Genomic DNA, 52959 nt, shown 5'->3' with positions numbered 1-52959 from the left:
GATCAGAAGATCCAAAGCAAACAATCTTATCAATGCGAACAGGGGGAATGGAGTGGAGACCCAGAGCCCATTTGGAGACAAATGGACATCGTAGTAGATTCACAAGAAAGGGACGAGTCAACCAGGGTGCAGTACAGCATTAAGGAAACATGGAACCTTCCTCTAACTCTCTAATGTTGCTCCCCGCCCCCCACTATCATGACCCTCAGTCTCCCTTACAAATTCGGCTAGACTGGAGCATGTACAGTGGTACAAATAAGAGTTCTTGACACATGGAATCCAGGACAGATAAACCCCAAGTATCAATAATGGGAGTAGTGTAACCATGAGGGTAAGAGAAAGGTCGGGAGAGGGAGGAGAAAGTGTGAATTGATTGCAATGAACGATATATAACAAACACCACCACCACCCAGGGAGAAGAACAACAAAAATGGGTGTAGGGTATAATTGATGTATGGATTGTGATAAGAACTGTAAGAGCCCCCAATAAGGTGATCTTGGGGGTGGGGGGAAAAGGGTGTAGGTAGACAGCAGATGATGTAAGATAGGAAAATTTATAATTTATCAAGGGTTCACGAGGAGAGGGAGGGAGAGAAGCTGATACTAAGGTTTATTTTGAAGATAATTATGCTCATGGACTTAAATTCCTTTAGATGACATGTTAATATCTGTTCCATCAGGATTCTGAGAACATCTTACAACTTGTAAAGTCCAATGAAAGATTCAGAGAGATTATATCAAATAGGAGGAAGGGGAGATGCTTTCTACAGCAGGCTAAAAAGTCATTTGAAAAGAATAGACATTTTTTTTAAAAACAGACATAAGGAAACCTAATCACCAAAATAGAACGCATTATTTTTTATGGAGGCCACATGAAGATGCTTAAAATTGCCAATGTATGTCAGAAGCTTGCAGGAAAGGAGCCCACAGTACGTCTCAAACAGTGTGCATTCATTTCCATCATGGATTTCTTTCCATGCCAGGGACATTTCAGCATCTGTAGTTTTGGAGGATGTGAAAATGAATTTATAGCAACATCTGTTGTAACTGATGTGCTTTCCCCCAGAGAATCGTGAGCTGTGGATGGGTATAAGACCAATGGACTTAGCACAAATTCCTACAAACACATCAGCAGGTACCGTAAGGGACACTTCTTTGAGAACAACGTACATCATCCGAGTCACAGCCTGGGACATGATAAAAGCTTCACCACTGCAGTAATCCGGGTAGTACTTTTCTGGGTACTCACTAAGAGGGACAAATTCTTGGCTACGAGGGTTTCTGTTAGGTGTCTCCTGATGGATAACTCTTCCTACATAAATCTCTTCAAGATGTTCTTTCAGATTGAGAAGATAGTCCACCAAGGTTGGTAGATTGACAAACACCTCTTCATCCACCTTGAGAATGAACAGAGCATTAGGACAGAAAGTTACAGCCCACTGCGTCATGGCAGTGATCTTCAGGGTTTGGTTCCCAGGCGTGTCTAAGAAGCCTCCTTCGATTATATCATTATTTTTATGGGACTCTTTGTCTATCTCTTGCTGAGTAGTTAGCAGAACAGGCATTCCCAAAGCAAACAGTGTAAGAATGGCATGCCCTTGGACACTGGTTACGTTGCCCCAGGTTTTCCTGATGAGGTCCCGCCGTGTCTCATTGCCTGGGCTGCTGAAGATGAGAGAGAGCAAAAAGATGTTCTTCCCTTTACACACCTCTGACTGGCTCAGCATGTAATATTTAGAGAGGTTGCTTCTTAGGGGTTCCATGTTCAGTTTTCTTGCTTTATCCTTAATTTCAAGAACTTTCATATCTACATAAGGCAATGAATGCAAAAAGTACTCTTCCACAAAGTCAGCCCCAAAAAGTAAGGCGTGAAATAGGATGACATTAAACACAATAAAACACCACTGGTGAGTTCGGAGCCTGCAGAACGTCACCTGAAGAAAGAAAGAAAGCATGTGTTCACTCATTTGTGTCTTTGCCCCGCACCAGCCGTGTGTGCCACTGTTCTAGCACCTAAGAGCATCCCCTTTTAAGTAGGAGGAGGGTCTCCCACTGGATCCTGGTTTCTTGAGCATCAAGCATCCTATCTGACTTTTCAGTAAGTGACCAAGTAGACATTGAGTTGGTGATTTGGTTGTTTGGATGAAGACCTACGGAGATCTACAGGGCACTGACTGCCACAGGAATTGGGAGACCCAGGAGTCAGATGTGGACACGTGGCTGGAAAGAACAAGTAGCATCAAGGTGATAAAGGCCTATAGGGGAGTGTGTGATGCCCTTTCTTGGCCTGAAGCACCTGGATCCGTTTCTTCTCTAATTACAAAAGCCAAGGGCTACTTTTCCATGCAGTGGTGACTTTCATTGGCCGCTGCACAGAGTGCAATCAAACATTTATATTTTTCCAGTGTGACTTCCCAGTTGAACAGAGAACTAGAGTCTGTTTTGAAGCATTCTGAATCCAGCTTTAATGTCTGTCCATCTAGGCAGATTCCTGTATGGCACTAGAGATCACGACCCTAACAAGCTTACTGTATGTACCTCATTAAAAGCTTTGAACAACAAAGCCTTTCACGATCATTTCTCTTGTCACGAGTTGATGCTAGTTCATGGCCCCCACATGTTTCATAGTATGGCTGTACTTCATAGGGTTTGCAAAGGCTGTGGTTTTATGGAAGTAGATCGCCACCCCTTTCTTCCGCAACATCAACAGGCAGATTCAAGTCACCAACCTTCTGGTTAGTAACCCAGCAAAAACTACTTGTGCCACCCAGGAGCCATTTCATGAGAATCTGACCAAACCAAACACTGCCATCAGTCATCTCCCACTCAAAATGACCCTATAGGACAGAGTGGAACTGTCCTTTGGTTTAATGAGATTTTAAATCTTTAGGGGACCAGGTAGCTTTACCTTTCTCCCTCTAAACAGCTGGTGGATTCAAACTGCTGAACTTGAAGTTAGAAGCCCAACACATAACCCACTTTGCTGCCAGGACTCCTTTCATATCGATAGCCACCACTTATTGAACACTTGCTATCTGCAAGATTTTCTAAGCGCTTTTCTCACCTTCACCCATGAAGCCATTGTGGTATCCTTTCCAGATGGGTGTCATCAAAGTTAAGTGTGTCATCCTAGCAGATAAATAATTTGCCCACGATCACACAGCAAAGAATCATGTAGGGCCATGATTGGAAACCAAATTTGTGAGATCCCAAAGCTCACTCTTAACTATTGAAGAATCTTGATTGTTCTTTATGGAATAGCAACAACAAAACTAAACAAACTCCTGCACCTGTGATCTGAATGCCTTTCCATTTCTCAGGGTGGATTTGCATATAGAAGAAGATTCCGCCTCCTCCAAGCCTATTTTAATAGATAGCCAAATGCTTCGAAGGTTAATTAGAAACATACCTGCATGTTGACCGGGAGGAGTTTCAGGACTTTGGAAGTTATTGAATCCAGAAGGCAAGTTATTTCCAAATGTATCTCAGGATCACTCCAATCTAACAGCAATGGAAGTAAAGTACTTGGTGCCTGAAACTTTAAGGATAAGGTTTCTTTCCAATCAGCCTGAGCTTTTGTCCCAGAAGACCTGCTGGCTGCGTAGGAGAGCAAGTGCTGATCCTGTTACAGCTAGAGTGAATACAGGACAATGAATGGAAAAAGCAAGCCTCTTCAGAGGCGCCCAACCCTGTGTATTTAATGAAGTTGACCCCTTGTTCTATGGTGTGTTCCTCTTGAAGCATATGTGGCAGCGCCAAGAACAATACACCCACATCACCTATCTGCAGCAGCCTCACGCAGGAGAAGGCCCATATACAGAAGAATGTCCCGTGGACAGTAAACTTCTACTTGCTTTTAAAAAGCTGCCCTCACTTTGGGACAGTTAAACCACCCCCTACTCACAGCAAAGTTCTCACCACAATCACCTTCACTCGCTGTACGTACGGCTCTTAAATCACTGTAAACTATTCAGCCTCATCTTTCGCTAATCCCCAAACCCACTGCCATCAAGTCAATTTAGATGAATAGAAACCCAGTAAGACTGAGTAGAATTACCCCTTTAGGATTCTGAGACTAACTCATTAAGGGACTAGATAGCCTCATCTGTCTCCCTTTGAGGGTCTGGTGGGTTTGAAACACTGACCTTGCAGTTGGCAGCCCCTTGTTGCAGTAAAGTATGGCTAAATAAGAACCATATGCACCTGTGATCTACAGTTCCTAAAGACACGGGGAACTGCCCTCACTCATAACCCAGGGACTGTTGATAAGTGGCTTTTCTGCGCGACATGCATCTGCTACAAAAGTACAAAAATCATCCAGGGAGACTTGTCCCTAGTTGGTTCCTTTTCCCTCCCCAAAAAGAAGCCGAAGCTGCGCATCAGCTTCCTATCAGTGCATGGCTTCCACAAGAAGAATGCGGCATCAGGATTGGAGGAGGGCTTATTGACAACCTGAGCTATCCAGATGACACAGCCTTGCTTGCTGAAAGGGAGGCAGCACTTGATGATGTCGATTAAGGATTGCAGCCTTCAGTGTAGGTTACAAGTCATTATAAAGAGGACCCAAAGCCTCACAACTGGGTCCATAGGTGACAGCATGATAAAAGGAGAAATGATTGAAGTTGTCAAGAATGTTGTCTTGCTTGGATCCACAATCAATGCTCATGGAAGCAACAAAGGCTCGAAGGACATGTTGGGTTGGGTAAATCTGCTGCACCAGACCTCTTTAGAGTATTGAAAAACAAGGACGATATCTTGGAGAACTAAGGTGTGCCTGACCCAAGTCAGGGCATTTTTAATTGCCTGATTTGCATGTGAAAGTTGGATGTTGGGAAGGTGGAAGAGGAATTGATGTCTTTGAACTGTGCTGGTGAAGAATATTGACTGCAAAAGGACAAGCACATCTGTCTTGGAAGAAGTACAGCCAGGTGGCTCCCTTAGAGACAAGGATGGCAAGACTTTGTCTTACACACTTCGGGCATCTTGTCAAGAGAGACCAGTCCCTGGAGAAGGACATCAGGCTTGTTAAAGTAAAGGGGAAGTGAAAAGAGGAAGACCCACAAGGAGATGGATGGACACGGTGGCTGCAGCAAGGGGCTCAAGCACAGGACCAGGCAGTGTGTCATTCTGTGGTTCATGGGATCACTATGGGTTGGAACGGACTCTGTGGCACCTAACAACAACATAGAAACATCATCTAGTGAGGTTTCATGTATGTCTCCTTGTGGGGTGCTGAATTCCTGATAGAGGATGTGTAGGAACTTAAATTAAGGCATCCAGACTACCTTCCTCAGGCAGATTTTCCCATAGCATGTATGTGAAGAGATTGTCTCAGACACCATTTCTATCGGCAAGTTTATTTCCAGAAAAGAATATGCAGCATGTTTTCAAGTTCCTGTCACAGAAATAGCTGTTCATTCAGTTCTCATGCTAGGCCATAGGTCATCTCCTTTTCACATGTTGACCTTCACATCAGCTTTTGCAGTTTGCCAGCAATAATATACTGCATCTCACGTAGGGCAAGCTTTTGTTTTGGTGTTATGTTTTCATCATGAGAACTTGAAAATTGGTTAAGGGTGGGAAAATCTAACAACCCAAAAAACAAATGAAAGGGAAAATCTTACATGGGACTACAGGAGCAGAAGCATGGCCATGATAGGGACGCATACATTATGTTATATAAAAGGGTTTTCAAGATTCTCCAGGACCTTTCAACCCAGGCACTCGGGGTGAGACTGACAGGGCATGCCTGATGACTATGCAGCCCCTGGTACTGTCTGTCTCCAGGGAGGTGACCTCTATCAAGGACACACCCAAGTTACAAAGATTGCCCATTCCTGGGCTGTCTGGAGAGCAGTGGGGCTAATCTACTTTCCAAGGCACCTGCCTAAGGGTAAGTATCTACACCCTTGGTTAATCAACAGAAGGACTTCAATGAAGGCTTAATTTATGGAGGGGCTCACAAATTGATTTGGGGATGTCACTGCCGTGAACAGCTCCTTGCCAATAGGAGTGCTCAGAATTTAAGCTGTAATACAACGCTGTTGTGGAAATTGAGTGACAATACAAAGGGGTTTAAAAATGTCGTGGAAAAAATGAATCAAACCATAATGGAATTTTCCCAAACTTTTTGAAGCACTCTCATACATCAAGTGTTTAGAGCCACGTTTACATACAGAAAGAGCCACATATGGTTTGAGAACCACAGTTTGCCGACCCTCAGCCTAGACCGACCTTGTAAGTGATTCTGTCTAACGTGATGCTGGTGTCCCAATCAAAGTTCTGTTTCTGCTTCTGTAGTCCTACCCGTAACTGTGATGTCAACAATCGTGCATCTGTGACAGTTTTGTGTTCCATACCTTTTTTAAGTAGCTGGTTTTAAATCCTCAAGTGCCATTATGAACTCATGCTAATGGTCTCCCTTTTTGTCTTACCCTTTTTAAGACTTACTAAATGTGCTTCTTAAATTATGTTTCAGATTCGGGGTCTTTTTTTGTACCCTAAAACATTGGAGTTTAAGTAACCAGACCAAGGTCAAGGCCAGAGAGCAGCCAAGCTAGAATTCAAATCAAGGTCACCTGAGTCCCTTTTTGTCTTCCACATCAGCTACAGCTGGGATCTACTCAATGTCAGTGAATTTGGCTTGCTCCGCCCTCACCTTATTTGTTTCCTCAGCATTTCCTTCAAGAACTAGCATATGATCAAGAACTGATGACACAGATGGAAGAAGTCCAAGTTGCAATGAAGCTATTCGTGAAAACCAAGGTTCTAGGAAGCGTGGACTACCAATTATTCTTTAAAAACATTTTATTATTAATTGGGATTTAATACATATATCATTCCATGGTTCAGTCATGTCGAGCAGACTTGTACAATCGCTACCACAGTCAGTTCCAATCGTTCCTGGTACCCCGTACCCGGAAACCCTTATTCTACTTGCTGTCTCTATAGACATCATTCCTGGGTTTCATAAACCGAAACACAGAAAAACATATAACACAATTTCAAAAGGGTGACTTCCAATGACATAACACCTCTGAGATACATCCTAATATGAACAAACCAAACCAAAAATACAGAAAGTGTTGAAAACCAAATTGGGTCCAGCATGCATCAGAGGAAGGATCGACTGACAAGGTTTTAACTGTTGAAGTCAGATTTATGCCTTTGATCTTCTCTACTCATCTCTTCAGTGCCCTCTGGTTAGTCACCCAATTGAAATATTTCAACATGCCGATGGAACACTAGAAGCACGTATTAGTGCTTGATGGCAACAAATGTACAAATGTGCTTGACACAAGGGATGGATTGTGATAAGAGCTGTACAACCCCCGTATAACACCCCCAATAAAATGATTTTTAAAAAAGAAGCAGCACTTATTAGTATACATAATACATTTGAAAGACAGACACCTAGTTAACTGGAAGAGATCCTTATTTGTGCCTGTGTTAGGCATAGTTCTCAAGAGAAACGAGACCAGGACACTTATGATTTTAAATATACATAAGAGTATAGGTTTTTACAGCAAGAAGGAATATAACAGCTAATTAGTCCACACAGCAGTACAGAGGGTTCAGTTCAACTAACTTCTGTGGAACAGTTAATATACTGGACGTCCTTCAACTCTCTTGGGCTGCCAGTTCAAGGTAAGGAAGCAGGGCAAGCAGAGTCTGCCCACAGGCAACAAACAGGGTGAGTCACCAAGCGTCAGTAGCTCTGGAGCTTATTCAAGCAGGTCCAGATGGGATAGCAAACGCAAGCAAGGCAAGGCCACAGAATCTACCAGCCTCAAGCTCAAGCAACGTATACATCAGCGACATGGTGAGAAGCAGGTCTTGAAGGAGCCTCAAGCTCTAGCAACAGGATTCACAGGCTGGCCTTGCCCATGGGTAGTGTAGTTTACAGTGTGAGGCAGAGAACTTCGCTATAACAGCAGCACAAATGCCCCAGCACGCTCTATTCACCAGAGAGCAAAAGATAGGGGGGCAGACCTTGCAGAGCCATTTATCTCTTTGCCCTCCTAACAAACTGTGACCTGATTAATCCCCCATGTTCTTATTGGCCAGGTTGGCACAATAAACCTAACCATCACAGTACCCACTCCAAAAAGAGGTTACCCCACTGAATGGAAATCACAGAAAAATATATAATTCATATCACAAGTGTGGCATTTACATTTATTGTCAACTTGTTAAATAGATTATATGGGTGGAGTCTAGCGTGTCAAATCAGGTCAAAGCCAATGAGGACTGCGTGGGCATGGACTTTCGATGATTCTGGGAACTCTGGCCTTCCTCCCTGGAGGTGGGAACATACTCTCTGCCACAAATTCCTTTTGACAAAACTCATGGAGCCACGCTGATGAAGACAGAGCCTTGGAGCTGGAGGAGCCAGTTGGAGACCCACACAAGTGTTGAGATGCTTGCACTGCCACTGGATCCACAAGACTTTCCACCCACTACTGGCCTGTGATCTTCCTGCATTCGGTGTCATTGCATGTGTTGCGTGAGTCTGAAGAAGAATTTATAGACTGGTATTGGACTAATATATGGCTTATGGACTTTTCCTCAATATACAATTGCTCTTTGATATAAAGCTCTCACACACAAGTGTCTATGAATTTGTTTCTCTAGTCGACCCAGACTAACACATCAAGCAAGTAAATTTTTGCTAAAAATCATTCAACAACAGCTGCAGCAGGGATCATTGACAAGAAGCTGCCAGAAATTCGGAAGAGGACTTGGAACAAGGGAGATCCTTGCTGATGTCAGCTGGATATTGACTCAACTGTTTTATTGATTATGCAAAGGCATTCAATTGTATGGATCATAACTAACTAGGGATAACATTGAGAAAAATGGGAACTCCAGAACACTTCATTGTGTTCATGTGGAACCTATACATACATCAAGAGGAGTCATTGAAACAGAATAAGGGCACACACACTGTGGTTTAAAATCAGAAAGCGGTATGTCTTTTGCCACACTTATTCAATCTGGAGGCCTGGTGGCAAAAAATACGAGGCTTTCTACCACTGTAAAGAGTTACAGACTCAGAAACCCACTGGGGAGTTCTACTCCATCCTGGAGGGTTTCCATGAGTCAGAATGGCTCTATCGAAGAATTCAATCTGTATGCTGAGCAGATAATCCGATCAATTGAACTATATGAAAAAGAATGGAGTATCAGGATTGCAGGAAGGTTTAACCACCTGCGATACATAGATCACACAACCTTGTTTGACGAAAGTTCCATGGACTGCCAAAAGACTAAACAAATCTGTCTTGAAAAATGTACAGCCAGAATCCTCCTGAGAAGCGAGGAAATGGACACTTCGACTCTTCTTACTTTGGGCAGTTAATAGGGGAGACTAGTTTCTAGTAAAGGGCATCGTACTTGGTAAAGCAGAGAGCTACTGATAATGAGGCAGGCCTCGACGAAATAGATTGACACATTGGCTGCAACAATGGGCTCAAACAAGAACAAGTGTGAGGCTGGAGCAGGACCAGGCAGAGTTTCCTTCAGCTGTGCACAAGGTCGCCAAGAGCCGGAACCCACCCGACGGCACATAACGAACAGGTGTGTATGAGGGCAGAGAGTCAAAGTGTGCTACAGAGCTGACGTCAGATCAAATCGGATGAAAGACACTAACGCCATGGATATGCGTAAAGATTGCAGAAAAGAACGCTTAGGGCTTAAGCGGTCACCAGATGGACTGTTAACCAGGCGTCTGTATTGCGCACGCTCTGTTTCCCTTCGCTTTCACCTGGGCGGGGCCGGAAGTGCTGCTGCGCCCTCGGACTCCGCGGGGCGGGGCGACGCGCGGAGATGACGCAAGCGGCGCCGGAAGCCGCTGGGAGGTTACGGCCCCGAGCGGCGGCCCAGGTCCTGGTATGTGTTTACAGGCGGGCCCGGGCAGGGCGTTTTTGGCTTACCTGCACCTCTTCTGACTCCCGGTCTCCTGTCTGTTTGTCTTCCTCACCTTGCAGGCGCCATGGCTGCGGAGCGGACCCGGCCGCTGTCAGCCTCTGGCGGCCCGAGCGCGCCCAGTCGGTGCGAGCCCGGCGCGAGGTCCCGGGCCCCTGGGCGCTCGCTCAGGTCAGTGCCGCGCGGAACACGGTTCTGGGAGCCGGGACCTGGGGGCGACGAGCGGGTCAAAGGGATCTGGAGTTCAATTGCGAGATGGGGCAACTGAGTATCGGAGTGGCTGCGTCCGAATACCGCAGTTTCCTCATCGGCGAGATGAGTTAACGGTGATGCCTTGGGGCTGTCGTGAGTTTGAAAGATGAAATGTGGAGAGGTGATTTGTGAAGTCGAAAGCTATGTACTAGTGTGAGGGACTGTGAGGTATACTGTGGAAACAGGTGTGTATGTGGGGCCCTTGTTGAAATAGAGCAAAAAACCATTATTACTGTAAATAGTAACGGTAGCTGGCGTTATGGCCTTAGTGTGCCAGGTACCGTGCATTATTCCATTTAATCTTTACAAAGACACTTGTCGATAACGCTGTTCGTAAGTTCTTTTTACAAGGGAGAAAACGGGGACTGAGATACGTATAGTGATTTGCCAAGCCCACCCAGCAACAAGTGGAGCTGCAATGTCTGTCTTTTACCAACATTTGTGGGTTTTTCCCCCGAAGCTTTTGTTACGCCTCTAAAAGTAAAGGTGATTAAAAAAATAGCATCTGTACATGACTTCATATACCTAGGTTGACAGAGTAAAAAGGGCCCCTTACCCTTCTTTCACCGTTCCAGTTCTCTTGGGAGGCGTCTAGTGTTACTAGTTTTTAAAATACTCAAAAGCTATTTCAAGCATGTTTTTTGACATTCATAGGTATAGGAGGGGGGCTTCATAAAGTTTGTGGAAGAATTCGATTATCTTTTTTTTTTACATTTTATTAGGGGCTCATACAACTCTTATCACAATCCATACATATACATATACATACATCAATTGTATAAAGCACATCCGTACATTTTTTGCCCTAATCATTTTCTTTTTTTTAAAAATCTTTTTATTGGGGCTCATAAGGCTCTTATCACAATCTGTGCATACATCAAATGAGCAAAGCACCCTTATACATTCGTTGCACTCGTCACTCTCATAATTCACCTCGATTATCTTTTATTACATTTTCCATGAGCTTTTTGAAGGCCCCCTCGTGTACTTTGTACTTTCTTCTTTTACTCCGTAACTGCTGGTTTTGCTGGTTAAGAAAACAGAATTAAGCTCCTCTACACCCACAAAATGCTTTTATTCTTAGCAAAGCCAGATCCTGGTGGGAAAACTTTTCAGACTGTTTGATCCAGAATATCATGTCCCTAATAAGACTTAAGAGTCCTGGTAGCATAGTGGGTTGGTTGCTCATGAGTTGCTAACTGAAAGGTTAGAGGTTCAGATCCACCAGTCAGACCTTTCTACTCCCATAAAAATTGACAAGCCTCCGAAACCCAAAGGGGGCAGTTCTACACCAAGGGGATATATTTTGTTTTGTTTTGTTTGGGGGAGGTGGGTGGGAAAGCGTATGAGCTACAGTATTGAGCTATTCTTGAGTTTGCCATGATTTTTTTTTCTTCAATTTGCCATGGTTCTGAATTGACTTCATGTCAACTAGTGTGGTCATTTTTTAGTCTTTTAAACCCAGTGCAGATCTGAGATTTGCCTAGGGGCATTTAGGGAGTTAATGGCTAAACTAGAGACTAAATGCAGGTCTCCCATCTCTCAGTATAGGAATCTTCCCATCCCCTCACCTGTTTCCTTAGAGCTTTGATTGTTAGTATTGAGAACTGGAGGGTCTAACATTTAGCCTGAGGGGCAGGCAAGATAACCAGAGGCATGGGTGGGCCGCAGAGAAAAATATATTAAGTGAGAAATTGTAGTCTTAAATCGCTCTCTGCCCTTAATTATACAATTCATTTCTTAGTAAATTTTAGCCCATGATATTTTTTCTTCCAGATAAGTTCTACTTAACTGTTATTTTTAAGCAGCTTGAGAAACTGTAATAGAAGCATAGGGTTGAAAGAGGTGCTAGTAGTTATTTAGTCAATTCCACGAACCTAAACATCAATGCTATAAAAAGCTTTCTGCTAGGTGTTCAAAAATAATAAATAAATAAAATAAAATAATAAAAAATAAGAATAATAAAACCATAACAAAGAGTACTACTTAAGGTACTCTGAGATTCTCAGAAATGGGTGACAGCTTCAATTCAAATGAAAAATTCCAAGGAAAAAAACTGAAGCTTAGAAGTTAATTGAACTTGTCTACAGTCACATAGGAAACTCTAATCTGTATAAAATTTGACTGTCTTCTCCCATAAGGAGTTACAGTTTTGGAAACTCACAGGGGCAGTTCTAGCTGTCCTATTGGGTCTTTATGAGTTGGCCATCCACTTGATGGCAGTGAGTGAAAACATTTTCATTTATGCCATCTGCCTCTTATCTTGCCTGCCCTTGGCACAGACAGGCAACAGGTTACAGGTGAGATCTGTTTCTGACTTAAGAATTTGTAAGTTGGAACAGGTGCTTATGGTTCTTTCTTAGCCCTACGTTAGTGCAAGGAAAGGCTGGAAACATTTTAAATGATTTGAAAGCTGTAAGTACAGCAAATAAATGTGTTAGTGAGAAATACTTTGTTGGGAGTAGGTTTTTCTGTGTGTGGGCAAGGTTTATATAACATTAAATTAGAATTATTAGGAGTTGTCCCTAAAGTTAGGCTCAGTGCTGAGTGAGAAGGTTGGCACTTTGTTGGAGATGGTTGGAAAGTTCTGATGGTTTGAAAGGGCCTCCGTATGTTGGTTTTCCTCTCGCAGTTTGTCGTGCCAGTAGTTGATATTCCTTAGAGACTTTCAGAAAGAGTTCCGTTTAGACCCTCAGAAAGTCACGGTAGCCTCATGTGTTGCCCCCTCCAAAGTCAGTTACTTCTTTCAGAAAGTGGGAACTCTTTAAAAGTAGTACACTGTAGAGTTAATGGACTTACTTTAATCGAAAACCAGAGCATTCAGATGAACTGGAAATGACCTCCTTCCACAAGGGGTTAAAGGGCAGCCATGTGGATGTTGTTGCCGACTCACAGTGACCCTACAGGACAGGATAGACTAACTCCTTACATGTGTGGGAAGTCCAGTCTCTTCCCCTGTGAATGGCTGGTGGTTTAAATTGGCTGGCTTTGCAATTAGCAGCCCAACACATAACCACTTTGCCATCAACCAGACCTTTCCAGTTTGGAATGTTAGAATTGGGGGCCGGAGGCGGGGTGTATTAAGGGAATATAGAAATCTCAGATATACTTGTTGTTTTTAATAAGTTGATCGTTAGAAAACTTTCTCCATAATCTTTTTTTTTGTCCCATAATTTTAGTGATGGCTTGAGCACATTAGTCTGACTTGTTATAGGATGCCTCTGAGTTATTTTGTAAATGATAGAAAGTAAGATAACCCTGAATGGTGTTTTAATAGAAATTATAAATTTGCCTCATGACCAATGAAATCACAATCCAGTTCACATAAATGTAAGCATTTCTACAGATTCAAGCTTTGTTTGGACGCTCCCACCCCCACACATGATCGAAAATAAGAGAAATAGATGGCGGTGGTGGTGGTGAGATGCTGCCTTGTGAACTCCAAATCAGGGGGACTGCAGTTGCAGTGAATGGCATGGGAGTGGAACTGGCCCATTTGACCTGTGGTTTCCCTGTTGCCGTGAGGCATGTTCCATACGCCTCCAGGTTCCTCCTCCTCTACCTTTTCTACTCTCCTTTTCAATGATTGGTTGCATTGGCCACACAACTCACAATTAAGGGAGATTGTTAGGGGAAACTAAGAGGTTACCACAAGTCAGGACTAGCAAACAAAGAATACAGCTAATTGTCCACAGCAATACTTCTCTCTCCTCAGCCAGCAGCCAAGTCTCTGGTCCTCAGCCTCTCAGCTACATGGTTCCTTGGCCTCCCTGCCATCCATGGGCCAGGTGCTCTTTCTGAGAGCCCCATCTTCTTCATGCCAGTTTCTGGTGCCTCTGTTCTCAGACTCTACCACTCCAACTGAGATCTCAAACGTGCTTTTTCCAGTGGTCCCTGAGATTTTTCTGTGTCAGGTGGTAGCTCTTATGGAGGTGTGGTTTTTGTCTTCTAGCCCACCATATCCTCCAGAGAAACTGAAGAGTGATGTTTTAAGTCACACTGGTAGTAAAATAGTCTTCAGTACTAATCCTGTAACAGAGAACACCCTTGAAACTGGAATTATAGCCACAGGCATAGAATCCAGAATTATACATCACATACCGCTGATGGCTGAAAAGGCCATATTGACTACAACTCATCAATTCCCTATGCAGCAGGAAGAAATACTTCCTGCTCGTGTGACTAGCAGTCCTCGTGTTTGAGCCCATCGGTAGAGCCCCTGTGTCAAGCCATCCCATTGAGGGTCTCCCTCTTTGTTGCTGACCAGGAGTTAGCTGAGTCTCTCCCTTGTATGATCAGCTTCCCGCTCCCTCTCTGCCACACCCCTGCTTTGAATTAATTAGCTGTTTTAACATCTTGTGTGCCTTTAGAAAAGGTTTTTTTTTGTTTGTTTAGCTTATTTTTTTAAGTCTTGCTGTGAATGATTTGGGTTTTTTTAAGTAAAGATTTTTCATTTTATGGACAGATGGTGGTTAGGAGGGGGTTTGTTCTTTTATGACACGCTGGTGGAACTTTTGGTGGACCATTTATTTTTTGGCAGCCTAGTAAAGCCTGGGACTAAATTGACAAATACTTTCTAGTCCAACTTGAGACTTCAAAGGTATTAATTATCATGAAGTGCAATCCCTGTCCAGAAACCAGAACTATGAGATAGCAGAACAAATGGTGTAATTGGGAAAGATTTCATTCCCTTCTATTAATAGAATACTTTTTGTCTGATAACTTTCTTGCCAAATTTGATGTGATTGGAAATTTAATAGAATAACTTTACTTGCCTTAAATTTACCAAGTGGAAAGATGAAATCTGGCTCTTGTGTCGACCTGATCTAGATAAGACGTGTGAAAGGGGATTTCCTTCACAGTGGTTATGACTTAAGTTTTTGTAATTAGTAAGGCAGTCTGAAATTAGAAAAATGTTTTTTGTTTAAATCATGGAAAACAAAGTAGAATAAGAAACCCCCATGTGCACATTACCAACCATTAACATCAGCATCTGTGCATGGCCAATCTTGGGAAAGGAAGTTGTTGCTTACTGGTTTGCTTGCTTTTTGTGCTTTCTGTGTGTTTATTCTCTATTGTTGAGAATGAGTCGACACCTTGACACAATATGTAATGCTGGGAGCACTTGACTTTTTTGATTCTTGCTTAGCCCTGGAGTAATTTGCCATTCTCCTAAATGGAAGAGCGGTGTGCTCGGTCGGTCTCCTTGCTCCATGTCTTACCACCAAGCTGTGCCTTTAGTTATGGAGCTGACTTCAGAGCAAGATGTGCGTGGAAAAGTGCTGACCTCCAGTCTGTTCTGTCACTGTTTCAATAGTTCTCTGACTGTAGGTGATCATTACCTTTGATCTGTAGTTTCTTCATCTATAGAGATGATCATTTCTCTATTACTTTGCCTATTTGTACAGAATAACAGGACCCTCATGGCTCTCTGAGGCTCACGGTTAAGGGTTGGCCCTAGCTTATGAAAACAGACTATGGAAGACCAACTAAGGCCCTTGTAACAGGCAGTGCTGTCAGGAGATGGGAGAACCAGAATGATGCCGGAGGCACGTGCCTTCTTCCATCGGCTTGTTTTTCTTTTCCCCAGCACAAGAGTCGGTTTTGTTACTTTGGTTGACAGGTCAGGTGTCCAGCATGAAAACTGATGTCTCAACCTACTAGTCCTGCAACTTGATTTATGGTTGCCCCATCCTGGTGCTTGCTCTCAGTGGTCAGATAGAGTATATTAAGGAATGGGTGAAGAGAATTGCTTTATAATGGTATTTATGTGGCGGTGTACTGTAGACTACACTTTTATAATGAATGCATACTTGGTAAGTCTTTTATGCACGTAGCATGTCTAGACTTCAAAACAGTCAGGGCTCACATACCAACATGCTTGCTACCAACTTCTGTTCCCGAGCTCGTGACATGTTAAAGTATGGTTTTCCAAATGTATTTTGTGCGCATGGAAAATTTTTAGATAAATGATAGTGTGTTAACTGTACAATTGTGATGTAGTAATGAAACATAAAGTTGCAATGTCAAGTTTTTTACACTAATTTGTTTTCAGTCTTGCTTGAACGGTCTTTTTGAGCAGAACTAATACAATATTTTGATGTGCCACAGGTAAATTTTTCCATAACCTTATGGAGAGAAAGGACTTTGAGACATGGCTTGATAACATTTCTGTTACATTTCTTTCTCTGACGGACTTGCAGAAAAATGAAACTCTGGATCACCTGATTAGTCTGAGTGGGGCAGTCCAGCTCAGGCATCTCTCCAATAACCTGGAGACTCTCCTCAAGCGGGACTTCCTCAGACTCCTTCCCCTGGAGCTCAGTTTTTATTTGTTAAAGTGGCTCGATCCTCAGACTTTACTCACTTGCTGCCTCGTCTCTAAACAGTGGAATAAGGTGATAAGTGCCTGTACAGAGGTGTGGCAGACTGCATGTAAAAATTTGGGCTGGCAGATAGATGATTCTGTTCAGGACGCTTTGCACTGGAAGAAGGTGTATTTGAAGGCTATTTTGAGAATGAAGCAACTCAAGGACCACGAAGCCTTTGAAACGTCATCATTAATTGGACACAGCGCCAGAGTGTATGCACTGTACTACAAAGATGGCCTTCTCTGTACAGGTAAGAGCTGCTGGGACTCTTATTTGCATTACAGAGGGTGTAATTGTAATTGTAGGATGCAAACTAAGTCTCAGCCTGAGAATGGCCCCTGCTCATGACACGAGACCTATAATGACCTGTAATGGCGCTTCAGACCCTCTCGTGGAGATCCTGCCCGGGCCTCCTCTTTCCCTCTAAAGAAGGCAATCGTTTCTATATATCGTTTCACTAGAGAGCTTCAAAGTATTTTTTAAATCTTGTGAATCAGAGAGCTGTAAGTTACCTTTTTTTCTACACTTTTTCTCCTTGTAATATTTCCTTGTTGTTTGGCTTTTATCAGTGATTTATGGCGGGGGAAACACAGGGACTATTGGTGTATCTAGTCCCAGCAAATAGTTAGATCATTTTGGATGAGTTTGTTCTGTGTGTGTAAAATATGGGAATGGTTTTGTTTTATTACTCTGAAGCTGTGAATCTTGGGAGAATTATTAGAGTTTGAACCTGGGAATGGAGGGTGGTGAATATTCTTAACAAATTATAAACATTAAAATTTAGGATTATGTATGTTATCCAGTTATAATGGCCATGTGTTTCTATGTTTGATTACAACCAGTGTCCATGTTTAGGCAATATATTTTGACAGGCATTGTAATAAAGTGTTTACAAGGACTGCAGGTGTTCTCATGCTTTCTCACATTGTATGTAACATACTTGGTGTCCTTTCTTGATCCAACATTATTTCTAATAAACATTTGTGTATTACTTAGTCTACATTGTTGTCATTTTTAATACTCTGTTCCTTTGGTTAAATACAATATGTGAACTATATAATTTTCATGTTTGTGCATATTCTTTTTGTGTGTGTGTGTGCATATTCTTATCGATCTTTGTTCACATTGGTTTTTTTCTTTGACTCGTTTGGGGCAGAAGCCTCAAAGTAAACTCACAGGCTCCAGAAATCTGAGCGATATTCTTTCTGATTCTTTCCAATTGATTGGCTTGATGCTATGTTCACAGAGAAGTCTTTAAAAACCAAACCTATTTCTTCCCTTACAGTTCCTTGAACATTGAATTTTAATATTATAAAAAGTTAAGATATATAATTTCCCAAAAGATCTATTTTAAATCACATTTCTTTATTCATCAGGAGTGTACATTTTCCCATGTAGTGGTATGTCCTCTGAAATGCTAGACAGTTTGCCAGTTTTATACAAATCAGCATTTTGATTTAAGGCATTTTGTGATTTGGCTTGCCATCTTGAAGTTACATCAGACTTGCATCGTTACTCCTTATCTTACCTAACCTTCTCATCGAGTCACTGCCATCTGTTCTTCTGTGCGCTCACGTCCTGGCCTAGTTGTGATGGAAGCTTTTGCATGTGGTTTTTGCCTCCTCATCTGTGGATGTAGTGTGGCCCTGGAGCTTGGAGCTGTTTTGTACTTAAACAAATATTGGCACTTGATGCATGATATGTAGAACCAATGCCAATTCCCCCTCCCCTCTTTGTTTCTAGTGAAGCTTTACTTTTGAAATGCTGTAAGACCTGTTACTTGGAGTGAATGTTTCTTATGTTGTCTGAACTACCTGCTACTGACTATAGTAGGTGTAACTCCAGCCCTGCATTGGTAGATAATTTTGGAGATGGATTTGTGTGTTTTCTTTAGCTTGATTATGATCATGAGACTGTGATGCTGTGGCTGCTGGAAATGACCCCAAACATTTAAATTTTCTAACAGTGGCCACTCCTGGGATGGTTACTTGTGAGAAGAGTGGTTTAGAATTGTACATGCGCCTGTGTCATCTTGTTACTTAACAGGCTCAATTGGGAAATCCTGCATTTGGTAATAAAAGTACAGTGACACAGATTAGTCACTTGAGTATGCAGTAAAACAGTTTACCAAGGAGAGTGATGGCAGAAGCCGAGAAAAAATAAATGGACAGAATAAGGAGTGAATTAGAGAGCTACCTTTCTGTCCTGCAATATATTGCTGAAATGATAATAACCTGTTACACTTTGTGCTGTTAAACCAAACAAAGCCCCAAATCCCTTGGCAGTCATGGCAGTTCTGGTCAATAAGCACTGCTCTGGAGGGGTTTCCAGGTTTCAGTCTGTACAGAAGCCGACTCTGTCACCTTTATTCCACAGAGCAGCGGCTGACTCGAACTGCTGACCTCCCTCGCCAGCCCAGCATTTAACCCCCTCGACCTCCAAGGCTCCTGCATGTGCTCTTGGGCTCTGCTGCTTTTGTTAATTCATTGATTAGATATTTTTTTTTATGAGACAGATTGTGAGTAGAGCACAAACAATATTTTTAAATGGCTAAAGCTTCTAGGTGTGTGCATCAGAAAGAGTAATAGTATTAGAAACAGGGAAATAAAATGAGAGGATATTCAAATTTGAGGGAGTGGAGATGAGTTGAGTTTGGGATGAACTGAATTGAGTATCCTATAGGGAGTATAATTGCAGATTCCCCCCAACTCTCTGGAAATACAAGGTCACAGCCCTGGTGAGCTAGAGAACCCTGTCTAACACACCTGGAGACTTGAGAGAAAGACGTAGGAGCTGGTCACATCACAGTGATGGCTGGCACAGGGAACTGAAAAGGAGGTGTTAGAGGAAGAAGAATAAATAGACCGAGGTGATCTGTGAAGAGTGCAGTATGGAAAGGAGAGCCATGGTAGCAGGGTCAAGAGGGAGTAGATAGTTTGCCTTAACGAGGCACTGGTAAATGTCTGTCCAGTGGTCAACAGTCAGATAGATACATCAGAGGTAGTTGGGAGCTGAGATCTGATTCTACCAGTTAAATATTTAAACTTGATAAGATAGCTTACTCCATTTGGGTTACAGCTCATTTTTCTGCCTGTCATGGTTACATACCATTACCCATCACTGACATTTTTTTATATCAAAGTTCAGTTGCATCCTGTTTCCTAAATTGATAGGACTTGTTTTCGTTCATCTAATTTTTTTTCTTTCATGTAATTTAAAGGGTCTAAACAGCCAACATTTATGTAGTCCCTTTCATTTCTGATCGCCATCATCGGTGACCTCTTTGGAAAGATACTGAGATAGCCAATGCAGCGATACAGTCAAAAAGGCAGGCATGGGGACTATTGGCTTCTAAGGATCAGTTTCAAGTAGACCTATACCACCAATAGAAAGCGGAACTTATCCTCCTTGCTTTTTGGAAGTTTTACAGGGTGTAGAGTTGAATGTTAACAGTGTTTATCTAGCTAACCTAATTTAAATAATTCCATAATCTTTTCTCTAGCTTTTTAACTAGCACCCCCCCAGCAAGCCATTCTCTATGATTTAATCATAGTGATCTCTCATAAATGCAAATGAGGTCAGAGATGGAATCATTTCCCTGGCCCAGTTCTCCTGCTAGACCTTCCCTCCTCTCCATCCTCTTCCCACTGAGCTGCTTTTGAAAACTCCCTATTTTATTTTATTTTAAAAATAATTTTATTGGGGGCTCTTACAGCTCTTTATAACATTCCATACATCGATTGTATCAAGCATATTTATACATGTGTTTCCATTAACATTTTCAAAACATTTTCTACTTGAACCCATGGTATAAGCTCCTCTTTTCCTCCCTCCCCCACCCAACAGTGCCCATATTTTAGACGGTGCATCTTGACAAACATTGTAAATAATTGCTAGACAGTTTTTTTTTCCATACAACTCTTTTTTTTTTTTCCTGGTGTGTTTTTTTTTTTAATTTTTTAACAATTTATTGGGGCTCATACAATTCTTTTCACAGTTCATACATATACATACATCAATTGTATAAAGCACGTCTGTACAGTCTTTGCCCTAATCATTTTTTTCTCTTTTCTTCTTTTACATTTTATTAGGGACTCATACAACTCTTATCACCATCCATACATATACATACATCAATTGTATAAAGCACATCCATACATTCCCTGCCCCAATCATTCTCAAGGCATTTGCTATCCACTTAAGCCCCCTGCATCAGGTCCTCTGCTAGACAGTTTTTATAGTGACTCTAAGTTGTTGATGAACTTGAACCAATGACTGTCATATAATAGAGATATTTGGTGGCCTGTTTTCATTCACAGTGATTTCTGTTGGCTTTGTGAATTGACAACAGTAGACAACAATTGACAATGTAGACAACAGTTGCCATCTTAAGTGGGTATGTACTAGAACTTCGGAACCCTGGTGGCATAGTGGCCACGCCTTGTGCTCCTGTCTGAAAGACCAGTAGTTTAGAACCACCAGCGCTTGGTGGGAGAAAGCATTTTTACTCCTGGAAACGGTCTTGGAAACTTCTCCTATGTCCTCCAGGGTCTCCATGCGTTGCCATCAACTTGATGGCAGTGAGTGTTTGAGACTAGGGATAGGCAGCCTACAGATTGCAGGCCAAGCCTGGTGGAGTTGAGTAGGTGCAGCCGACCGTATGGTTTAAAAAGCTTAAAACGCTATTTTACAGAAACCATTTTTCTATTCCATTTTTACTGTTTGGTCTGAGTTTAACTTATTCATCTTTTATATTTCAGCTGAAACTAGTTAAAATCTAAAACCTTTTTTGAGCTATGAAATCCCTATCACTTTTTCAAACAACTCTATGCTGAAGCCTAGCCTAGAAATAAAAGGCTGCCAACAAGGTAGCTGAGGAGCCGGTCTTGCCAGCTCCTCTGGTGTAACTGTGGAACAGCCCAGCTGAATCCCCTTCTCGTATTTGCCCAGGGCCATTGGGCGCTGCCCTCTATTTATCACACAGAGTCATTATTGCCTGCTGGGCTTTTTGTCTTCCCAGGACCCCTGCTTGACATGGAGGGTCTATTTACATGTTGAGGGTGAATGAGATCCAACCGCAAGTGCAGTCATTCAGAACCAAGCTCATACAGGACCTAAAATGATTTCTTTTCCTACTTTAGCTCTTTAAGAATACAGTTACAAAATGCACCAGCTGAAAGGACCTAAAGATAATGCTTCACCTGCGCTGTCCAACACAGTAGCCACTTGAACCCTTGAAAAAAAATGCTCCTAGATTTCAAAGACATTCCACCCCACCCCCCGAATAAAAACTGCAAAATGTCTCAAAGTATCTTGTTAATTATGTAGAAAAACATTTGACACATTGATTTAAATTATTTTCACCTAGCAAGCTTATCCGATTACCCAGGTGAGCTATTGTAAGGTGCTCTGGTAACAGTGGCTAAGGCGCCTCACTGCCAACTGAGGGTGAGGAGACCAAACTCACCAGCTTCTCCACATGAGAAAGAGGTGGCGGCCTGTTTCTGTAAGAACTTCAGGCTTGGAAACCCAATGGGGCAGTTCTATTTTGACAGGTGGAGTTACTAGGCGGTACAATTAACAATGGTGTCAGTGGGTTTGGTAAGGGTTTAGGGGAAAAGAAAATTGTAGGCAAGTAGTGTGATGTATAGGGAGCAGAATCTTTAAATTTAGTAGACTTGAGTTTTATTCTTACAAACTAGCTAACTTACCAAATTCACTGCCATCGAGTCGTTGTTGACCTGTGGCTTTCCATGGAAAGCCCAGTCCTTCTCCCACAGAGCTGCTGGGGGCTTTGAACTCTGCAGCTCACAATCTGTAGTCATTACACACCTCCCGGAGCCTAGATTATATGAGGCACCTTCAAAGAGTTGGTGGAAAACGGATTTACAAGACACATTTTTCCACAGAAGGCCTTTTCATGTGATGTTAATCTGTCAGATTATGATCGACACAGAGTGGGCTAATAACTCTAGATGTTGGATTGATTTATTTAGGTAATTAATAGACTGGCCACTCAGAATGAGTAGATCAGCCAGACTTAAGTTCAGAGTGGACTTACAACAGCTATTGTAGATGTGTAGCTCTGGAGAGAGAGCCCTGCGTAGATGTTTTCATAGACGGGGAAGCTAAGTCCCTCCATGGTCAAATGAAAAACAACAAAACAGTCTTCATTCCAGTGTACTGAGAGTGTGTGGATCAAAACTCAGACTCTCAGTCATAAATGATGGTTGCTTTTCAATGGTCTGAAACTGGCTAGTCACTTCAGCTTTTTAAAAACGGGTCATGTGCGTTCTGAGATTACTGTGTTCTAACTGTGACTGCATTTTCTGTGTCCCGAAGTGGTTTTGTTGTTATTTAGTTTTTCTGTTCCAAGGGTAAATTGTAGGTCTTGAGTTAATGTTAGGATTTTATACTTTATTAAAGCAAGGCCCTACATTCATGATTGGTAGAGTGTGTTTTACCACAGTCGGGACAAAAAGTACCCTTCCTCTGCAGTCTTCATTGTCAGTGTTGTTTTTCTTCCCTTGATAGACTCTGCTTGTCCTCCAGAGCCCTCTCTTAAATCGCCACCCTGAAGCCCTCCCCACCCAGCCTCCCTCCATGCTGCTTCCCTAGCGAGAGGGAAGCGTTGATCTTGCTGCTGGGCTCCTTCCTCCATCACAGTTAGACCAAGTGCCTTGGAAGATTAATATATCCTAAAGAGACTATTGCCTCGTTGAAGAGTTGTTGTGAATGCCTAGGAATAGTTTATCCCTGGTCTTCTTTGAAGTTCCTTTAAACACATCAAGGTGACTTGAGAAGTTACCAGGTAGTCTTTTCTTTGCACAAGTTAGCCATGGTCTGAGCTAATGTCTTGGTTTCAATTGGCTGTACAGTGGAAGAGGTTTCAGCAGGCAACTCTACCTGCTTAGTATTCAACCTTCCAATTGCTTTCAGGGGTATTGGGCAATGGACAAGCGTGCAAGCGTAAACATTTCAAGTTCAGTCAGAGAGCTCAAGATCATCAAAGATTCATGACATTTTGCACGTGGGTTTGATCTAACATCTGGTCACAGGCTGAAACATTGCGGGGAAAGGGCCAAATCAAGTGTGTAGGTTTTCCCAGTGCTGGTGACACCTCTTTGGTGCCCCTGAGCAAGTCCCGTCCGTTTCTCCATGCTTTGTTTGCTCAGCCACAACGCAGCAATGCTAGAGGAGGAGGCCAGTGAGGAGACCCATTAAGATCACCATGGGTTTGTGCTTGATTTTCCTTCTTCGGGGCGCCTGGTTTCTCATCAGCCTGCATGTTTTTCTCTTGAAGGGTCAGATGACTTGTCTGCAAAGCTGTGGGACGTGAGCACAGGGCAGTGCGTGTACGGCATCCAGACCCACACTTGTGCAGCGGTAAAGTTTGATGAGCAGAAGCTTGTGACAGGCTCTTTTGACAACACCGTGGCCTGCTGGGAATGGAGTTCCGGAGCCAGGACCCAGCACTTCCGAGGACACACAGGGGCTGGTGGGTTGCCCTTTTCCCAGGCTTTTTATGGTTCCATTGACCTGATCCCTTAAAGTTGAAACTTGAGAATATGATTTTTTTATGTACTTACTGTTTTTAATTGGATGGAGGGTCACAGAGCAAGTCAGTTTTCCATTCAACAATTCATGCACAATTTAGTTTTGTCATTTATTGCATTGCATACAGTGTACCATCACTTCTCTCCTTGTGTTTTTCATTTCCAGTCAGGCCTCCTTTCCTGCCTGTTGGAACGTTGTCTGTAGGAAAATGCTGCCCTTTTCTCTCAAATGGTGTAGGATTCTAAGGATTCTGCACCTCCTTCCTGTTACTGTCCTCCCCATAGACCTGACTACTCTTTGAGAATTGAGCCACAAGAGTTAGTTCAGTTCCAGACCTGAAGGGTAAGGGTTATAGGGTTGAGGGGCCCCAGCGTTCTCCACCCAAAGAATAGAGCTGTTTTTTTCACACAGCAGACTCTTTCAGATAGTTCCAACTACTTTCTTATTGATCCCTTGGGGTTTTCTGTTACATAATCTGCAAATACAGTAAGTTTTTACCTCTTTTCGGCTAACTTGGATGCCTTTAACTTCAAGCTGGTCGTTTCTAAGATTTTGAGTTTCGTTCCACAGTCTCTCCACTTGATCCAGGACCTTTGAATGTGAATCCCTTTAGAACAGTTAGCAGCAGCACGCACTTACTCTCGTCTGCTGGTGTGGAGGCTGATGTTTCTGCGGCCCGTGAATCCACTGGACTGAGTGTTTCCATGCACCTTTGGCGTTCCGCATTCTTCTCTTCAGAGGGGAGGGACCAGCCGTTGTGCTTCAGATGGCCGCTTGTGAGGGTTCCAGACCCTGGTCTGTACTCACCACAGTCGAATGTGGAAACTTGTCTTTGTGGACTCTTCTCCGGTTGATGTGGGTAGAAGAGGATCCTTTATCATTGTGACCTATTTAACTTGCTGCCCTCCCCCTTTCCAGTCACTGCAGTCACTTCTCTCTAGTCTCTCATTTAGAATCCCCCCCACCCTTCTTACTTTGCTTAGCCGGTAAAAAATGTGCTTGGAGAAGGAATTAGGGGCAGTTTCCCCACTCTTCTGTTTCCTTGATATCCTGTTGAACACTCATTCCCCTTTGCTCTTATCAAAGATTTTTTACACACAAATTGAACGAGTATTGTATTTGTAAATTCAGCTCACATTATTTGGTCTGAAAAGAGTAACATAGGTTGCCAGCTGTGTGGTCGACACAGATTATATCTAATTGAAGCGTGGTGGGTTGATTAAAATGGGGTTAAGCAACTGTCTAGAGAGATGATTAAGGCACCAGATACCTAAATGTTACCTAGTAAATGTATAGTAGCATTGCCCAGAGATCAGCCATTTAAATATAGCTTTGAGATCTGAGCGCCTCCCTCTTTGCACAATATGGTAGATCATCAGTTCCCTTTTGCCTGCCCTCCTTTACCCCCAGCTCTCGCCCCTGAACAGCACAGGGACTCTCTGTTCCTACACATCACCATTTCATGAGCAACCTGCCTGGACTCTCCCTAGAGTGGTGTAGGTGTCCCCGTAGCGTGTCAGCACTCACTATACAAGTGAGCTCCATGTCTCCACCCCAGCCTGCGCACTCCTAAAGACACATCCTGCCTATTTTGATCTGTCTTCTGTCCATCGTTCCCTTGCACCGCACCCCTCGTGGTCAGTCATTCTTAGCATGAAACCTGGCTATTTTACTGCTGACAACTCTCCCTGTTTTGTCTTCATTTACATTTCTTGAATCCTTGCAATCTGCTATTACCTGCTGCTTTTAGAAATTTACACTTGAAAGTCTGTTTCTCACGGTGTACCAGGATTTCCAGGTGCTTTTTATTAAACTTGATGAACTCTGTCAGCCTTGATCTAAACACCTCCTTGTTCCCTGGATGGGGTTGCGCCTTTCGCTTGCCATTGTTGTCCCCTCTATTTGCAGTGTTCTTTTTTCTTAATTAACTACTTATTCGTCAAAGCCATCTCCTAAATTGCCTTCTTACCGTCCTTCCTGCTACCTCACAGTTATTCTTAGTGTTTCCCTAGCAAGAGGTAAATATCTATCTCCTTGGACTCCTTTCTCCATCGCCCTTGAACTAAACTCCTTGAGGAGACCAATGTCATCCTCTCTGTGCCCCTGTGCACCCTGAGGGCTTGGCAGGCACTTCACAGCAAACATTTGAATAACCGTCACACGGTAGGCCTTGTTTGAGGGGCTGGAGACCGCTGTGAAGAAATTCAGACGTGGTTTTGAATGAATGGATTCGTCTGGTCCTTGGTTTTGTTTTGCTTCTCCCATTGGCTTCCTTTTGTTTTCCTTTACGTTTAGTGTACACACAAAATTTACACCAATTCGTTTCTGCACATAGAACTTAGTGGTATTGCATTCTCCGAAATGTGCAGCTATTCTCACCCTTCTCCTCTGAGGTGTGTCTCTCCTGAACATCATAAACCCACTGGCCCCAAGGCACCAGTCTAACCTGTCAAGTTGCTGTTGTCAGTGTGAGCTCGGGCGTGTCTTAGAGGAGCGCATTGCGCCAAGCAGCCCTTTCTTTCCCCCACTAGCTCACTGAAACTACCGCTTGGTTCTGTAAAGACTGCAGGGGATGCTTTCAGTGTAAGGTTTAATGGTTATCTTGGGGCACTCATGTCAGAAGTTCACCCACACCCCCTGATTCTAGAAAGTTGTGAGCGTCCCTGAGAATTTGAAATTATGCTCTATAGTTGCCCTCTTTTGATCAGAATTATTTTGTGCAATCTTTAGTATGCTAAAGTAATAGCAGCGTACCATGTTTTAATCTTGCATACGATAGGTGAGTAATACCAGTCTTGCAGAGACCTCTGTTGGGACATGGGTACAGTGGGCGGCTGGGGAGAATGAATGTTGCTGAACTCATTTGTCATCAAAGCCCCAGGGCAGAGGCATGTTTTAACATGGTGTGTATTGTGTGCACTAGTGTTTAGTGTGGACTACAATGATGAACTGGATATCTTGGTGAGTGGCTCTGCAGACTTCACTGTGAAAGTATGGGCTTTATCTGCTGGGACATGCCTGAACACACTCACCGGGCACACGGAATGGGTCACCAAGGTAGGAGAACTAAAAGAGGAGTTACCTTGATGGCAGCCTTTGGGGGTGGGGCCTGGGGTGGAGCACGATGGGTGTCCCTATGGCTACAGGTGAAGCATAAAATGGAGCCAGGAGTGTGACAGTGCCCACTGTGACCACTCCTAGGAGGCGCTTGGTCGATTGTTTGTTAGTGGATCGCTCCTGTACAGGCAAAGATGCTGGCGGTGCGCTAGTGGGTACAGGGGACAAACAAAACAGGCTGCTCAGCCTCTGTCTTGGCACCACAGTCGATGGAAGAGCGTCTGGTAGGTTCGGGCAAGTTTTGGGGGAGGAGTTAAATGTGAAGCATGAACATGAGGCTGGCGGACAAAGAATAGTGCAGTGTTTGAGCAGCTGCAGTGTGCACAAATCGTGGGGTGGGAAAGACGCAACATTTGGTAGCTTGGTAGGAAGCCAGTGGAGCTGTGTTTAATTGGTAGGCTAAAAGCAGATGTGTGTGATTTTATAAGTCATGTTTGAAGATTCTTAGTATCATGATTATAGTAGGAAACAATTGAAGATTTATGAGCAAGGATCTGGTATAATTTGCGTTTTAATAAAATAGCTGATTGCTGAGTGAAAGTGGATTAGAGTGGGACACCAAACAGATTCTGGCTGACTAGTTAGGCCTTGGTAGTAGGTGAAGCAAACCATGCTGATGGCTTGGATTTAGGTGTTGATACTGAAGAAAGCGAAAGACACATAAGAAATAAAGGTTCCTGTACAGATGTGCTTTATACAATTGATGTATGTATGTGTATGAATTGTGATAAGAATTGTATGAGCCCCAATAAATTGTTAAAAAAAAAAAAGGTTCTTTAAAGTAAAGCCGACTGAGTTGCTCTGTCTGCTTCATAGTGGGAACAAAGAAGAAAGAATTAATTGCTGACTGCTGCATTCTAGACAACTTCTAGAGGGGGAGTCATTCAGGAGGGACTATTTCTGTATTGGGCACCTATGAGTTTTTAGATAGAAGGTTATGTGGTGTAGGTAACTTGGTGGTGTGGGAATAAGAAGGCAGGCTGTGATCGCATGGATAAGTTACTGCTTTCGGGCTTGAGTTTTATCATCCCCTAAATGTGCCTGTGAGTTGTAAGTGAGAAGGTGGGGTAACACCCAGCAAGGTAATGGCACTTAGTAGCGGGTCAGTCAGTGTCTGTTGTGTCTACTGTTTAGTGTTTACAGGGTATTGCAAGTTCTCCTGGAATGCTAGCTTTTATTACATCACTGTTTTTGTTTTGGGCATGGTTTCATTTCATCCTCGTGATGGTAGCCGTGTGGGATGAGATAGGCAGGTGCCTCAGCCCCTATTGTGAGCTTGAGAAAACTGAGCAACAGAGAGATTAGATGGTCTTGCCTAAGGTGGCATGTGAGCGAGTCTGCTACCAAAGACAGCGTTTCTGGTTTGGTGGCTTTCCATCTGTATACACCTACTTCTGAACACAGTAGATCAGTTTATCTACTGCTTTTATGGACTGTTTAATTTTTGGCTTTTCACGTTTTCTGTAAAAGTTACATTTTACAATTTTAAACATTCATTCTACTGTCTGCTTTCAGGCTTAAAACTGAAGTTAAATGCTGCCAGTATTCAGCCCTTTTGATCATTTAGAGAATTTGGCTGAAGTTAATAATTATCATTAGAAGTTAACTTAGTGATACGTTTACAATTTGGCTATTATAGCATCCTATTACCATTCAAGCACTTTTTAAAAACTTATTTTTAAATTAAACACAGTATAATAGAAACAGCATTAAGAGGCTCTTACACAGATGTTTCTATTTCCAGGTGGTTTTGCAGAAGTGTAAAGTCAAGTCTCTCTTGCACAGCCCTGGAGACTACATCCTGTTAAGTGCAGACAAATATGAGATCAAGGTGAGCATTTCCTTCTATCAGTTTGTCTCACGAAAACTGGCAAGTATTTAAAAATTTTAAATTGTATGATAAACAAATAGACAAACAAACCCACTACCGTTGAGTGATTCCAATTCATAGTGTTCCGATAGGAGCTCCCCCTGTGCATTTCTGAGACTTCACAGAGCTAGAAAGACGACTCTTTTTCCCATGGAGCAGCTGATGATTTTGAACTTCTGACCTTGTGGTTAGCAACCCAACTCAAATTCACTACACCACTAGGGTTCCTTACGGATAGGGAGGGAATGCTGGATACCCTAAAGAACTTCTTGGTTCAAGCGATTTACTCATTAACTCATTTTTTTCATTAATTCTTATGTGTAGGCAATTTCTAACTCTGGTTTACAAATGCAAGTTTAAAAAGCACACCCAAAAAAGGTTTTCAACTTATTCTTACCATTTTCTTAAGACACATGTCTCCTACCCTCCTCAATTTTTAGCTTTAAACCAGGAAAACAGTTTGTTATGATAACATGATTTGCAAGGAGTTTCTGAAGCTCTCATGCATACATTCTCAATGAATCTCTTAGACTGTTACTTAAATAATGGTAGACGTTATCTTTATTGAGGGAACTAGGTTTAAGGACAGTGTTTTACTGAGTGTTTTACAACACATTTGCAGTTGAATCAGGACTTGACTCTTCTCTTGATTGTGAAGCCTGCAGTCTTTCCATTACCCTTTGCTTTGACTCTGACCTCAGCAACACACCACATTATTGCAGGATAGGTTTTCCTGTGATGGATGACGTGGTCTCTTTCTTTCCCTGATACGTGTGTGTGTATTTTCTGTAGATTTGGCCAATTGGGAGAGAAATCAACTGCAAGTGCTTAAAGACATTGTCTGTGTCTGAGGATAGAAGTATCTGCCTGCAGCCAAGACTTCATTTTGATGGCAAATACATCGTGTGTTGTTCAGCCCTAGGGCTCTACCAGTGGGACTTTGCCAGTTATGATATTCTCAGGTAAGGTTTCTTCGACCTTTGAGGAAAAGGTAAATTGCAGTTCTAAGTAAAGTTGAAGATTGCGTAATTGGACGTACCAGTCAGTAATTTGGTTTTAGGAACTGTTTCCTGTATTAGCACAGACAGGCTGCAAGGGGTGCTTTCAGGAGTTGAAAACTTCTATTACCCTTTAATTCCACTTTCCCACAAACTCTGAAGTCTCCCTGTGTTTGCATCATCGTTCTTTCTTTCGTTGCAGCCCCTCAGTGGATTGTCACTCCCCCCTTCCTGCGTCCATCCCTCCTCTTTTTCTACCCTTCTCAACTCCACTTTTGGGAAAATGCTGCCCTTTTGATCTTATTAAATGGTTTTAAGGTTTGTATACCTCTCCTTTAGGGATGTGTCTTATTGTTGGCTGAAAATTGAACCGTATCTCCTCTTTCCTCCCTTAAATCAATAACCGAACATTGTTTAAAGCCTTAGTACAAATCCTGTCAGAGATACAGGTGCTAGAATTTAAGTTTTGAACTTATGGGCTACTTAAGTTTTGTAACTACATACTTGATAGGAAGCAAAGCCGAAGTGCTAGCACGTGGCTCAGTCCGACTCCAGCGGGATTGTTTTAGTACGGCAGGGGCGGTGTCTAGGTTGCAGGGGCCCAGCTGCATCGAACGTCACACTTCTCAAGTAACCAAAGGAAGAGGGACCTTGAGTCTATCAAGGTCTGCATTCTAGTCTGCAACATCTTTGTGTTTTAAGTCTTTGGGATCCACTCATTTTTATCAGTAGTATCACAGAATCTTTTCAGAGATAAGCTTATCAATTCTAAGATGAATACATGCTCAAGTCTTTAGTATTCCCATAATCTGGAATACCCAGCTCCATTTCCTCCTCAGAAAAGTGTGAAGGTCCTCTCCAGGCTCAGCTGTTGGAATGATTGTGCCATTGTGTTTCTCCTGTCTGACCGCGTTCAGAGGGCTGTCCTTGCCTTTCTTTCCACACACGTGGTACTCCGTGGCAATTAACATGTTCCAGGGCGTTAACACAGAAGGAGGCTCCAAAGAGTTTGTGGAGAAATTCCATTAGTTTTCATTCCATTTTCCCCACAAACTTTTTAGAGCCTGCCCTCCTCATAGATGCTCAACAGAAGGGAAATGCTCTCTCCTTTTCTAGCATCAACCCAGTCTTCTGTGACCCTTTTTTGGTCCTTTTGAGGTGCCTTCTACAGGTGTTAATTTCTGACTTCCTGCCCTGAACAGTGGTGACCGCCATGTGTCATTCCCCGCCCCATCCAGGACCCTCTCCCCTAATTACTCTTCAGCAGTTCCTTGTCCTGGTTACCCTTCCCGCTCTGGCTGACTTTTTTTTTTTTTTTAACATTTTATTAGGGGCTCATACAACTCTTACCACAATCCATACATATACATACATCAATTGTATAAAGCACATCTGTACATTCTTTGCCCTAATCATTTTCTTTTTTTTCCTTTTCTTTTTTTTTTACATTTTATTAAGGGCTCATACAACTCTTATCACCATCCATACATATACATGCATCAATTGTATAAAGCATATCCGCACATTCCCTGCCCCAATCATTCTCAAAGCATTTGCTCTCCACTTAAGCCCTTTGCATCAGGTCCTCTTTTTTTTCCCCCTCCCTCCCCGCTCCCCCCTCCCTCATGTGCCCTTGGTAATTTATACATCGTTATTTTGTCATATCTTGCCCTATCCGGAGTCTCCCTTCCCCCCCTTCTCTGCCGCCCATCTCCTAGGGAGGAGGTCACATGTGGATCCTTGTAATCAGTTCCCCTTTTCCAACCCACTCACCCTCCACTCTCCCAGCATTGCCCCTCACACCCTTGGTCCTGAAGGTATCATCCACCCTGGATTCCCTGTGCCTCCAGCCCCCATATGCACCAGTGTACAACCTCTGCCCTATCCAGTTCTGCAAGATAGAATTTGGATCATGGTAGTTGGGGGGAGGAAGCATCCAGGATCTGGGGGAAAGCTGTGTTTTTCATTGGAACTACCTCGCACCCTGACTGACCCATCTCTCCTAAACGCCTCTATGAGGGGATCTCCAGTGGCCGACACTTGGGCCTCGGTCTCCACTCTGCTCTTCCCCCTTCATTCAATATGGTGTGTGTGTGTGTGTGTGTGTGTGTGTGTGTGTATACACACACACATATATACATATACATATATCTTTTTTTTTTTTTTTGCATGATGCCTTATACCTGGTCCCTTTGGCACCTCGTGATGGCACTGGCTGGTGTGCTTCTTCCATGTGGGCTTTGTTGCTTCTGAGCTAGATGGCCGCTTGTTTACCTTCAAGCCTTTAAGACCCCAGACACTATCTCTTTTGATAGCCAGGCACCATCAGCTTTCTTCACCACATTTGCTTATGCACCGCACCCATTTGTCTTCAGCGATCCTATCATGGAGGTGTGCGGCCAATGATAGGATTTTTTGTTCTTTGATGTCTGGCTGACTTCTTGAACATACACTGATTTGGTAGTGCCCCTGTTAAAGCCGCCTTCAGGGGCTCAACTCTAGTGTTGTAGAGTGCAATTGTCCACCCCGTCTTGTAGCTCTTACTCGTGCCTCCAAAGAGGATGCCAGCTTTTCTGGGCAACCTTTGGCCTCCCTAAACTTGCAGGTAGGAGTCTCTGGGTACAAACAAATGTTTAAGCACTCGACCACTGGCTGGAAGGCAGGCAGGTCATACCTACGCAGACAGACATGGCGTGGTGTGCTTCTGGAAGCTCCCGTCCTTGAAAACATCGTGGACCTGTCTGCGCGGTGCGTGTGGGGTCACTATGAGCCGGAATCAGCTTGCACCTAACAGTGCCACACTTGCACATCACAAAATCTAAGTCGTGTGAGGACTTTGCTCTTATTTATTCTGTTGAAGCATCTAATATTTTCAGCCTCTGCAGTTTTGAGAGAGACCCCCACATGGGTGCTACCTGGTAGATAGACTCACACGTCAGTCCCTTGGTTTTCAGACTTGGTTCTCGGCTTGAGGATGTTCCCTGTATTGCAACATTCTATACGGTTCACTCAGTAAGTCTTTTTTTTTTTTTTAACCATTTTATTAGGGGCTCATGCAACTCTTATCACAATCCACACATATACATACATCAATTGTATAAAGCACATATGTACATTCTTTGCCCTAATCACTCTCAAAGCATTTGCTCTCCACTTAAGCCCTCCGCATCAGGTCCTCTTTTTTTTTTTCCCCTCCCTCCCCTTCTTTTTTTTTCTTATCTGGGAATAGTTGAGTCTTACTTTCTAGATCTAATTGTGAAGGTTCAAAGTATTTATCCTTCCTTTCTCACATTCTCTTTACGCTTCTTAAGAAAAACGAGCCAGGGACTCTGTAGGATCCTCTCCAGCCTGGCGATCTGGGCATTCTGTGCTTTCAGACTAACCCTTCCCCTTACACGCCTATGGAACCAGACGGAAGCGCCCCTCCCCACTCCACCTGCCTTTTCTTTCCAGTGGAGCAGGCTTTTGGTCACGTTTTCCTCTTGATCAAGCATGTTCATTTAGTGCTCAACCTGCTCTTGAGTGTTACACTGGTTTTGAGTGCTCGTCACCAGAAACGATGGCCCGTACCTAGAAGTCAAGTCACCCTGTGGCTCACGGTGCCTGCCTCTCGTCCCTGTAGGGTCATCAAGACGCCTGAGACCGCAAACTTGGCCTTGCTCGGCTTTGGAGAGATCTTTGCCCTGCTGTTTGACAACCACTACCTGTACATCATGGACTTGCGGACAGAGAGCCTGATTAGCCGCTGGCCTCTGCCAGAGTATAGGAAATCCAAGAGAGGCTCGAGCTTCCTGGCAGGCGAAACATCCTGGCTGCATGGACTGGACGGGCACAATGACGCGGGCCTGGTCTTTGCCACCAGCATGCCTGACCACAGTATTCACCTGGTGTTGTGGAAGGAACATGGCTGATGCCGTGAGCCACCTCTCCTAACTCACTTTGGGTGCCAGGGCTGCGGGTTTCGAGTGCAGCCTCCGTGGCAGCGGACTGCATGAACCAAAGTTCTCTCACCTAACGGTATCATCACGCAGTGCACAATCATTTATCTATGTTTGCCAGAGGGTCAGGGCTCCGGGCGGGGGAGGGCTTGTTTCATCGACATACCACACAGCATGCTACTGGGGTACACCGTTGACTTCATTTGTACTAGTTATGTTGGTTGGTATGAGAGGATGTATTTTGGGTTCATCTTTGTTGACTGGAATATTGGTTTTAAGTAAAGAACATTAAATCGGTTCATTAATCCACTAGTTGGTTGCCTATACAATCATATTAAGTCTATTATTAAAGCTTTTTACTAAAGCCCCCCCCCTTTTTTTAGTTGGAGCATTGAAGCAAAGGTGCTATGATGTTACAATAACTTCTCACACATGGGGCTTAGCTTTTTTATGAGAGCCAGTGTTAATAAGACCGCTGAGTCCTGTGACATTCATAAACTCTCCACCAAATACAGGTTCTAAAGAAAGCCTGTCTTCCAGCAAATCTGATTCTGTGCGTGGATTGTTGATAGCTCATTCTAACCCCCGTCTTGGCCGGGTCCAGATGCACATGTCTTAGGATGGGGGGCAGTTGTAGTTGTGTAGCTCCTGGTTTCCATGCAGAGGGCACTGTGTCCTGCTCCCGACAGCCAGGGGGACTGCCGCGGGGTGACAGGATATGGTAGAAAGAGCACTGAGCTGGGAGATGGGGAGCTGGCTGTGGTACGTAGTAATCCTGTGGTCACAGTTATATCAGTTACTTGGGGTACAGTTCACTGTCTGCAAAGCTAAGCGGCACCTGAGTGGTGGCTAAGATTCCCCTCCAGGTCTAGCTCAACTGAGGTGTACAAAAGTGATGTTGCTGTTTTTCTGGTCCCCAAATCCAGTGTTTCCTTTGGGTCGAAGACAATATTAGATGAAAGCACTGAATTAAAAGTTATCTGTGAGGAAATCAACTACATGGAAAGGTGGGATAAAGGAGGAATATAGAAAATAGATTCAATTTGAGAGAAAGAGTGGGTTCTGTAGAGAGGCAGGGCACTGATGTTAAAGAGAACCTTTCCTCTTTGCCTCTAACTTTATGTGTGGCCTGGGGCAGCTTCATTTTCCCTCCCTGGCCGCTCATTGTCTTCATCTTTAAAATGAGGGACTTGCCCTGATGAAGGTTCACAGACAGATACCTAAGGGTGCTGTGCAGAGAACATCAATGATGCTGGGCTGCATCGGGCTGGGCCACAGCCAGTGTATGTAGTGTGGGCTGTCGCTCACCCTGTGTTGGCTGGTCTTCTCATCTATTTTCGGGGGTGGGGGTGGGGGGGAATCCAGGTCCTTATTGGAAAAGCCTTGATTATTTCCTCATTGACCACTCATGGGAGGTGATTTAAAATCCAGTGGGCTGAAGAAAACATGCCTCTGGGCTCTCCGCTCGCGGTGCCCTATTGGGTAAGCCTGTGAGTCAGCCGTGGACGGGCTGTAACTCAGTTTTTCATGGAGTTGAGGGGGCGGTGAAGGGTGCAGCTATTAGCAAGGCCCTTCTCTTACTGCTCAGCTGTTCCCCATTGCGTCCCCGGGCAGACGGGGGACAGATTTCAGTCACCGATGTACAGCAATGAGCGTCAGGGAGAGCTGCTGCCTGGGCGTGTGAGTGGCTCCTTGGTGCTGATGGTCGTACGAAGCAAGCCCGTTTGACAGACGGAAAAGAAGTTGTTGGCAGGGCTGAACTTACAGGGACCGTGGGGCTCGGCTCTCACGGTTCTCAGCCACGGAGAAGCTGGCAGTGGAGCTCTGGACGCGGCAAAGCTAGTATTTTAGAGCTCCGGGGTTGGTTTCACTAACAGCCATGTTGAGACTCCAAGGGGATTAGGTGCACTTTGGAAAAGAAGATCATTCTCGCCCCTACATGTGGGTGTAATCTACCGCACGCTGAGGTCTGCACATGAGCTCCGCCTCCTAGGAATGTAGCCAGAGTCACAGCTGGAAGCGATTTTGCAAGAGGCCGATGATGAGAGTAAATTATTTTTCCCTCTTCACCCAGCCTGAATTAATAACAAGATTACCGGTCTAATGACGAGGCGTAGCCCCACCTCACTTTGAGAGAGAAGTAAAATAAAAAGCCTCAAAAGACAAATAATTAGTGCAGAAAGAAGTTCGACAGATTTCAGAAACAACTATTTGTGCAGAAAGAAATTCGACAGATTACAAAATTTGAGGCGCATGTGCCCGTCTGTGCTGCCCCCGCTCAGTGGTGGATGCCCCAGGTTCTCCTCAGGCTGGCGTGCGGCGCAGGTGGGTTTGGATGGCAGTGCTTGGGACAGTGGTTAGGCGCATAGCTAGCGTCCTCATCAGAGGCTTGCGTTTCACCTGGGCCGTGTCCTGGATTGCTTTGGAGATGCTGGCTGCATTCATAATGCCAACTTTTGAAACATGGAAAACCAACTCCTCTTTTAAAAAATAAAAATAGAGGTGGACGGCTGAAAGAAGCACTGGCCCTTTATCTCCTTTCACTGAGTTAGGGGCGACCTTCCTCACACACTGGCTCCTGCTGCCTTGGTCTTTTCTGTAAGTGGTTTCATTTCAGGAAGCTGCTGAGCCAATGCCTGTAAACCCCATCATTTTTTTTTCTTTTTCCTTCCAGCACTGGGTTTGTTGAGTAGCTTTGCCATTTAGTGGCAGTGCAGGGCTTCTCGCCCCGCAGGTCAGCAAAGGGTGCCATGACAGCTTCAGGCTCCGTGCCAGCGAGGACTCCAGCAGCTCTGTGCCCATCACTGAAAGTGCGGTACCTGTTATGGAACCCACCCTCTTAGGCCGTCAGAAGAAGAAGAACGACTTCCTCCCATGGAGGAGGGGAGCCGGTCTTTGAACAACAGCTGCAGGAAGGCACACGTGTGCGCACTGCTTGCCGCAGGGGAAGGTGGAGAGCATTAAAAAGGGTAAAGCATTGCTGGTCACCTGTAAATCCATTCTGCATAGTTTAAAAAGACATTCTGAGCACTGGGAAAAGGCGGGGAAAGCCTTAGTAAAGTTAGAACAAAGATTATACCCGGGCCTTCTAAAAGTTTTGGGTAGATTCCATTATCTTTGGATTCCATTTTTCCATAGACTAGTTAAAGCCCCTCTCCAGTATTTGTTCACAGAGGAATGACTACTGCTCTGCGTTTGTTAAACATCTTAGGGGGGAAGGCTTATCAATGCAAACAGTATTACTTTAACAGAGAAATGGTCATTGACTAGGTACTTTTTGGCCTAACAGAAGCAGCTCAGGGCTGTACACACTGTCTTGGCCAGACTCTGCCACTCCTCGAGACTCCCCTGGGTAGTCTTCCCTCTGTGGCTCTCCCAGCCTCGGGCCCCTTGAAAGCCTAGGTTCAGGAACCACTTGTCTTTGTCTGGAGGAAAGGGAGCCATTTCCATCATTATTCTAGGATGCAGCGGGGGAAACAGGGGCAAGGGACCCCACCCCCTCTGCCTTTAGAGACACCGTCCCTTGACATGCCCTTCCTAGCTGGTTACGCTGGTGCTTGCCATGGTGTGTAAAGACTGCAGAAACATTCATGAGAATTACGCAGGGCCAGGGAGAGTGCTTAGTGGAAAGAGCAGTTAGCATTCTTGACAAAAATGCTCCCTAACCATCTGTCTTGGCCAGTCTCTGCTCAGAGGTTCCCTGGGCCTGCTCCAGGACAGTCACCACCACCACACACACACCCCACTCATACACCCAGCCACTACCCCACGCCCAGCAGCCTGATCAAGCCCAGTGCAAAATGGTGTTTCGCTGTCAAGTTGTTTCCGTGTGTTTGAAGCCTTCCTCAGAACAGCCTGTTAGCTTGAAGTTTAATGTGACACCCTGACCAGTGTCAACCCACTGAGTTTTACTGTAGCCCAGAGTCCAGCTGCTTCTACGCTTCCGGAATGTGCCCCTGTTAATGTCTGGTTTGCCGATTTAAGCCTGGCAAATTATCATTCCAGATGAGAGAAGCTCGCAGTTTTTTGGTATCCTTTAACTCACATTGTGAACAAAAGTTCTCTCACTTATACTTCGTACCCTTGGTGTGAACGCACCGTTGAAAGGGCCTGCTCTTTAGCTACGTGGCACCACTGAGCGCTCCTGCTTCACCCCTTTGGTGTGTGTGGTGATTTGGGGGGAGTGAGGTGAGGTTTCTCTCTGAATTGTGGGCTGGGGGAGGCGGGAGTGCATAAGGAAATCATGACGTGACTGTGGACCGAGAGGTCTCTCTCTCTCTCTCTCTCTCTCTCTGTCTGTCGAGGAGATGTTATCTCTGTGCATCATAGGGACTTTTTACCCCGAGCGACTGTGCTAACTCGACTTGTGTGTGTCTCTCTCTCTCCATTAAAGCAGGTGCCCTCAATTAGGCAACGTGGGGTTAGCCAAGCTCAAGTTATTGCTTGTACTTGAAAATAATAAAACTGCATTTCCTTAAAATAATCTGTAGTAAGACCTTTTCTTTTTGCCACCAGCCTGGGTGGAACTTTTCAGAAGTGTGTCTTTAGAATGAAACTTCTGAATGTTGGCTCCGTCCTCTTGCTGTTGGTGCTTGCAGTGGCGTACCCAATAAAATAACAGCTTCCCAGTGAGCCAGAGGGGGAACACAATTGATTTCAAAGTACAATGCCAGGGAGGCATTTTGGTGACCTTCTTGAGAGGTCAAATGAGCAGGGATCCCACTACCAGATAGAAGACCTTGGAATCCTCTTCCCCTCTCCTGCCCTGCCTCTCACATCCTCAGTGTGACTTATTTGTCAGGCTCATTCTGAAATGTCCACGATGAGGGTGAGACTAGAGCCCTGAATTTCAGCCTCACTTCACCAATTGCTGTCAAGTGGATTCCATTTCATGGCTGCCCAGGGTGTGTGTCAGCGCAGAACTGTGTCATGGCTGGTCTTTCCAGAAAGTCGAAGAAGGAAAGCTCCGTTGCACACAGACCACAGTGCTCTGGGCTGTGACGTGGAGGGTTGTGAGCACATTGGAGCACAGTGGTTGACCACACTGATTAGCCATCTTGTAAGTGGGATATCCCCATCCCTTGTGCGCATGTTTAACCACACATTCTGTTCTTTTTGTGGTAAAAATAATCTAACAACAAAAAAATAACGGAGGGGAGAAACTGTAGTGGTAGCTTCCAGCCTTGTAAAGACTGTTCTCTCGGCCCTTGCTGCCGGTGATCTGTGGGTCATAAAGCCCTTTCTAGATCCTGTGTGAAGGGCGGCGTGCAGCAACAGGATCTCAGCGTGTTTTCATGAGGTGCACTCCTTGGGAGATGAAAACTACCCTGGTGTTAAAAAAAAATATGATGGTGGGGATGGAGGAGAGAATCCAAAGTATGGGTGAGGTCAGCACAACTTGACCAAGGCGAAGACGTCCAGAAGTACATGGTAAAAAGGGATAATTTTGGTAAATCACCTGGATATTATGGGGAAGGAACGCATCAACTCATCCGGCAGCTGAACTAGACACACAGTATCTCAGAGCACGGTTCCTGGTGGAGGCTCATGCTTGTTTTCTGAGAGATCATTGAGTGTCTTCAAAGAGATCTTTGTTTCTGTCTCAGAAATTTGAGGGAGAGACAGTGGATGGGGTGCATGGCAGTCACCTCGAGAGATTCCTGTGGTTTCCCCTGGAACTTGGCACAGGACTGGTAGTTGGCCTTGAGGAGGGAGTTCTGCAGCGCCGCTTCTTCTGTCTGGGAGTTGGTGCGGTGAATACCCAGTCATGGGATACGGCGCTCCAAGCCCCTGTAGCAGAGGACCAAGCTCAGGGACATACTTGACCCAGCGGTGCTTAGGGCCTGGTCTTGGAAAGAATGTGAAATGCAATTACAAGTTGACAAGAAAATATCAGGTCAAAACCGGGTCCTGAGTGGATCTGCTGGGCCAATGAAGTTCAAAGCAAGAGAGGTCAGCTCAAGGTTATGGCACCTTTTTGGAGATCAAAAGGTAACCTTGTTGGCTTTCTCTGAATGGGTGATCACAAGACCTTATGATGACACTCTAAGAAAATTGAAAACTGCATTGGTGAGAACAAGACCAAGAGCTTTTTTTTTTTTTCCAATCTTCGTAATCCATGTATTGATTCTTTGGAAGTAGCAAGCAAGGTCTGTCCTGAGAGTTTCATTGGGAAACCTTGTCCTGTGTCCCTGCAACCCTAACCTTGCCCCTTCCGACTTCATGTTGGTCCGCAAACCTAACATGGAACAGGAGCATGACTTGAGTTCCTCAAAGAAGCTGACATTTCCAGACCGACATGGTAGAAAGTGGAAAGGGTGGCTTTATTCAAGGGTGGTTTAGAGATGACAAGACTCTCTTCAGAAGTGTTAGAGACCTAGTTGGAGGCTATGTCAAGAAACAATCTCGTGGATATGTGGCAAAATGAACAGGTGTGGGATGGTGGTGGGAATACACCCTGTAGATACATGTTGGGGCCTTGGGGGCATAGTGGTGAGACACGTAGGGCTGCTAACCCCAAGGCCAGCAGTTCAAAACCACCAGCTGCTCCCAGTAGAAAGACGGGGCTTTCTATTTCCATGAAGTAGCACGGTCTCAGAAGCTCACCTGCAGCACTTGCACCCTGCCCTGCGGGTGGCTCTGAGTCGCATCGACTTGATGGCAGTGCATCAGAGAGTGTACACATGTTTGGCCAGGGTGGTTTCTGCATGCATAGTGGTACATGTGAAGACTTCAAAAAGTTCATGGAAAACTCCCATTATTTCGTAATTCCATTTTTCTATGAAGCCCCTCATATATACAAGTATATAATAGAATATACAGGGGTCAACTTAATGAAAACTTTTCCCACCATAAACAAACACCTTGAGGGAAGGAGTTACTAAATTTGGGAGCCTAGTGTCACCGTCTTGGAGGCGTCTAGGCCAGTTGGTGTAGTTCACAAAGACTACCTACCTCTGTCAGTCATCTGGGATCTTAGAAGCTTTCAAGTGGCCATCTAAGATGCACCTGTTGCTCTCTCCCTGTCCAGAGCACAGAGAAGTGAAGAAATCAGACTCCAACGATTAGTCTAAAGGATTAATGGACCACACAAACTCCAGCCTACACTGGGCTGCGAAGACAAGAACCCGATGATGCCTGGCTGCCACTAGCGACCCCTCTGGCTGGAATCCCAAGAGAAGGCCCTGCACAGAGTAGAACAGGGTAGTAGGTCAGGTCTGATCGAGACTGGCAGAACTCCTGAGGTCAAAGCTGAACCCACCCCCAGGTCACCTGGCAGCCAAACAAGCTGATGAACGACCATGGTCCTTAGAACAGGCAGCCACATCATTTGCCATAAAACAAAGTTGAAAAGGTAGGAAGGGAGGATGCAGGGAATGCCAGGGGGGACATGGGAACAGCGCTATAACATTGAGGGGCTCGCATCAGTGTCAGGAAACGAATTGTGTATAAATTGTTGAATGAGAAACCAATGTGCTTTGTAAACTTTATCCAAACCATCATAAAATGGTCAAACACATAATATGTCAAAAGAAAAGAAAAATCAGGAGACAATCCCCAGAGTTGTTTTATCAGAACAATTTTTTATATTCTCTTCTTATCTTTATGTGTAGGGACATGGGTATAGACTTACGCAATTACAAATCATTGGTTTGTGTTGTTAGAAACTTTAGTCTTCACAATTGCCATGATACTTTATAATACTCCTTTATTACTATAATTTGCTAAGCCATTCCTTTTTGGGTGGATAACGGTTGTTTCCAGTTTTGTGGCTTAGATGATGCTTAAATCCCTTAGCATTCCTGATACTTCTTTAGAACAATTCCCAATAGATGACTTATTTATAAAAGCAAGTAAACATTTTTTTAAAATGAAAGATGCACAGTTTATTCCATAGCTCTAAAGTGAGTATCTGTGTGCCGAGTGCTTAAGTTCAAGAACATTAGGCCCCAGAAACCTCTCTGTCCAGAAAGGAGCATTTCTGGGACCTTCCATTCACATTTATAATGTGACTTTCCAAATGGGTTAAATTGGTTTATGTTGTCACCAGCTGTGTTTCCCAACAACATCATCTGTTTTGAGTAGCTATTTTAAGCATTTGTTGCCAATCCAGTAGAAATGAAATGGTGTTTCAAGGTTGTTTTACTGTAGACTTCTTTAATTTGTCAAGATAGATATTTTAATGTGCCCTTATATTTATTTCTCTTGAATATGGAAATCTGCATCTTTTACCTATTTTAATATACTTAATATTGTATCTTTGAAGACATTGGCTGCGATGAATAAAAGTTTCACTGATCTAGGGATCACCAATTTTGAAATAGCAATTTAACCCCAGGGCTGGGTTGAATTTCCTTTCATTACATAAAAAAAGATTGTTTTAAGCAAACCTATCTATCAGCAGTCATTTTGCACATGATGGTAATGAACGTGACACATTGTCAATTATTGTGTGCTAAACAGGGCTCCAAAGACTCAGAACTTCAGAATAGAGCTGATCAGTGGTCCTGGATGGGGGAGAGGACTTCACAGAGTTCATGAGAAAATTCTCTTCTCTGAATTCAATTTTCACCTGAACTTTTTGAAGCTTCCGTATATAGCAGCACTTTATTTCTCAGTTAAACTTTTTTCCTAATGAAAGTATTCTGATCATAGATGATCAATAACATTTGAATAAAAATGTGGACAATCATTAATCAAAAGAAATTGGTTGTTTTTGCAAAATGAACTCTGCTATGTGTGGAAATCTCCAACGAAGACTTGGCCCAGAAAGCAACCCGATGCAGATTCCAAGAGCATTGTCATTTAGCTTGACTCATTCATGCCGACTGACCTTACGGGGAGGGGATTGCCTGGCATGCTTGTGGGCCTCCGGCCTCTCTGAATTCAGAGAGGAGACTTTCCATCTGTGGAAGGCTTCCCAGAATAACAAACATTCCCGAGTTTGTTGCTTCAGCAGATTTATCCACATCAGGTGACTCTTGAGCTAGTTGACCAGCCAAGCTGTAAGGGCACAAAGTTTGAAGTTTGAGAGGGAGACAGAAAAACAGCACCTATGCAGCCCTTGCACCGGAAGAAGAAAGAGGGAGAGAGGTAGAAATATTAAACTAAGCTTAATAGTCTTCACTTCTCTCTCTCTTTCCCTACCAGGCAGTTCTGAGAACAGGAACTGTGTTTCATTCTAAGCGTTGGGCTGCTTGAGACGTTCTACTCCCGTAAAGTTACAATCGTGGAAACAAACCCACAGGGGCAGTTCTGCCTGTCCTAAAGGGTCACCATGAGTTGGAACCGACTCAAGGGCAGTGAGTTTGGTTTGGTGCAAAGTGCACTCTGAAAGAGGTTGGATGTGTGTCAGTGGACCTTGGGTTGACCTACAGGGACTTTCTGTAGTCCAATAGGGTACCCCTCCCCCCAGCACATCACCTTACCTGGGAGCTTGTCAGAAATGCAAATTATAGGGCTGCATCCAGACTGAATGATTAGAAACTAGCAGGGGGAATCTAGCACATGATAAGGAGGACGCCCAGTAAACTGAGAACCACTGCCACCTAGTGAAATCTTTGAGGGTAGCACCTGGCCGGGAGGCAGGGTTTTGTTGCCACTGAATTAATTATTCTAGAGACTGCACTTGCACCTACGGTTCAACCCCCTCTGAGTGTTTTCTAATACTGGAATTGTCTTCTAATTAATGTCCAGCTACCATATGGTAGGTCATGTTAAGCCAACAGGTAATTTATGTAATTCATCCTTATTTTCGAAATATTGGTACCTTTAGTTTTTCATTGGAAGTGGTTTTGTCATACACTAGAATAAAACCATATAGAAGAATCAGTATATAAGAAAATGTAAAAAACATAAGTGATAAAAAGAATAATAAATGGCCTACAGTCTCATGGAAATAGAGTGTGTTAAAGTACGTGTTTTCGTTGTTAGGTACCTGTGAGCCGGTGCTGACTCAGAGCGCCCCTGTGCACAACCGAAGGAAACACTGCCCAGTCCTGGGTCCAGATTATTATGCATGAGCCTGTTATTGCAGCCACTGTGTCAGGCCGTCTTGTCGAAGGTCTTTCTCTTTTTCATTGCCCTTCAACTTTCCCAAGCAGGATGTACTTGTCCAGGGACATGGAATCACTAGGTGGAGGGAAATCAGAGCAGGCCACGCTTGGCGTAGGGGAGTGCAAGCGCTCCTTATGGAAACTCGGACTTTCTGAACAGCATGCACCTCGGCGCAGCGTCTCCATCTCCCTCCTAGGTGTTCCCAGGCAATAGTGGGAGTGGTAGCTCTGTGTGTGTGTGTGTGTGTGTGTGTTTGTGTGTGTGTCTATTGAGGGTCAGTTTGGCATCTTCCCAGTGCCCCCAGACATGGTCTCTCTGGGAATTGCCCCTCTTGCTGCTCGAGCAGGGGCACATCTCCAACTCCCTGCTACCACAAAATGCTACAATGAACACTGCCAGGCATGTTACTTTTGGACATGTGAGGATACACCAAGAATTATAAGTCAAAAATAAGTAAATAACACAAACGAGAGGGGCCAAGTATTAGAACAGAACCCAAGATTTTTGTACCTCAGCACCAGGAGGGATTCGATTGTAGGCTTAGCCGGCGGTGGGTGCATGTCCGTGCTTCACAGGAGGAATCTCCCCGACAAGGAGAGGATGATCGCATGGAACACCACGTGGCGTGTGCAGAAACTGGACGGGGTGTAGTATGTTTTGCTGTGTGCAGTCTCAATCACGATGACATAAAATTCAGAGGGGGAAAAAAGACGTGACTGGCCAATAAGAACAGGAGATTCTTCTCATTGTCATTGGTAATCAGGAAAACAAATGAAACCCACAGTAGGATGCCTCTCCGTACCCAATAGAATGACTGAAATAAAGAAACACCGACCAAGCTCTGTGTTGGGGAGGAGGTGAGGGAACAGGGGGTCCCCTACACTGCTGGGGGCGGGGGAAAGACACAAAATGGCACAACCGCTTTGGAAACTGGCTATAGCAGAGTGGTAGGCAGAATGATGCTCTTGACCTGCCAAATATGTCCCAGTCCAATCCCTGGAAAAGGCTACCTCTTTGTGGCAAAAGGCCTTTAATAGGATTGATTCAAGTAAGGGTCTTGAGATGGGGAGATTATCCTAAATGATCAAAGCATAATCTCCAGGGTCATTATAAGAGGGAGGCAGATGAGTCAGAGGCGATGTGACAGCAGGAGAGGTCCTAGGGGGTCTGGCTTTGGAGGTGGAAGAGGGTCACAGCTGAGGGATCCAGGTAGCCTCTCCAAGTTGGAACAAAGACAGCAACGCCTTCTCCCTCCAGAGCCTCTGGAGAGGATGCAGCCTTGCCAGCCCCTCAATTTTAGCCCAGCAGGACCCACTTCTGAGTCTTCTATTCAGAACTGTAAGATAATAAATAGGAGTTGGGTTAAGTCACTACATTTGTGGTCATTTCTTTCACAGGAAACTAATACAGGCAGATTTTTAAAGTACTTAACAAACACCTGCCAATGGGCAGAGTCATTTTATTTCTAAGTTGTTTGTTGTTTTACCCAAGAGAAATCAGAGTAAGCATCTCCACAAGGACTTGTCAATAGATGCTTAAAGCTGTTGGTCACAGCTCTCAAGCTGTCCATTAACAATTGAATGGGGAAGAATCCATACTAGTGAGCAATGAAAAGGAAAAGCTATCAATACATGTAATTTATTCAATAACATGAATAAACTTCAGAAATACTATGCGAGGGAAAGAAGTCCAACAAAGGAATTCACATGATTAGTGTTGGTGCTGAGTACCATGGAGTTGGTTCCAACGCCTAGTGGCACTATCCACGGACAACAGAAGATGCTGCCTGCTCCTGAGACATCCTCACCATCTGTGCTGTGTTTGGAAGTGTCGCTGCAGCCACCGTGTCAATACATCTATTGAAGGGCTTCCTCCTTTTGCTGTCCTTCTATTTTACTGAGCATGATGTCCGTCTGGGGATTGATCCCTGCTGATACCAGGTCAAAAATGTGTGAGATGAGCTCTCACCAGGCTCTCTTCTAACGAGCATTCCGACTGGATCTCTTCCGACACCCATTTGTTTCTTCTTCTGGTGCCCCTGGTGTATTCCTTGTCAACAGCATGATTCACCTGTGTCAGTTCTCCTCCGGTCTGCCCAAGGATTTTGCTTTACTTGGATCCACAATCAGTGTCCCTGGAAGCAGCGGTCAAGAACTCAAACCCATTGCACAGGGCCAGTGTGCTGCTCAGGGACCTCTTTACAGTGTCAAAGAGCAACAGGGTCACTTGTGGATTGGGATCCTCCTATTCCAAGCCATGCTGTTTTCACTCACCTGCACAATCTATTCTGTATAATAGACATAGTATATAAATAGACTATGTAATATAGTAGAATATTTACATAAATGGAATCATAATATTTTATCTAGCTATATTTTATATAAATAGAATCCTATATTTGTGTGTATAATTGGACAAAAAAACAGAATAATAGTTGCCTGAAGATGGAATTGGAGGGGAAAATGTAGTATCAGATTATCCAATGTGGTAGTTACATAATCTGGTGTCAGTTTGGGACTTGAGCAGATTCAGCGTGAAGGGGTGGAGTCTAGTCTGTCAATCGGGTCATAGCCAATGAGGCCTCTGTATGGGCATGGCCTTCTGAGGATTCTGGGAACTCCTTTATTTCCTTCTTGGAGGCAGGATACACTGTCTTCTCTCGGTTCATTCCCTGAGAGACACTCTACTGACAAAAAAACACATGGAACTACACTGAAAGACTCTGCCCTGGGAGCTAGAGAAGCCACATGGACCTCCCCTCATGCAACCAGACCTCAGGAACCAGAGAAGCCACATAGAGACCCCTGCCGGCGCTGAGGTGTTTACAACGCCACTGGATCCACAAGACTTCCGAGCTATTGGTCTATGATCTTCCTGCATTTGGTGTCATTGTATATGTTTCATGAGTCTGAAGAGGACTTTATAGATTGGTATTGGACATATGGGCTAGTCTCAGACTATGGACTTGATCTGGACTGGGCTGGGATGTTTTCTCAATATTCAATTGCTCTTGTATATAAAGCTCTTTGTTATACACATGAGTGTCTATGAATTTCTCTGGTCTACCCAGACTGCCACACCCAATAAGCAAGGTAAGCATAAACTTAATCTGTCCCAAGACTCTCACTGCCATCAAGGTAATGTGGACTCAGCGACCCTATAGGAGAGGGTAGAACTGCCTCCTGTGAGTCTCCAGTACTATAACTCTACAGGAGTAGAATGCCCTGTCTTTGTTCTGCAGAGCAGCTGGTGGTTTTGAACTGCTGACCTTGCAGTTAGCAGCCCAACTCAACCCACTACACCACCAGAGCTCCCGGGCTTTATCTATAGTGAACATTTTTTCACCACATCAAAGATTCTGCTTCCAGGTCTGACTGGCATCTCTCCCGACCCTACAGCCCCTTCCTACAGAATCAGAGCCTCTTTTCAAGTGGACACTCCCTAGCCGGGGCTGAGGACTCCTTGCTAAGGTGTGTATTGAAAACCCACCCTGGAAGGAGGGATGACAAGGGTCAATTGGGTGGTGATGGAGATGTTTGGTATTTTGATTATGATCGTGGTTTCGTCAAATGTACGCTTATGTCAAAACTCACCAGATCAAACACTTTGAATATGTCCAGTTTATTGGTTGTTCGCTAAAATTTATAAATATATAGAACACATTTTTTCCCTTCTGTGTACTTTTTAATTCCTGGTTTCTCTAGGCTTACTCACCACACACATACTTAAGTCATTCGGTTTCAGATGTCGTCCTCACGTGATTTATGGTTTATGTCCATAAACTCGTGTTTCCTGGGGTATCAGATGTGCTGGTGTTTGAGGGAAGGATGGAGTCCAGTCTGTGCCCAGCCCACCCACCCTTACACTGGATTTAAGAAGCAGGAGGGGACAAAACCCAGGACTCACCCAATCTTTGGAAGTTCCCCCTTTCCGGCGGATATTCATCCTAGGATGGAGGGCTTGCCTTTAAAGCACAGGAAGTGCAACACAGGGAGGGGACAGTCTGTCTGGGTTGTAACCCCTCGTTTTGTTTAAATAGATTTTTCTCCTCCTCGGAGCTTTTCTCGTTCATGAATTGCTGTCGCCCGAGTGGTCTGACTACACAGCCGATCTCTGATATGAAGGTCTTGGCAAAGACAAGGCCAAGGCCGCACCTGGGGGAGGAGGCAGGAGGATGAAAAGGTTCTCTTCCAGCTGATCCGCACCGCCGCCCCAGCCGCCCTTCACCCAGTCTGGAGGCACCTGCCTGCCGGCTCCCTTCTGGTTCCCGGCTCCCTTCTGGTTCCCGGCTCCCTTCTGGTTCCCGGCTCCCTTCTGGTTCCCGGCTCCCTTCTGGTTCCCAGCTCCCTTCTGGTTCCCGGCTCCCAGGCACCATTGCACTTTGTTTTTCCAGTTCCTCAGCTCCGTCCATCCGCTTCCCTTAAATCAAAGCCCCAGAGTGGATTTTCAGGGGGTGGGAGGAGAGTACTCAGTCTTAGTTCAATATCCTTTTTTGATGTTGTTTCGTTCAATATCTTAATAGAAAAGGGAAAAGCGAGGACCACCCTTTGCCTTTAAGTTGGGTCTGTCTAACTCATAGCTATGCATAGTGACACACGCCACAGGACAGAGTTGAATCGCCCCAGTGGGTGTCTCAGGCTATATTACCTTTCCGGGAAGGCATGCAGCTGGCTCAGTGGTTAAGAACTTGGCTGCTGTGTGAACAGTTGGTGGTTCAGCTCCGTGGGAGCAGGGGTCTCCTTCAGGGTTGACAGTGTTGTAAGCCCTATGGCCAAGTTCTGTCCTGTCCTACAGGGTCACTGAGTTGGAAAGGACTCCACAGCAGTGGGTGGTCTCTGTGGGAGCAGACCCTTCCATTTGGCCTGCATAGCAGCTTGTGGGCTTGAAGAGCCAACCTTTTCCATTAGCAGCCAGCCATTAACCACCGCAAGACTGTGGTGCCTTCTTACCGGAAGCCCCATACTTTAATTTGATTTGATTTTAATCCTGTAATAGCAGTCTTTGACGAGGTGGTCTACATCTGACATCAGGTTCAGCATATCATCAGGGAACAATAAGGAACCTGGGAAAAAGAAAGTGTTTTGCTGGTTCAAAATGCAGAAAAAGAGGCCACGTGAAAGCACATTTGGACAAATTGTTTCACATGAGGGAGGAGTGCTGGGGTGGCTATGCACACAGCACTAACCCAAAGCCCGCTCCAGGCTTCCCTGGGGAGCCACGGACTGTCTGCTGCTTCTGCAAAGATGGACAGCCTTGGCATCGAACGGCACGGAGCGGTCCTGCTGGGTCCTGGAGGGTGGGTACGAGTTTCCCCACTGATTCGGAGTCACAATTATATCCATGTGCTGGTGACTGACATGACTCAGTTGTGAGTGATGGGAAACAAACAGGTGCGCAGTGGGTTACAGGTTGGGCTGCTCACCACAAGGCCAGCAGTGTGAACCCACCAGCCACTCCTCAGGAGAAAGATGAGGCTTCCCGTCTTTCTTTTCGTCAGACTTGACATTTTAAAAAATTGTATGGGCAAATCATTGGCGCTGTCTCTTCTGTGGGGTAGCTGTCTTGGATAATCTTTTCCAAGACTCTTAATCCGGCTTGGTGAAGCTGGTATCCATGTCACACGGACAGCACGCCTGGAGGCCGTATTTCCCGATCAGACGGGGCTGGTTTGCACACATGGGGCAAGGGTGGCTCCCATGGAGGCACTGGTGCCCATCCTGCTTCCAGGCACTCTCCAAGGCAAAAGGAAAGGGCAGGTGCGGTTTTCTAATCCCAACAAGATACTGCCTCGGTTCTCCTCCTCCTGCCCACGATCATCGTTCACCTGCCAGTAATTCCTCTCAGAGAGTATGCCATTGATCAGACACAACCAGAAAAGCTATACCCTCCTCGCCATCAATTTTAGAACCCTTACTTTTCCCCTGCTCCCGTCTTTATTGGCTCCCCTCCCCCGCCTCCTCCTCTCCCAAACCTAGCTGTCCCCATGGGATCGCCTATCCCGCCTATCTTGTATAGATAAATACCAAAAGAGAGAGAGAAGGACTGTACAGACCCAAGTCTAATGGGATCCTGGCCCAGAGTAGATGAATATCCCTCTGTTACAGATATGTACATATGTAAATATAGGTGTATCTGTTTACATATGTATAGATATGTAAATGCAACGAGGAAGCAGATGGACTTTGGGCCTCTACTTAAATCTCACCTCAGTACAAGAACGGTTTGTTCCAATACTGTGGCAATGTTTGATACTCACCTTCCCTACACGATCACTGAAGACAAAGTGGGTACATAAGCAGATGTGGTGAAGAAAATTGATGGTGCCCGGCTTTTAAAAGACATCGTGTCTGGGATCTTCAAGGCTTGTAGTCAAACAAGCAGTCATCAGGCAGGGACGCAACAAAGCCCACATGTGAGAAGCACATCAGCCTGGCTGATTATGAGGTGTTGACCGGGTGTGGATGTAGTGGAGACCCCAAATCCACCTGTGGGATCATTGGAAGGGGATTGAACAAAATATATATGACTGAATATATTGGATGATATGGCTATCTATGTGAATGTAAATAATATATATAATATATCAATAATAAGAGTTCTTGGTGGGTAGGGTGGGAGGAGGAGATAAGGAGATGATATCAAAGAGTTCAAGAAGACAAAATGTGTAAACTGGGGTAGCAGTTGTACAACACTACTTGAAGTGATTGAACTATGGAATGTTATGATATCAGGAAGAGCTCCCAATAAAATTAATAATAATAATTAAAAGATACCACCTTGGAAACGCACAGGGGCGGTTTCCCTCTGTCCCACAGGTTTGCTGTGAGTGGGGTGGACATGATGGCAGGGAGGCTTTGAAACAAGTCGTCTTGCCTTAGTAATCGCGTTGTCTTGAGCAAGTCCCTCCGGCCTGCAGGCTGCATTCCGAGTGTACGAACATTTTTCCTGCTTCGGAACTTCGTGCTGAGATTCTGTCTGCCTGGAAAGCCGCTGTCAGCTGTGCCACGTCCTGACCCTTCTCTGGGCTGTGCTTGCTCCGAAGGCCCCCCCACCCCAAGCTGTATCATCTTCGAGCCTTTCCTTTATTTTTCTTTACAACATTTAGATCTAGAGGAAATCATATACCTATCGTTTTGCTTTTTTGTTGTCTCTTCCCTCACTGGAGGGAGACTTTTTTTGTGTTCCACGAGGCACAGATCCTAAGGCCCTGGAAGGATGCTGGGTACAGAACGGAACGAAGGTGCCAGTCATCCACAGTGCACGGTGGTTTCATCTGGGCAGCCATCTACTGCCATGTGATGATCCATTCAGAAGCATCATGGCTGAACACATAGCTTTTTTTTTAACAATGCAGTGGGTTGGCTGGGTCTGCTGGGGTCACCTAAGGCCCCCCTGGAGCTGCAGGTACCTGCTGGCTGGTCTGGGGGTGGATGGTCTAACCTGGTCTCACTGCCATGCCTGTCGTCTCCCCTGGGACAGCCAATCCTCTCCGCATAGTCTTCCGAGCCAGGCTTTGTCTCCACAGAAGGCTCTCCGCCTGGCCAAGCGAGCTGCAACCGGGCCTAGAGATCTCATCTGTGGAGCTCTGAGCAGTCCCTTCGGACACATTCTTCAAAGCAAGTCTCCGGGCTAGCCCAGAGTGAAGGGGCGGGGAGACGGGCTCTCTCCCTTGATCAAAGACGCTGCAAAGTATGACAGCCCCGCTTGGCTTTCTTTAAGGGGCCTTGGTGGCAGAGTGCTTATGCGTGGGGCTGAGATCCCCACGGTCAGCCCTTTGAAACCACAAGCCAGCTTCAGGAGAAAGACGGGACTTTTTACTCCCATAAAGAGTCTGTCATAACATATGTCTGAGCCCCCAGTAAAATGATTCATTTAAAAATAAGCAAATAAAAAGTTTTGGACAGTTAAAAAAAAGAGTTACAGTGGGGAGTGCGGAGTGGGGACCCAAAGACCATCTGTAGGAAACTGGACAACCCGTACAGAAGGGTCAACGAGCCAGTTACAGTGCTGGGTAGCAACAATGAAACATACAACTTTCCTCTAGTTCCTAAATGTTTTCTCCCCACCCCCTACCCCCACACTATCATGATCCCAATTCTACCTTACAAATCTGCTACACCGGAGGATGTCCACTGGTACAGATAGGAACTGGAAACACAGGGAATCCAGGACGGATGATCCCTTCAGGACCAGTGGGGAGAGTGGCGATACCAGGAGGGTGTAGGGAAGGTGGGGTGGAAAGAGGGAACTGATTACAAGAATCCACATATAATCTCCTCCCTGGGGGATGGACAACAGAAAAGTGGGTGAAGGGAGACATTGGACAGTGTAAGATATGACAAAATAATAATAATTGATAAATTACCAAGGGTTTGTGAGGGAGCGGGGCAGGGAGGAAGGGGAAAAATGAGCTGATACCAAGGGCTCAAGTAGAAAGAAAATGTTTTGAGAATGATGAGAGCAACAAATGTGCAAGTGTGATTGGGAGAAAAAAAAAAAGAGTTACAGTCTTAGAGTGTGGCTGTGAGTCGGCACCCCTCTACGAGTCCGGGGGAGATTTTCCCTTTATTTTGAAAATGTATGGAGTGTATTGGTTTTCCATTCAATGAGTCCTACAGTCTACCAGGCTGCTCCAAAGCAGCCAGAGCTGTGGGAACCTTCCGCCCATTGCCCCACCCTCCCTGCTGGCTGCAGACTGGGTGATGGGTGAAGGAACTGAGTGCTGGCTGAATGGCCGCCGTCGCGGGGACGAGTCTGCAGACGCAGTGGCTGTGCTGCCCTAGAGGAGCTTGACGCTTGGTGTGCCTGCGTGGAGGCCAGTACACTGTCTTGACCGATGAAACTGTAGGCTTCCAGGCTAGAGTTTGGGCCAA

The 52959-nt window shown here is 44.7% G+C and overlaps 2 protein-coding genes across 5 annotated transcripts; one reads left to right on the top strand and one right to left on the bottom strand.

Annotated features, from left to right (window-relative positions):
• Window positions 1-830: 830 nt before the first annotated feature.
• Window positions 831-1934, bottom strand: B3GALT9 (beta-1,3-galactosyltransferase 9). Its single transcript, XM_075559285.1, has one exon. It carries the CDS (start codon window positions 1803-1805, stop codon window positions 831-833), a length of 975 nt encoding a protein of 324 aa, XP_075415400.1. The 5' UTR covers window positions 1806-1934.
• A 7899-nt stretch (window positions 1935-9833) lies between these two features.
• On the top strand, window positions 9834-34574 carry FBXW2 (F-box and WD repeat domain containing 2). Of its 4 annotated transcripts, none has more exons than XM_075560412.1 (8): window positions 9834-9891; window positions 9990-10098; window positions 16291-16800; window positions 23854-24048; window positions 27031-27164; window positions 28969-29055; window positions 29887-30056; window positions 33715-34574. In XM_075560412.1, the coding sequence occupies exons 3-8, from the start codon at window positions 16311-16313 to the stop codon at window positions 34001-34003; spliced, it is 1365 nt and encodes a 454-aa protein (XP_075416527.1). In that variant the 5' UTR covers window positions 9834-9891; window positions 9990-10098; window positions 16291-16310; the 3' UTR covers window positions 34004-34574. The 4 variants fall into 4 exon arrangements, with proteins under 4 accessions (XP_075416527.1, XP_075416528.1, XP_075416525.1 ...); XM_075560413.1 differs by having other exon boundaries at window positions 9876-9891; window positions 16383-16800; XM_075560410.1 differs by lacking the exon at window positions 9834-9891 and having other exon boundaries at window positions 9994-10098.
• The last annotated feature ends 18385 nt before the right edge of the window (window positions 34575-52959 follow it).

Source organism: Tenrec ecaudatus, chromosome 10 (genome assembly GCF_050624435.1).
Source record: "Tenrec ecaudatus isolate mTenEca1 chromosome 10, mTenEca1.hap1, whole genome shotgun sequence".
Classification (NCBI taxonomy): Eukaryota; Metazoa; Chordata; class Mammalia; order Afrosoricida; family Tenrecidae; genus Tenrec; species Tenrec ecaudatus.
This window is presented reverse-complemented; position numbering and strand designations above follow the sequence as displayed.

What these genes read in the sequence shown, in the direction of transcription:
- FBXW2 (XM_075560412.1), top strand. Translation starts at nt 16,311, where the DNA reads ATGGAGAGAAAGGACTTTGAGACATGGCTTGATAACATTTCTGTTACA. An exon ending in ACACGGAATGGGTCACCAAG is followed by an intron (nt 27,165 to 28,968) that starts GTAGGAGAACTA and finishes TTCTATTTCCAG; the next exon opens with GTGGTTTTGCAGAAGTGTAA. An exon ending in GCCAGTTATGATATTCTCAG is followed by an intron (nt 30,057 to 33,714) that starts GTAAGGTTTCTT and finishes TCGTCCCTGTAG; the next exon opens with GGTCATCAAGACGCCTGAGA.
- B3GALT9 (XM_075559285.1), bottom strand. Translation starts at nt 1,805, where the DNA reads ATGAAAGTTCTTGAAATTAAGGATAAAGCAAGAAAACTGAACATGGAA.